At 38.8% G+C, this 55,956-nt stretch overlaps 4 protein-coding genes across 5 annotated transcripts; 1 reads left to right on the top strand and 3 right to left on the bottom strand.

Moving 5' to 3' along the window:
• Positions 1-16,091: 16,091 nt before the first annotated feature.
• Positions 16,092-20,355, bottom strand: LOC121787598 (cell division control protein 48 homolog E-like). The gene is made up of 9 exons (XM_042186373.1): positions 20,183-20,355; positions 19,883-20,045; positions 19,013-19,241; positions 17,950-18,716; positions 17,632-17,853; positions 17,460-17,531; positions 17,071-17,352; positions 16,629-16,988; positions 16,092-16,547 (listed from the first exon to the last, which is right to left on the bottom strand). The coding sequence occupies exons 1-9, from the start codon at positions 20,209-20,211 to the stop codon at positions 16,251-16,253; spliced, it is 2,421 nt and encodes an 806-aa protein (XP_042042307.1). The 5' UTR covers positions 20,212-20,355; the 3' UTR covers positions 16,092-16,250.
• Positions 20,356-27,581: 7,226 nt separating this feature from the next.
• On the top strand, positions 27,582-30,747 carry LOC121787293 (ribosome biogenesis regulatory protein homolog). Its single transcript, XM_042185976.1, has 8 exons — positions 27,582-27,818; positions 28,143-28,293; positions 29,076-29,127; positions 29,252-29,380; positions 29,700-29,817; positions 30,000-30,183; positions 30,275-30,388; positions 30,469-30,747. Exons 1-8 carry the CDS (start codon positions 27,733-27,735, stop codon positions 30,616-30,618), a joined length of 984 nt encoding a protein of 327 aa, XP_042041910.1. The 5' UTR covers positions 27,582-27,732; the 3' UTR covers positions 30,619-30,747.
• Positions 30,748-31,308: 561 nt separating this feature from the next.
• On the bottom strand, positions 31,309-33,226 carry LOC121787292 (UDP-glycosyltransferase 86A1-like). Its single transcript, XM_042185975.1, has 2 exons — positions 32,606-33,226; positions 31,309-32,412 (listed from the first exon to the last, which is right to left on the bottom strand). Exons 1-2 carry the CDS (start codon positions 33,126-33,128, stop codon positions 31,502-31,504), a joined length of 1,434 nt encoding a protein of 477 aa, XP_042041909.1. The 5' UTR covers positions 33,129-33,226; the 3' UTR covers positions 31,309-31,501.
• A 2,041-nt stretch (positions 33,227-35,267) lies between these two features.
• LOC121787751 (TSL-kinase interacting protein 1-like) lies at positions 35,268-40,816 on the bottom strand. 2 transcript variants are annotated; one of them, XM_042186590.1, is made up of 14 exons: positions 40,692-40,816; positions 39,789-40,013; positions 39,624-39,706; positions 39,482-39,529; positions 39,281-39,390; positions 38,343-38,427; positions 37,974-38,250; positions 37,601-37,732; positions 37,366-37,517; positions 37,000-37,238; positions 36,577-36,841; positions 36,092-36,478; positions 35,889-36,017; positions 35,268-35,702 (listed from the first exon to the last, which is right to left on the bottom strand). In XM_042186590.1, exons 2-14 carry the CDS (start codon positions 39,907-39,909, stop codon positions 35,460-35,462), a joined length of 2,271 nt encoding a protein of 756 aa, XP_042042524.1. In that variant the 5' UTR covers positions 39,910-40,013; positions 40,692-40,816; the 3' UTR covers positions 35,268-35,459. The 2 variants fall into 2 exon arrangements, with proteins under 2 accessions (XP_042042524.1, XP_042042525.1); XM_042186591.1 differs by lacking the exon at positions 40,692-40,816 and adding an exon at positions 40,589-40,691.
• Between the last annotated feature and the right edge of the window lie 15,140 nt (positions 40,817-55,956).

Genomic DNA, 55,956 nt, shown 5'->3' with positions numbered 1-55,956 from the left:
TTTTTAATTCAAATTCGTATCTGATAAGTTGAATGGTATACACGCGTAATAGTTTTTGTAGCTTCGATTATTTAATTATATGAACGTGATATGTCTTTACAACTTCGATAGTTTAATTATGTGAACATGATATGACTTTACTGAATACTGAATTTTAAAATCTACCTTTGCTATCTGTCTGATTATTGATTCATATTGATTATTACTGTCATGGAATTTCAAATATATCCTTGACTAATACTCCATCCGTCCCCAAAGAGTATGAACTTTGGGTTCGGCAAGAGTTTTAATAAATAAGGGAAAAAGTAAGAGAAAAAGGAAGAAAGGGTAGTGTGGAAATAATGTTAGTGGAGAGTGGGTCCACATTATTATAATGGTATAAGTGTTCATGGTAATGATATAAGTTGTAAATAAAAGGCAAAACGCATTCTTAGATCCTTATACTTTAATCAAAATGTTCATTGGGTCCTCGTACAATTTTTTCCTTTTAATAGGTCCTTATACCTTTCTCATAAATTTCATCACATCCTCGTACAATTTTTTCATTTTAATAGGTCCTTATACTTTGATTATAACTTTTATTAGGTCCTTATACAATTTTTTTTATTTTAAGATATTCGTTTAATTTTATCTTAGATAATTTTTTATATTCAATTAATTTAATGAACCTTTTAATTTTATTATTTAACTTATCTTGTGATTATAAATATTCAGGGAAATGTATCTTTCAATATAAATATAAATAATCAATTGAAAATTCGGATAGTTATTCTAAAAAAAACTTCTATTTTAATCTTCAATCATCAAGGTTAACCTTTTTATTATTCTCTACAACTTATTGAGATTACTGGATAACAAGATGATATTATCTTTATAGACTATGCTAAGTTAAATAATGGAATATGAAAAGTTTATTAAGTTTAATTAAATTTAGATTATTATCCAAGATAAATGTAAAAAAGTCCCTAAAATAAAAGATTGTACAAGGACCTAATAAAAGTTATGATAAAAGTATAAGGACCTACTAAAACGAAAAATTGTACGAGGACCTGATAAAAATATTGTGAAAAGTATAAGGATCTATTAAAACGAAAAAATTGTACAAGGACCTAATGAGCATTTTGACTAAAGTATAAGGACCTAAGAATGTATTTTGCCTAAATAAAATAATGTGTATGGGTAGTATGTTGTTTGACTTTTTTAAAAATTAGAAAGTTCATACTCTTTATGGACGGACGAAAAAGGAAATAGTTCATACTCTTTGGGGACGGAGGGAGTATATTTTTTCCCTAGTTTTAAAGGAATCGAAGAATAACTAATTGAAAAGAAAAATTGTATAATTTCTTGAAGGTTGTCTTATCTCTTATGTAAACGTTACTATATGCTAAGTAAAACAAAAAAACAACAATAGTAGTATAAAGTAGGGAGTATTATCTAACAACTAAAGTTGTACCAATGAAATTATACTAGTCGTATTCAATAATTGGTCACTTTTATTTAACTAAATATAAAAAGATAATGATTGCTTTATAACCTTCTGCGTGTTATTAAATCATTCGACAAGAATCTGCACATGGTTGGACTTTGATTAGGGTTCAGTTAATTAAATTGCATTCCTTTTTTCTATAATTAAAAAACGTGCATGTCTCTTGTGAATTTTGTCACAGTTAACTCCTACACCAAAGTTAAACCATATATTGAGGTTTAATTTTTTTAGGGCAGCCGCAACATGGCTCTTGCCTGTCACGGTCTCGTCCCGGAGGGATGAGCCAAGGGCGAGCCAGCACTGCAACTGGCCCGTCTCGATGGGTGGCTTATGGCGGAGAGAAGAGTGACGAGCCCATCAAATTTTGTCTTAGAAACTCCACTTGCCATTGCTTGACCCATATCATCCATTCTCGTTTATAGTTTCTTCTCAAGTCATATAGTTTGGTTCAAATCCTTATAACGCCATTTTAGCCTGAAAATTCCAAATAGACCACACGGCGAAACAAAACAAAGATATCCAAACCTTTATATTGACTCTACTAAAAGGAATGCTCAACCAGAATAAGAAGCATGCAATCGGCTCATTGGTTTAAGCATAAACTGTGGCGGATAGGGGGGGTAGGAGGGGGCGGTCGCCCCCTCCATGCGACTAATTTTCCCTTATCTCGGATGTATATTTTCCATATCTACCCCCTCCGTTGTCTCCGACATCGCCCCGTTGACCAAAAAAAACCATTATCTCCCAAGCTCAATTGAAATAAAATTTTAAAACTCAACTCAAGCCCAATTAAAAAAGAACTAAAAGCCCAATCGTATCTACCTTTTCAATAAAATTAAACTCTAATGAATAAACTTCAGCCCTAAAGAAATCCCCAAATTCCATACGCTCTGGCGGAGGGAGTGACGAGTTTGCTCCCATCGAAGCTCTGATTTCCTCCGTGTTGTCCACCCTCCGGACTCCACAACCACAACTCCACAAGTCCGCCCATGCTGGCTGCTGCCTCTTCAATTTCCATCTCTAGAAGAAGCCAAGCCATTCTCAAATTCCAGAAGCATAATTTCATAAATTTGAAGGTGTGTTGTGTTTATCGTCTGATTGAATTGATATTGATCTTACCTGTAGCGACTACATCTGTTGAAAGAGTATTTTCAGCAATGAAATTTGTCAAGACTGACTTGCGGAATAGGATGGGAGATGAGTGGTTGAATGACATTTTGGTAGTATACAATGAAAGATCCATCTTTGCTAGTGTTTCTAATGAAAGAATCTTGAAACGTTTTCAAGATATGGATACCCGTAGAAATCAGTTGTCTCGGTTAACAGATGCTAGAGCTACTTGAATTGTAATAGACTTTCATTTTGCTAAAAAAACATATTGAAGTATTATATTTAATATTTTATTATTTATTATTTTATTATTTTATTCCGCCCCCTTCATTTTTTAATCCTGGATCCGCCACTGAGCATAAAGATATATTCCAGTAGCAACAATATCACAAGCAACTTGATAACATGTACACATACACTTCTTAATTACATAATTAATAACTTAATTATCTGCACTAATCTCTTGGAAGATTCAAAACAACCTAAATTATTACAAATAAACTTAGGAAAATGACCAGATGACATCCATGTGCATGTAAAGACAACAAAATTATAACCCATGAGACTTAATCTCACATGATTTGCTTCATTAATTAGAGTCTAATGCATTTCTTTGCAGCTAAGCTAGACATAATCACATGCCACAAACCATAATTTCACAAAAATTTTTAGACATATTTCGGATTCTCTGAATTGTGTATTCAAGCAGAATCTTTGATTTCACACCTTGACTTTCAACTTAGAATTATTTTATTTCAAGTAACATTGTTAAATTTTAAGGTTTGAGATGAAATGGAAAATATACGAAGTAATAAAATACTATACTATATTATAATTACTATGTCATCCAGTACTTTGTTAATGTTCTAATTGTACATAGGCTAATTTAAATTTTCACATGAAAGTCATTGGAAAGACAATACTCCTACAAGTAGTTTTTAATATACGTACCCATATTTATTTGATGATTAAATTAATTATGGTAAATAGTTAATTAAAAAATTAAATAGAGGTATGTTAGTAAACTAGTAAAAAACTAACCAAATACAGTAATTAATTGGGCTACTGAATAAGCAAACTCGGCCCAAATTAAGTTTATTTTTCCGACAACTGTACTCGATTTTAAAAACTTTGAAACTTGGTGCATTAAATTAATTATTAAATAATTGATTAATTAGTGTTGTAACCAGCAAATTTAGTGCACCAAATGCAAAAGTGTCAAAGACTCAAAGTTAGTGGAGATACAATAAATGACTTTCTTTTATTTGAAGTTTTAATGCAAATACGACATTAGTGATATAAGGGAGCATTATCCAATCTTTGATGGATTTCTTCAAATATTTAGTTGAATTTAGGTTTCTATTTGCCCCAGTGTCCTCTTGATTATAGTAATTTATAGGAAAAACAAATACTGTATAAGTATTAATGATACTCTCCGTATATACTATTAATAGTCATCATCCTGAAATTTGGCCGAGTATATAACTATCAAGTAATATTGCTCTACCTATCTAATTCATTAAAGGTCAATTAAAATTTTATTAATAATTTATTAATTTATAATACTATTAATTTGTTAATTACAATTACCAATTAACAATTAAAACTTAATTGAAATTCTAATTAACCCATTATGGCCATAATAATATGCAAAAACCAGGATTAATATAATCAGTACTAGCTGTCTTGAAATCGTGAAGCAAATTTCGAATTGGATCCAGATATTGAGTTTTAGCCCAAAATAATTACACTCTGGCATAGCATAATAAGAACCCAGAATGGGACACAATCACCAGTCACATTTCATTATTTTCTAAATTTGTATTGATCCAAATTGGAATTGATTGCTCTATTTTTGAGATAGTTGTTGGTAATTGGACCCAAATACAAACCCTTAGGCCCAAATACAAATCCTTACGCTCCATTTGGTACGTAGAATTAGAGTTCTAGCCTTCATTTACAAATTTAATACTCCATCCGTTCCAACTAAGTTGAGTCATATTCCTTTTAGGGATTTTTTTTTAGGGATGTCCTTTTAGGGATGTCACAACTAAGTTTAGTCATTTCTTCTTTTGATAAAAAATAAAACATCCGATCACTCTACTTTATTTCATCACCTACTTTACTCTCTCTTTATATTTCCTACTTTATTTCTCTCTCCTATTTTTCAATACAATTTCTTAATCTCCATACCCAAAAGTTTTGACTCAAGTTAGTTGGGTCGAAGAGAGTATTTAGTATCACAAAAATATTTGAATATAGAATTGAATTACAATTTCAAAACTCTCAATTCCACAATTTGAATTTCATAGGAGATAATTTGAATCCAAAGAGTTACAAGTTAGATACATATATCCATAATACAAACTGCACACATATACACAAAAAAAGGGGCACACTACATGGATGTCAATGATGGTAGTCTACTTATCCTGCAATTGCATGCACAAACTATGGAAGATTTCCTTATCTCGCAATGGCATGTGCAAACTGTGGTTCCTAACTACGGAAGAGAAGCAATTGACGAAAAATGGCGGTGTGCCTATTATGATGAATATGAACGAGCCTAATTAAGGTTAGACTTGAGCGGCACATTACTCATATCACTTTTTTATTTTATCAAAATGATGGTTAAAGATAATACAAGGATAAAAATTTGAAATAGATGACGTCAGGTTCCACAACCTTTATTTTCCCCTCATTCATCAGTTTCTTGAATGGAGTACAATTTAATTTTGTTGACTCTTTCTATGGTTGCCATTTGTTTCTTGAATTTGCTAAATATTAATTAATTACATTAATATTACAAAAGAATTAAAGTATTTGGAGTGGAAAATGAATCACATCTCATTAGAGAGAAACTAATTAACAAAATTAGAAAGTTCATACTTTTCAAGGACGAACTAAAAAAATAGTTCATACTTTTCGGAGAGGGAAGATTATTATCTAATAAAATATCTATAACGGACTAAAAAGAAAATAGTTAAAGGGAAGATTATTATCTAATAAAATATCTATATTGTTATAGCGAAAAATATTGATATATAAAAAACATAAAAATTAGAGTAAAGAATTCAAAACTAAGTGAGGAATGCCTATAAAGTCCTCTTATTTATTAATTTATCCAAAATGAGGGAGATGAAGATAGTTGTTGACGCAACACCTACGATGAAATAGAGTGGATATAAATTTGGGATCCTCATGGTTTTGAGCGAAAGAAAACTTGGGATATTAATAACAATGTTGGAATAATAATATCTAGGTCGTTGATAAGGACTAGTTACCATTTGCAAAAAATAATTAGTCAATAAACAAGTTCATATAATGGGTCCTGTTAGATTGAGATTTTTGGACTTAATTGAAAATTAAGATGCATTTTTAGTCACGCATTCATAATTTTCGCGCGATGTCAACTACGGAGACATTATGTCAACTAGGGAGCATAATTGTCATTCTCGCGCGATGTCAACTACAAAGACATTATGTCAACTACGATGTCAACAACAAACGTTATTTATGTCAACTATTATGTCAACAACAACATTTAAAAAAACAATGTTTTACAAATAATTAATGTCAACAATAAATATTTTCATTTCAACGACCTATAATATTTATGTCAACACAACGTTTTACATATAATATATGTAGATATATGTAGTTGACATTATATGTATGTAGTTGACATATATAATATGTGTAATTGACATGGATTGTACACATAGTTGACATTATATGTGTATAGTTGACATGAATTTAATATGTAGTTGACATTATATGTGTGTAGTTGACATTAATTATATATGTAGTTGACATGGATTGTACACATAGTTGACTTTATATGTGTGTAGTTGACATGATATGTAGTTGACATAGATTATATATGTAGTTGACATTATATGTGCGTAGTTAACATTAAAAAGGGAGATAGCTAAATCTTGAATCTAACTCTTAGCAACTAATTCCCAACTGGAGAATATCACCAAACACCCAGAGTGCGTTATGATTAAGCTTGATTCCCCAATCCAGCTCACATCCAACACAATTGATAATCCAAACCCTAAAACTTCTAATTCCATAAACGAATCAATAATTAAGCTTGCAAAAAGTTCGAATCCTATAACAAATCCCCACCATCCCCGCCTTCCTGGAGCAATCCGACGTCTCCGCCTGCCCCCTCGACCTCCCCGACCAGCTCTTCCGCAACATCAATTCCTCCTCCGCCCAGCTCCACCGCACCCGCTGCTGCCCCGTCCTCGCCACCTGGCTGTACTCCACCTACCCCGCCACCGCATTGCGTCCCTCCGCCGCCACCAAATCCCCGCCCCAGACGTCGGCCGCCGCCGCCTATGAGATGCCCGTGCTCTCCGACGACTCCGAGACGTGCGTCGATTCGCTGGAGAAGGCCCTCGGCAGGAGGGGAATCGAGCTCCACCGCCCTAACGACACGTGCGACGACATTTACTGCTACTGCCCTAATTAAAACATGAAATTATCATTCTGCCATTTAATAATTAATTAATCTAAAAATATTTTCTGTATGGCAAATTCTGGACCACTCATTTAATAAAAATGAGTGGCTGATAATGCATCTCAATTCTCAATTAGGCTAAAAATGTCAATTGATCACAACCCTCCATATAAATTTGTTTTCATGCTATATAGCCTCATCCAAGAATTCTCATCTTCTTAGTTGTTCATCAACCAAATAACAAAGACTAATTAAATTGCAAAAATATAGCTTATCCTCCAAAACACATAGTCGATCACCATATTTGGCACCACCATAATTTGGAAGAGAAAAATCGGTAAATAACTCGGTGTCAAGGTCAAAGCAACAACACATAGATTCTTCTGGAAATCGGCTGTTTAGTTTTGCAAATATGTACCCATTATTTATTTATAAGGAAATTTGTAGGAAAACGTGTAAAATATGGGGGAGCTTTTCATTTTCCTAAGTTCTTTGGCCTTTCATCTTAAGGTAACCTCCAAATGCATTATGAGGTGCCTTAATGTCAAGACTCTTCATGTAGATACTCATATCCTATAAATAAGTGGAGTTTTGGGAGATGAGAACACACCAACAAATCTTTCTCTTATTCTCTTAAGCTCTCTACATCATAGTTCGCATATTAGGAGCATTGCATTACTCGGTTCTCGCCTTCAATTCAAGTTCGCCGGAGCCTAAGAGTTTGAGGTGCTTCAACTCGGTAGGAGGAACGTCGTTTCATCTTTGGGGACGTTACATCAATCCCTGAGCACTAGCCGGGGAGTATCTCGTCTTGTGGAGAGAGGAATACCTCGACTCGACTTGAAGAAGACTATAGTTTGCATCTTGTTTCTTTTATTGTATTTACTTTGTTATATTTACCTTTTAGTTTTTGGTTCTTTTATAATAGCAAGAGTTTACCCGTATAAATGCTAAATTATTTCCAACCAAATCTCTATGCGTGACATTTAAAAAACCCATTATTTGTTCATTTATAAGGAAATCTACATGTGTACGTGTGACATTGAAAAACGAAGCACCAATTGTTTTCTGAATTCTCAAACAGGAGAGTTATAAATTGGAAGTTCAAATTTTGGATTTTTATGTGAATGGAATATTAAATACTTAATAAGAATATAGGGAGTACTAAATAACTAAACAATGAAAATTCAAAATCACAGCCAATTAGTATTATTTGATGTATATATTATAAGCTAAAATGTATGGTCTACTAACTCTACTTCCAATCCATCATTGACACGAACATAAATACACTTCCGATTCATTGGCGGATCTAGGGGGGGCAGGAGGGGGCGGTCGCCCCCTCCGTGCGACTATTTTTCCCTTATCGGGATGTAAAATTACCATGTTCGCCCCCTCCATTGGCCTCCGGCGTCGCCCCGAACAACAAAAGAAATTGCCATGTCCGCACTAAATCAAGCTAATACTATATATTCCGCCCCCTCCGTTTCCGGATCCTGGATCCGCCACTGTTCCGATTCCATTATCCATCGTAGTCACCATGTATTAGTACGTGAATCATCAATTTATATTTCCAGCCATATACTAATAGTATGAAATTAATTAAACATACATATAAATCAGGTGTTGAAGATTTTGTCTTTCTTGCCAACTGCCAATAATAAAAACACTTCATGACTCACTGCTTTCAATTATTTTATTTTACCATAAGAAAAAAGTTACCAAGAAAACAAGAAAAAAAAACCTTTTCTCCAGTGCAATGCTCCACTCTCAATCATTCATCTCTACATTCACTAGATTTTCCCCATTTAAAAAGGAAACCATACACACATATGTTAATAATAATAATAATAATGGAGAGGGAATATTCGTCTGCGGCGAGCCAGAGCAGATCCTCGTTCGGAGAGAAATGCAGCGATTTGGCGAAGAAGCAGCGCGCCAAATTCTACATCCTTCGCCGATGCATTGCCATCCTCGTCTGCTGGCGCGAGAAAAACGACGCCAAAGACGAGGACTGATGCCTCGGCGGCGGACCCTCGGTAATTAAACCCTTCCAAAACGGGTAAGTGGAGGAGCTTCATTTTTTTACGCTAAGGAAAATTAATTGGAGGAGATTGTTTTTGTGGGGATTAGTGAATAATAAGTGGTGTATTACGTGTATTTGTTTCTCTACATTGGACTGATTTTTATATAGATCATATATATGATCATGTTTGGGTTATCGTAAATCCCTTTTTTCGTTCACGACTAATAATCATATTTTATCGGTTCTTCATCAGTTGAGTTTTATTCTGCACTAATAAAACTCTAATCAAATTTTCTTTTTTATCTTTTATATTTTATTAATTTTGCATTAAAATTTGTATTATCTACTATCAAAACCATCGATAATGGACCAAGATAGTACACCACATCTATTTGATAAATTATATGGTACTCCCTCTGTCCCATGTTACTTGTACTTTTGTTTTTCGGCTCGTCACAAACTCCTTACACTATTTATAGTTTAAGTTATAATTAATGCATTTAATTAATATGTTAGATTAAGTTAAGAGCTCATTTATTAAGTGATGTCTCATTACACTTAAAATTCTGATTTAATCATACTAAAAAATCAATCCCAAATTTACGGCCTAAAATGAAAAGTGCGAGTAACATGGGATAGAAGGAGTACTAGTAGGATGGTCAGAAATTTAACGTGAGTAAAACTATCGATATAATACGATGATTTATCTAATAATGAAATCATACATAGCTTAATAGATACTTGAATTTTAATTAATTACCGTCAGTAGTTATACTTCTTTCATTCACAACAAGCATATAGTTATTTCATAAAAATGAATTGACTTAGTAAAAAAAATTATGTAATAATATTATCCACTTTTTCAGAGATGCTCACATATGCAATGGGCATACATAAATACGTGGAAAATTTAGGACTTAATTAGCTAAATAATTAGTTTAGAAAACATGAATTATTTTTTCACATGAAAATTAACCATGTCTGAGTTATTGGACCAAAGGTCAAAGATATACTCGATCCATATGCTTTATAACCTCCATTATTATATCAAAATAACTATAATATACAGCTATTGCAATGCTGTTAGTTAAAAGAGATAAGATATATAGTCCATAAAATATTATCTCACCTTTTTAGTGCGTGTTTGAATTGTGATATTACCATTTTGTGTTGGTTTTGGAAGCTAATCATGTGACGTCCCTTTTATTAATTTGCAATTCCTCATTCTCAAATTAATCGATGCATTTATTTTCAGCACCTGATTTAAAAAATATATATTTTTTATTAATTACCCAGACTATTTATTGGTGGGTCCATTGACTATTCCCGCTCTTTGAAAAAATTATATAGTGAATACAGTTAGATAAATGAAAGAAAAATAAAGGAAGTAGAAAGATTAAAAAATTTAGTTTTGCCAAAAGAATAAATGACTTATACTATAGCGTATGGCATCTCGAAAAGAAATATAACCGATAAATTTTGGACGGAAAAAATAATTATATCAAATATACTCAAATTTACTAGATGATGCAAGCAACGCCTTCAAATTTGTTTTAATTATTCACTGACAATGAACTTATCGTGATTAGGATTATATAATTATATTATTGGAACTATTTATGTTTTTCTATTAAAAGATAGATACAAATGATTAACAATTCGTGGTAAAGAAACACTGTGTTGGTTCATGCAATTGATGTTCTATTCTCAGCTTCAGCACACGTGCGGGCCCATGGCCCGGTTAACTATAGGGCCCTCGCCCCCCACCACTCTGCACTTTTTTCTTTGACTTGACCCCTATTTTACTTTATACGATTAACATTAATAAATAAATTTAATGTAAAAAAATTGAATTATTGTCCTTTTTAATCAAAATTGTATTAATTTTTGTGAGACTAATTTCTAATAGACAAACTCGATATAAATATATCATGCTATATTCTCTTCCTCCCACAAGAATATGCACTATTTTCTTTTTAGTCCGTCTCACAAGAATATGCAATTTCTAATTTTAGAAAGTTTTTTCTCTCAAAGAAGGTGGGACCACTCTTCACTAAATAATTTAATTATTTTTCTCTTTACATCTCTCTTATTTTACTAATTTTATATTCAAACACGTGACGACCTCAAAGTGCATATTCTTTGGGGACGGAGAGAGTATTATTTAATTTACTTTCTTTTAATTATAGGGATATTGGCACCTAATATCATAAAATTTTCAAAAAGTTGGGTTTTTCCCATGAACTTTGAAATTGGCAAATAATATCACGAACTTTACCCCGAGTTTGTTATTTCCCACCAATGAAAAAATTTCAGAAAATAATACTTATGATATGAATTTTATTCGTAATTTTTCGACAACAACTTCGAGAGCTTCAAGTTTTTCAATCTTTAAGAATAGTTTTTCTTGAAGCACACCCTCCAAATTTGTTCTTCAATCCATTAATATAGTCATAATTTTTTCATTTGTGGGAAATAACAAACTCAGGGTAAAGTTCATGATATTATTTGTCAATTTTAAAATTGATGGGAAAAACTCAACGTTTTTAAAATTGTATGATATTAGGTGTCAATATCCCTTAATTATGCTAGCCCAGAAATGCACCCAGCCAAGTAGGCCCTGCATTCTGGTTAAGATGGGACGTGTAATGAAAATTTACATTCAATTATACAAATTTAGCATATAAATTAGATGCCATAAGAATATCTCCAAGGGGAGAAGGTATATAGAAATGTATATTATGTATTTACCTTCTTATAAAGTGAAATATACCATTCTAAAACGTAACACATTCCAAAGGAAAAATGTATATAAAAAGGTAAATTATTTTTTTAAAATAAAATAATAGTATAAAATGCATTAAAAAATATAAAGTGTAATACATTCTCAAATACCTTTCCCCTTGGAGAAGGTTTTTTCATGAAAAGAAGGCAAATATAGTAGTTATAAGACTTTACCTCTCCATTGATGGGGAGGTAAAGATACCTCTTCAAAATGGGAAAAGGTATAATACCTTCTCAAATACCTCTCTCATTGGAGAATGGTTTTTCATGAAAAAAAGGTAAATATGGTAGTTATATTAGTTTACCTCTACATTTACCTCTCCCCTTGGAGATGCTCTAATAATGGTATTGTGAATCTTAAGGATTCAAAACACATATGTTTGCTCCGGATGTGCTCTTGTAAATATTTCAACAACCCAACATACCCAACAAGAAATGAAACAATAAAAATGGTGAAAAAATGGAGAAGATGAAGGTGTTATGATTTAGATAGATGCGTGGGACCTATGGACCTTCTACAAAACAATGAAGACAACACAAGACAACTTTAACCATAGCAAGAATCTAATGGCTCCACAAAACTAGCAACACAAGAACTAGAATTACATACCTTAACATTCAATCTAAGCCCGACAATAGATTATAATGCAACCACAAGGGATTTTGATAAGTCTTCAAAGATGAAGAAGGATGCTCAATATTGAGACTTTGTTTGTTTACAAATGAGTTCAAAGCTTCCATGAAATAAACTCTAGCAAGAGTATGCATACTAGAGTGAAAAAGAAGTAAAATAAAATATTTTTTGGTCAAAAAGTCACATCCCGGACAAAACACCCGGCCGGGTGTTTTCCACGGCTCATTTCACCCGCCCGCGTGAAGTCTCTGGACAAAAACTGATTTCTCGGCAAAAACGCCCGACCGGGTGTTTTTGGGACCCGCCCGCGTGTTTCTTTCTGTATTACGCGACTTTCTTAAAATGATCATAACTTCCTCATCCAGGCTCCGATTGAGGCATGCAAGATACTCACGCGAAGCTTTTTCGACAATGAAGACAATGGTGGTATGAGGAGTGCATTTGGATTTTATATTCATAGTGAAATTCCAGTTTGAATCAGACCTCTGAATTCGGCTTGGCTCCTTGTCAAGTCTCCACTCTCTTCTCGGACCCCAATCAACCCATGACCCTCGACATCGTTGTATTCTATGATTGTGAATACCCGTATTCACATCAAATGGAATCCAGACTAATTTCACGTGATGTTTTTTTGTTCAAATTGATTCTCAACTTTTGGTAATCACAGTAAAAGAAAGAAGACTGTGACATAAGAGAGAAAAATAATTTAAATTCTTATGCGATTTCTCATGTACATATTTAAAAATGGCCAATCAATGTCCGATTCCGAATTGCAAATTGCAAATGTGTTTTGTCAAAGGTTTGTTATTATTTGTCAAACGATACCATTATTCCAACATTTACGCTTTTTGCACCAACAACCTTTCTAATTAGGCGTTGTCCATTTTTCACATTTCATTTCCATTCTCAAACACATTGTTTCGATGCTAGTACATTTTACGAATATATTCCAAATTAATCGATTCGTATTTATTTTCGAGATGTACACAAATTAATCCTTTATATATAAACCAAAATTATTCAAACCATAAAAGGGTGAATTGTACAAAAGAGAGGAACAAGCAGAACACCAAACAGTCACGAAAAACAACCAAAATAAATCAGGCCAAAGACAACTACCTACGAACCTATCACACTACAGAAGAAAAATGCAGACCAAAACTAAATCCTAGCCACACAAAAGGATCACAAAGAAGTCGAGAGTCACAAAATTTGTACAACTTCAAGATCTTCTTCCTCTGATCCAACCCGTTGCATTGACCGCTTTTCAGACTAATTCCTAGCTTCATGTAGTTTGTAGATAACATAATCAGGTGAGAAAGGAAATTCATGACACCGCCTTCTTGCCCAAGTGCCGAGGCGCCAAAATAATTTTCTTTTACTCTCTCCGCCCTATAAGAATATGCACTCTTTCGTTTTTAGTCCGTTCCACAAGAATATGCACTTTCTAATTTTAGAAAGTCTTTTCTCTCTAATAAGGTGAGACTCATTCTCTACTAACCATACTTTAATTACTTTTTTTCTCTACCTTTCTCTTAATTTACCAATTTTACAGTAAAACTCGTGTCAAATCCAAAATGCATATTCTTTGGGGACAGATGGAGTAATATTTTCATATTTTATTCCCTTATTTTATTTTGTATTAACTTATCATCCCTATTCACTTGTCACTTGACTTATTAAACTCCATATTCTTAAATTTTGTGTGAAAAAAACGTCTCCATTAACGTAAATGAGTAGTACTGTAGTAGTAAATATTTTTAAATGGCCTCATAGGCATCGAGACTTGAGTAATTTAAGGTGAAAATTAAAATATAATGAATCATAAAGATAATAGTAACACGTGCAATTCTGACAATAGTTGAAACAAATGTTTTGGTAGTCATAGATTTGTGTAGGTGGTGTCTAATCCATTTGAATTTTTGATGCTTTTCACACGTGTGGGGGCGCCACACCCATTCTCAAATCCCAATTAAATATTTTCTACAAGAAAATAGTTGGATCTTAGTTTCGAAACCATATACAAATAATTCGAAATGTGTTTCCACTCATTCATAATAATTGCACAAAAAAGTGTCGTGGGGCTCGATGATTTATTCAACTATGCTATGATTTTTCATTTTGAGTTTTTTTAGGATTGTGAAGATTAGATTTTTGGGTAGGATAATAGCTAGCTTAATTTAAATAATGCCACTTTTTAGTTATGTAAAATAATTTGAATTATTTCATATAACTACATATCCACATGAATATTTTTCTAAATCTAACAGTTAAAATAAGGAACGTTTTACATGTAGAAATAGTATGTGAACGAGCATCGATATAGTGACAAACAATGATAGTTTTCGTGAGAATTGAGAATGACAGATTATGAAATACGACTCTATAGGTATATTAAACTTCATACATAACAAATTTACGAAGATGGAGTAATAATTTAGGATAATTTTGGTTATATTTGATAATGTCATCTCATTTCATGTCAGTGGTGACAAACTCCAATTCTTCATCAAGACAAGCATGTGCTAAATGTTCAAAGCTTACCTAATTATGTATGAGTCATCTAAATAAAGTATTTCGCATCTTATTTGTGTCACAATTCATCATGATGCTTTATTCTAAAAATGGGGGCTCCAATCATATACTATAGATTACTCCAAAGTATTCACTATTTATACCTTTTTTAGAATGAAATTGAAAACTGCTTATGTGATGTAGTTCAAACGGTAAAATTCGAAGTAACAAAGAAGAACATTAGCATTGCTTGAAATTAAATGGGTAATCGTCACATAATTTTATTTTATTTGGTTCCAACTATAAATTTGACATGACATATTATATTTTTCAATTGTATGTCACGAAGCTATCTAACCAATTGACCAACCTTTATAAGACTCAATTTGATCTAGTAGTAGTATAATAAATCAAACATAACATAAATGTACAATAAATTGTCTAATGTCTGGTGATTTGATTTCAAGTGTTGCACTATTTGATTTAGATATTTGGTCACACCTAAATTAATATGGAGTATTTGACATAGGTTGGCTTAATTAAGGTGAAATGTTGTTTCCCATGTGTTAATTAAAATTTAATCTTTTCCCATGTGTTAATTAAAATTTAATCTAAATGGTAATGAATTGATCAAAATCACTTGGTTGTAGTCTAGTTAGATAAGTGTACACATTTTTGTGGTCGGTGTTGGTATTTGTTCGATCTTATGTGACAAATGTGATGTGTATAACATAGCCTAAACGTTAAGTAATCAAACAGAAATAGAGTGATAACATGCTTACTTAAAATTCAATCATACAGTTTAATTGACAGATTTCATGTTCGTTAATTAGTTATTCCCCAAGCTTCGCCCTTACAACCAAAAATTTAAAATTTAAAATTATACACTATGCATAATGTATAGAATCTAAAAATTGCAGAACAATCGTCTCCTCAAATATGATAAAGGGGCATGACTTATATCTTGACATGACATATGTCTTAAGTTGAGGAACAGATGCCTCATTTCACAACAGATAAAAGAGGGGCCATTATCAAATGTTGGAGCATCATCAAACACATCATGTCAAAGTAAAAATAATACTCCCTAGTATTCATTATTTACAGACGGTATAAAAAAGTACCCAAATTTAATTCATCAGAATTATCTTATGGTAAGAAATGGAGTAATAGTACAGCGATGAAAGATAGTAGTAGTATTATTCAAGTTTCAACATTAAAGCTTTTAACTGTAGAGATCATCATCATCAGCTGCACCAGAGCCTCCTGCAAAAGGGTCGGCTGCGGCCGCAGCGCTGCCCCCGGTCTGCTCTGCAAACCGGAATTCTGCGCCGAATCCCCTCGACTGTTGTAGGGTCTGTGCGAACGCCTGGTACTTGCGTATGTCGGCGTCACTCACGCTCCTCCGAGCAAACTTCATCGATTCCTCGAAGTGTGCGGGTTTGATCTCGGCATACTCGTCCTCGATGTCTTCCTCCATGGCCTCGGGGTTCTCGCTCCTTCGCTTCTCCCTCTCGATATCCTGAGAAAAACAGAAACAGCCGCGTTCGTAAAAACATACCCTATACTATTTTTATCTATCTAAGCGACTCGATCATTGTACCTTCTCGATGTTTTCCCGGATGGCATACTTGACCGCGCGTTGGCATATCTCGGTAATGTCGGCGCCGCTGAATCCTTGTGTGTACTTGGCGAGGGCTCTGAGGTCGACGTCTTTGGAGACGGGCGACTTTCTCAAGCACGACTTGAATATTTGATAGCGGGATTCCTCATCGGGAAGAGGGATGTAGATGAGTTGATCGAGACGGCCCGGGCGGAGGAGGGCGGGATCGATGATGTCAGGCCTGTTGGTGGCACCAATAATGAAGACAGTCTTTTTGGCGTTCATACCATCCATTTCTGTTAGGAGTTGATTCAACACACGATCGGCAGCGCCACCAGCATCTCCTACACTGCTTCCTCTCTGCAAAAGGCGAGCCGTGTGAGCCACTGGAATTACATAGTCTATTTCAAGTACGAATACAAAGAGTTGCATAAACACGAACCTGAGTAGCAATGGAGTCCAACTCATCGAAAAATAGGACGCAAGGAGCAGATTGGCGAGCCTTGTCGAAAATCTCTCTGACATTCGCTTCACTCTCTCCGAACCACATAGTGAGCAATTCAGGCCCCTTGACACTGATGAAGTTCGCCTGACACTCGTTCGCGATAGCCTTGGCCAGCAAAGTTTTTCCACATCCAGGAGGACCATAGAAAAGAACTCCCTTCGAGGGCGACATTCCAAATTTCTCAAACTTCTCGGGATGCTCAACCGGATATTGAACCGTCTAAATCATCAAGACCATATTAAAAGTTTAGTATGGACGACAACACTCACATTGGAGCATACATTTTGCACAATCAGAATTATTGATCGTTTATGAAAAAGACGCACCTCTTGGAGCTCGCGCTTGACATTTTCAAGGCCTCCGATGTCTTCCCAACTGACATTGGGCACTTCAACAACCTATAACATCCAATTCCGCAAATTAGTAGGAGATATGAATTAGATATTGGAATCAATACTTTTGAAAACGGTAACGAGAAGAACAACAAGGAAAACCTACCGTCTCACGTAGAGCAGAGGGGTTGCTCGTTCCAAGAGCAGTCTGGAAGTGCTCATTGCTGACAGCCATGGAGTTCAGTATCTCAGCATCAATGGAGTCGTCTTCCAAGTCTATCACATCCATTTTCTCCCTAATGCATTGAAGGGCAGCCTCAGTGCACAAAGCAGCTAAATCGGCACCAACATAGCCATGTGTATCCTTGGAAATTCTCTCCAAATCAACCTGCAATAGCAAACAGAAGTTACAGATTCATTCAAAGTCCATCAAATTAGTACATCGTATGAACTCCTATTAAAATCTAAAGTTGTCCGAGCTTACATCTTCAGCAAGTTTCATGTTCTTTGTGTGTATACGAAGCACCTCGAGGCGCCCTACTTCATCAGGAACGCCTATGTCTATTTCCCTATCAAACCTCCCAAACCTTCTAAGAGCAGGGTCAATGCTGTTGGGACGGTTTGTAGCACCCATCACAATAACGTGAGCACGAGCCTTGAGCCCATCCATCAATGTCAGGAGTTGGGATACGATTCTCCTTTCTACTTCTCCATGGGTTTTCTCTCTCTTGGGAGCTATGGAGTCGATTTCATCAATAAATATGATAGAAGGCGCGTTCTTCTCAGCTTCCTCAAAGGCCTTCCTGAGGTTACTTTCACTTTCTCCCGCCATTTTCGACATTATCTCTGGTCCATTAATACAGAAGAAGAAAGCACCAGTCTCGTTGGCCACAGCTCGGGCAATCAAGGTTTTCCCAGATCCAGGAGGACCATAAAGCAGAATTCCTTTTGGAGGCTTCACTCCGATTGACTTAAAAAGCTGTGGGTGCCTCAGCGGCAGCTCTACCAATTCACGAATCTGAGCCATCTGTTTACGAACACCACCCACATCATCGTAACCAACTTCATCCAACCTATCCTCATCCTCCCTTCTTACAGGGTCTCCTTCACAGAAGATCTCCGTATCAGGGGCAACAACACAGTATTCTGAAGGATCAGTTTCAACGACCTTGAACTCTACGCTTCTCATTCCTCCTCTCACAAGAAACAAATCACCCTTCCTCACAGGCCGGTATGACTCAAGGAAATATGCTGCAGACACAAAAAAAAGAAGTCAGGCCCAAGATTATACACATAATAAACATGCTTTAACTAACCAATATATTCCAAAAATAGGGTGCCCATTAAAACTAACTAGAATGAATCACTACCTTGATTGTGCTGTTCATTTTCCAATTCTATACAACAATTATAGATGTTCAGATTATAAGAGAATATTGTTTAAAACTCTTTGGATGGACTGACTACCCAATGCAGTAAAGCCAATAAAATCCCAATCATAAATAAACAACACACCACATGAAAATTCAAATCTTAATTAAACTCACGTTTCAGGTAAGCATCGAAAAGGTTTCCAGTAACCCCTTCAATGGTGTCATCCACAGGGAGAATATGGACTCGCTTCCCATACTTCACATCAGGACATAAGTGCACGGAAACGACATCTCCTAGTCTAACTCTGAGATTGTTCCGGACAACCTTATTCATCCGAATCTTTGGTTGCTCGCAGGAATCCTCAGCAAGAGCGATGCAGACAGTATCTTTTCTTTTCTTACCCTATAATCCAGGTTATAATAAGTAAAACAAGGATTAATGGCATTAACATTATAAGCTATCGAGCATCGATGATGAATCTAAGTAATTCCACAAGAAGCAAAATGGAAAACATTAATAAAAGAAAAAAACAAATCATGGCAATTAGCATCCGAATTCTCATACCATAGTATTACTAGTAAACACACATTATGCAACATCATATTGTAATTTGTAACAACATATCACATTAAATAAAGCTATCGAAATTTGCAAATTACTTTCTATTTCTCTTTTAATTATCGACACACAATTCAATTCTCACCATTCAATAAAAACAAAGCTAAACAAACTATTCAAAGTATCAATCTTCCACGAACAGAAACACACAAAATTCAAGCTTCAAAACTCAAATTTGGGTATAACTATATGTATCAGAGAGGTTGACAGTAAAACCCCAAATTAGATCTCAACATCCTCACCACATTCTTCCCCAAAACAAGAGCTGTACAATGCTAGCTCAGCTCAATACAGACAAACAGAAGAAACCAGCCAATTACTGCATCAATTAACATGAAGCATCCTCCCCCAAATCAATCACACAAAGCTACAACATCTCAATCATCAATATACACACACAAATACTACAAGAGACAAAAATAAACCTTGATCAAAATTGTGTCTCCGCGGAAAATCTGGAGTTTCTCCATAGTATCAGGGTGAAGAGAAACTACAGAATTGTCATCGTTGATGGCCTCATCCACCACCAACCGATTCGCCGCCTTTTTCCTCTCCAAAATCGCAGTGCTGAAGTCCTTCTTCGCGTTGCTACACATCATGAACCAATTGACAACAATAAGAGCGAGAATTCCACAAAATTAACCTAAAAACAGATGAAATTTCTCCATCGATGAAAGAACATCGAGCGAGAATTTCAAATTTCAATAATGCAAAGAAATACTCACGGATCGGATGGCCCTGGCTGATTGCTCATGGTTATAGAATTCTGGGGATTGCTGAAAAAGATGCAAATTTGCGAAAAGGGTTTGGAGTTTGTTGATGAATTGAAGCTGCTGTGAATAGTTGGGAAATGTATAGTGAAAATTGCGTCGTTTCTTGTTACCAAAGAAAGGAAAATCTACTCTGTTTTGGACTGCTGTTTACTAATTTGGGTAAAAATATATTAATATTTTTTGTTTAATTCTTTAATTTTTGTTAAATAAGTAAATATTTATAATGCTATTTTAAGAGGAAAAATAGCTTTTTTATTTTAGGTAGAATTTGATTTGGCAGTAATTTAAGTAATTAAATTATGGAGAAGTAAAATAGAACTATCTAGACTATTGTAGAAGTAATTGGATAATTTGTTCATACGAGTGTACGGACTTTTTGAATAATATAAATAAATCAATTAATCAATTTCCCACTTGAAATTTTATCCTACACGAATAAGTTAACAATCATAATTTCATATAGAGAAAAATATGTTCCATTGAAAAAATATGCTTTTATATAGTAAATCTTGGCTTGTTAGATAATGGAGTACATTACTAATATTTCAAGAATGGTATAATCAACTTAAATAATGATAAAATAAGATAGGTGCTAGAATTCGGTTGCTATACACTATAGTCGATAATCTTTGAGATGGATTCGAATAATTGATACAATATTTAACTAATTTTAAGTATATAACTAGAGAATAAATCTCAGCCACACATCTTAATACTTCAAATTAATCTTATGGCTTAGCTATTTTTACATGTTTTAAATAAAAAATAATTAACAAAAGCATTTTTGGAAACCATATTCAACTCCAACTCTCCTTCAAATTTCCAACTCCAATTTCAGAAAAAATGGGGCTTCTATTCACACTCTTTTTCCTCTCCCCTCTCTTCCTCCTCTCCCCAGCCTCCGCCGCCGAGCAACACCACCCCCCGGCGCCCTCGCCGGCGCCGCCAATTGCAACATTTTCCGCGGTAAATGGGTGTACGACGCCTCCTACCCGCTCTACGACTTCTCCTCCTGCCCCTTCATCGACGACCAGTTCAGTTGCCTCAAATACCGCCGTCCAGATCGGAATTACCTTAAGTACCGGTGGCAGCCTTTCTCGTGCAACCTAGCTAGGTAATCGATTGATTCAATTTCTTTTGATCATCGCTTCCGGCGAAGCAGCTGCAGGCGGACGGAGGTGGCAGAGGAAGCCATGGATGAACCACGGAAGCTTCCGCGGTCCCCCGCGATCGCCTCGTGAATCCAACGGCTGAGCATCCGCTTCCAGTTCCTAAATTGCCTATTTAGTTTCAAAATCTGGCGATTTTGCTCTGTTCTTGTAGGTGTGATCTTACTGCCAAGAGAAACTATCATTTGTATGGTGATATTGTTTCTTTTGATATAACATACTCAACAAATAGGTATGTGCACACTAACTACTATTTTTCACTTCAGTGAAGTATATTGTGCATTACAGTGATGTATATTTCTGTATGCTTATAGTGTATTGTTTTTCATTTTAGGGAAGTATATTGAGCAATTAGTGAACTACAATATGCTTACAGTGAAGTGTATTGAGCATGTCTTGACATTGAGTATATTGAGCATATAGTGATGTATATTGTGCATTACATTAATGTATATTTCTGCATGCTTATAGTGTATTATTTTTCATTTTAGGGAAGTATATTGAGCAATTAATGAACTACAATATGCTTATAGTGAAGTGCATTGAGCATGCCTTGACATGGAGTATATTGAGCATATAGTGATGTATATTGTGCATTACAGTGATGTATATTTCTGCATAGTTATAGTGTATTTTTTTTTATTGAACATTCAGTGAAGTATACTGAGTATGCTTTATAGTGTACTATTTTTATTCATTTAGTGAATAATATTTAGCATTTAGTGAACTTAGTATATGCTTATAGTGATGTATTTTGAGCATGCATTATAGTGTACTGTTTTTTCATTTCAGTGACGTATATTGTTCATATAGTGGAGTATATTCTGCATGCCTTATATTGATTTTAATATGTAGGTATTGTATGATATTGGTGATAAATTGCGAAACGTAGCAATCTGCTTCGGCTTCGGCTTCGGAAAAGGGCACGCCGGCGTCGCTGAAGTCGACGTAGAGGTTGGCGATGCTGCGGCCGACAAGGGGGTAGTATATGGAGAGGACCTCCGATAGGGATTTTTTCAACTGTTTTGATTTTAAGGAGTCGGAGAATTTTGGATTTGGTGTGTAAAAGAAGACGAAAGGAATGAATGTTGTAAATGCACGTTGATCAAGAAATGAGAGTTGGTATTTTTTATTATCTGTAAATTTTGTTATTGGTTTTTCGTTTTCTGTAAATCTTTTGGTTAGATTCATTGTAAGATAAAGAAGAATAGATGTATATTAATATGAGCACAATATGTATATGATGAAATGTCACAATGAGTTCATTATTTGTTGCTCAACATATTACTACTGCTATTTCTTAGTTTTTGCACAACTTATTACTTGTGTCATTTGTTGATTGTTGCTCAATTTATTACTACTATCATTTATTGATTGTTTCTCAACATATACAATAATTCGTTATATTAATGGAATGATGTGTCTGTGATATATGCGTATAGTGATTTATTTTCTTCATATCAGTGAAGTAAAAACATGCTTAGAGTGATGTGTTCCACGGTTAAGTGATGTTTCTGTGATATTTTCTTATAGTGATCTATTTTCTTCATATCAGTGAAGTAAAAACATGCTTAGAATGATGTGTTCCACGGTTAAGTGATGTTTCTGTGATATATGCGTATAGTGATCTATTTTGTTCACATCAGTGAAGTAAAAACATGCTTAGAGTGATGTTTTCCACGGTTAGAGTGATGTTTCTGTGATATTTTCTTATAGTGATCTATTTTGTTCACATCAGTGAAGTAAAAACATGCTTAGAGTGATGTGTTCCACGGTTAAGTGATGTTTCTGTGATATATGCGTATAGTGATCTATTTTCTTCATATCAGTGAAGTAAAAACATGTTTAGAGTGATGTGTTCCACAGTTAAGTGATGTTTCTGTGATATATGCGTATAGTGATCTATTTTCTTTATATCAGTGAAGTAAAAACATGCTTATAGTGATGTTTTCCATGGTTAGAGTGATGTTTCTGTGATATTTTCTTATAGTGATCTATTTTGTTCACATCAGTGAAGTAAAAACATGCTTAGAGTGATGTAAAAACATGCTAAGAGTGATGTATTCCATGGTTAGAGTGATGTGTCTGTAATATTTTCTTATAGTGATATGTTTTGTTCACATCAGTGAAGTAAAAACATGCTAAGAGTGATGTGTTCCATGGCTAGAGTGATGTTTCTATTATATTTTCTTATAGTGATCTGTTTTGTTCACATCGGTGAAGTAAAAATATGTTAAGAGTGATGTGTTCCACGGTTAGAGTGATGTGTGTGTGATATTTGGTTATAGTGATCTATTTTGTTCACATCGGTGAAGTAAAAGCATGCTTAGAGTGATGTGTTTCACGGTTAGAGTGATGTTTCTGTGATATTTTCTTATAGTGATCTATTGTGTTCACATCAATGAAGTAAAAACATGCTTAGAGTGATGTATTCTATGGTTAGAGTGATGTGTCTGTGATATTTTGTTATAGTGATCCATTTTGTTCACATCAGTGAAGTAAAAACATGCTAAGAGTGATGTATTCCATGGTTAGAGTGATGTTTCTGTTATATTTTCTTATAGTGATCTGATTTGTTCAAATCAGTAAAGTAAAAACATGCTAAGAGTGATGTGTTCAACGGTTAGAGTGATGTGTCTATGATATTTGGTTATAGTGATCTATTTTGTTCACATCAGTGAAGTAAAAACATGTTTAGAGTGATGTATTTACAAGAAACATTCTGAAAAAACGAAACATCATATTTACAAGAAATTCTATAGAACATGTGTACGCAACCAATCTCAAAACTCGAATAAGTAGAAGTTATGCACTCGGAGTTTGAGAAATTGAAATGCGGATCTGGTAGCTCGGAATCGCTTCAATCCGGTCTCGTGGCGCTTGCGCAGCTCTACAATTCATTCGAGGAATTCAGTCGAAATAAATCATCAGGAGTCGATGGTGTTGATCGGAAATCGATGGAGGAATCTCTGTCGCGATTGGTGGATCTGCTTGACGCGTGCGGCGGCGTCAGAGAGGTGCTTCAGTTGATGAGATAGAACGTCCGCGCGCTTCAATCGGTGATGTGGCGGAAGGGAACTGATTCCGATTCCGCGGTGCAAAACGACGACGGAGAGGTCGCTGGTTTCGAGGCGAAGGCGACGGCGACAAGAAGGTTGAATCGCGCGAATTTTGCAGAAGAGAGAAGAGAGAAGAGAGGTTGAATCGCGCGACGTAGTTTTCAAATGAGAGCATTTTACTTTCTACCCTAATTTTGTCTGTGAAGTGACCATTATACCCCCGCCTTGTTATAGTGAAGTAAATTTGTGATAAGAGTGAACTGATTCTCCTTTAAATTAAAAAATCACATGTATTAATACTAGCCCTTGATTTTCTTGATCTTGTGGCTGTGATTTGTTCTCTAGTTATGTACTTAATGGGCACTTGCCCTAAATCACTATATATATATATATATATATATATATATATATATATATATATATATATATATATATATATATATATATATATATTATAGAGGTGTGATCAAATACAAACCCTTATCTATAATACAAACTACAAACTTTAATCCTATACATTCCTTGTAATTAATCTACGGTTTGTTGGGGGTTGATTTTTCGATGTCAAGGGAGTGTACAAATTCTATCAACGGGGGTGTATATGGAAATTGTTTTTTCCATCAGTTACATACATCCCTCATTTCACTCCAATCTGCCATAATACTAACAAGAATTATCTGTAACAGTTTTTAGGCGTGAATAGTCAATGACGAGTCCCTAATTTATCTTCAATCTCCCAAGCTAACATTATTTTCATTTTTGGAAAGAGATTACATTCAACCACATTATCGTATTACTCATTCCATAATATATCATATTTCTTAATAAATCAACATTGCGATATCAACCTCATTATCCGGTTGAATTTGATCTTCTAAATCTTCTCCGGTGTGCTTCTTCGGTGTGTATTTTACCCGGCGTAAGATCAAGGTCCACATTTGTGTTGAAATGGAGATGGCTTACGAACCTCAAGGTATTTTTCATGCTAATTTGAATAATAGGTGTATCATAATATTGAAACCGATGACGATTATGGTGGATGTTTTTACGTTCGTTGATGAATGAGGTTGAGCGGTAGGTTGTATTTCGAAATGGTTGATGTCTCTGTGATGAATTAGTTATCGATTATTTTGGTGAAGGATTTGTTGAATATCTAGTGTAGAAGCTGTTATGCTAAAACTGATGCAGTATCTGAAACTAATGTAAGCATATGCCTACAAACTGATGTAGTATCGAATTTAGATTCTCGCATTCACTCTCATATCCTCAATCTGCCAGCTCTTTATTTATCTGTTAAATTTTGTTCTTTTCGGTGTCATTTTGTGATGATATTCTACGGTTACGATTCTTTGTGGTGTGTACAGCGGTAGTCATCCCAGATTGCAGACCCGAGCTGAAACCTTATGCGGGTCAGGTGTTTGAAACATTAGACTAAGGAACTTCCTTTTATGAAGCATATGCCAACGAATGCCGTTTTGATACTCAGAGATTTGGACACAAATTCTCAAATGGTGTCAAAACCTGGCAGACTGTTGTATGCAGCAGGCAAGGTGAAAAGTGGGATGTCGACGAAGAATGTAGTGCTACCAAATGTAGACGTCGTTCTAGCAGATGTCATTGCAATGCCAAACTTACGTTGAAGTATTCAACTGATTCCGACAGTCCTCGATATGTTGTCAGCAACTTTGTAGACCAACACAATCACGAGATGGTCGATAAAAAACATGTCCGATACATGAAATCCAACGGTAACCTTGGGGATATTCATTATAAATTCATGCAGGACTGCGCAAAGGCCAACATTGGACCTACAATGACTTTCAATTTGTTGAAGGAGTTCATGGGTGGCTACGATGTTGTGGGTTGCACCGTTACAGACATACAGAATAGCAATCGCGACATATTGCAAGAAATGAAAGGCGTTGATGTCCAAATGATTTTAAATCAAATAGAGGATAAGAAGAACACATGTGATGGTTTCCATTACAAATTCTAGCAAGGTAGTGATGGAAAGTTACTTAGTCTTTTTTGGTGTGACGTTGTGTCGCGAAAGAACTACAAGATGTTCGGTGACATTGTATCCTTTGATACTACGTACTCAACAAACAGGTAATCACACGTATGTCTTGTGTCTTACATTTTCTATGTTTTTATATTATGCTCACATTTCAGTTTATGTGTTGAATTATTGGTGACATTTTGTTCACGCTCGTTGCTTGTTATGCTCGTTGAATAAGTATTGCATGGTGTTTGGGCCATTCACTGAAAAAGACAATCACGGATGCCCTGTTATATTTGGTGTCGGATTCGTGTCAAATGAGGGTGTTGACTCATTCTCTTGGTTGCTTAGTGAGTTTGTCGAATGTATGGGTTTCGCGCCTAAGTTGATAATAACCGACCACGATTGGGGGATGAAGCTTCCTGACAAGGTTCCCAAAAAAATACTAGCCAGCGAAGAGTTGAAGAAGGATTTGGACTCTTCTATATGGTCTGAATTGTTGGAGCCAGGGGATTTTGAAGAAACTTGGCTGGCCATTCGTCACGACCACACCTCACTAGTGATAGCGAGTGTGGCTTTCAATGTGACTAAATAAAAGCGAAGATGGAAAGGAACAACATAGATAGTGAATCAAGTTCAAGCATAAGTTTCAAAGTACGAAAGTGGTATAAAAACCAATTTCAAAGTTGGTGGAAAAAATCGAAATTTGGAATGAGTTTATGATTTTTGGGGTAAAAATTCAAATAATAATAATAATAATAATAATAATAATAATAAGATATAATATTAACATAAAGTAAGATCCACGATTCAAAAATTACAATAAAATTTATTTAATAAGTTAGTAATTGAGAACATGATAATAGTAATTATTAATATACATAACTTTAATAAATACATTAAGATTTGATTAAATCAATGACATAATTAATATTATTATTATTGAAGTTTTGTATTTGAAGTGTGGGCCTTGAAAATTTAGCCCAGTTGATTTAACAAAATAGGCCTAATAGCGGATCCCACAATTATTGGGCCATTTAAACATTAATTAATTAGTTAATTAATTAATTTATGTACATATATAAAGCCATAAATTCAATTAGGTTTTCTTCCCAACTCGAAATTAGGGCTACCAGAGAAAGCCCGAATAGAGTTCTGCATAGGCCCGAGCCCGAAAGCGTTGATTCTTTCTGCAAATCTGTCGTTTTAGTGGTTTTTGCTGCTTAAACATCTCTCATACCTCTGCCCGCCTCCATCTCTCCCTCTCTCTCTGAAATGGAGGAAGCACAGTATGAAATCGATTTGGGCAACCTTATGGCCTTCAACCAGCACCATCAATTCGCGTCTCCCCCATCTTCCAGGTCTGTTTTTCTTCTCCTACTCATGTTTAATCTAGTTTAATTTTGTTTTTAATGGGTGTATGATTGGTTTTAGACGAGCTGGAAATTGCTCTTTAATTGCTAGTATTTACCTTGCTTAATTCATTTGGAATTTTATGTATTGTTCATGTGATAGAGAGGAGACTGTAAAGGAAACAATTGAACTTCTACTTATGTTGAATCTAGTTTAATTTTGTTTTCAATGGGTGCATGGTCGCTTTTGGAGGAGCTGGAATTTGCTCTTCATTTGCTAGTATTTTGCTTTGCTTAATTCATTTGGAATTTTGTGTATTGTTTATGTGATAGGGAGGAGATTGTGAAGGAAACAATTGAACAGGCTACGAAATTGGTTCAAGCAGTTGCAGATGCCCTTTTCAGTCTGCCTTCAACGGATGATCCCGACGGCCCGCTCGTCAAGTTGCCTGAACCTAGTACCAAATTGCCCCGAGAAAATCCTGTAAGCTATCTATTTGTTCGAGAATTTGAATGAACTAATGAATCTCAAAGAAGGGGAACATGGGGGGAATGATTTTTGCTTATTGAACTAGTTATATGTTGCCGTTTGCTAGATTAAGGGCAAGGTTAGCTGTAGCTACTTGCGTTTGTGTAGTGTTCTTATTATGCTCACACGGCTGTGAGCTCGGGTCCTAAAATGATCTAGTCCATTGAGTTGGCCATTGAAGCAATTAATTAAGTGCTTTTGAAGCTACGTCTTATACACGATTTTTTTGGGGTCATTATATAGAGGTATAATCTATTTTGATACTAGATGGTTTATAAATTGGTGATTTTGCTTTAATACTTAAATAATAGGATGCGGTAATGATAATATTGCTTACCGCACCATCTTACCCTTCTTTAGAAAATATAAGGATTTTGAGGCCCATGTGTGGCATACTTTAGTACAACCACTGGTCGGTGAGGTAGTGGACTGACTGGAAGTGTTGAACCTGTTGGATACTGAGGATGAAGAGAGATGGATATTTGTGGAAGGTGGAATTTTCTTCTGCTGCATCAAATTATGACAACCAATTGTCGGCTTTGGAGATCATAATGGAAAATTTTCAAAATTATTTTAGTTGTCTTAGGACCTTTAAAAGGAATTTGATAACTGGGAAAAGAATGAAACTTTCTTCATTTTCGTCATAGGAATTATTCTAAAGATAGTGCTCTTCATTTGCTGCACGGGCTTGATTTTGATGCTGCATATGTGACAATTATTGTTTATCTGTTTTTCAGCTTCCGAAGCCTAGACCTCCTACACAATGGGAAGTGTTTGCCAAACAGAAAGGTATATGTTTCAATTTCCATAACGAAATAGATACAGTATGCTTTATTTACTTTTGATTAATGTTACTGACCTTGACTAGGTTTCAAATATTGGGTTCTAAGCGTTCTTTTGAAATATGATTTAGGTATTCAAAAGCGGAAGAAGGAAAAAATGGGGTACGATGAGCAAACCGGTACTTGGAAGAGGCTCCATGGTTATGATCGTATTAATGATGACAATGATATACCAATCATTGAGGCCAAGGCTACTGATGGTAAAAATGTCAATACCCTTCTTATTTTATTTCTCCAACCTAAATGCTTTCATAATTACTACAGATATCCAAATTTTCTTTGCTATTTTGCTATTTCGTTCAGAGCAATGTATGTATAAACTTATCTCAATGGGCTTGAAAATCATGACAAAAACTTTTTTTGGCTAGATTGGGCTAGTGTTGATTTTTTTGTAAATTGTAATGATTTGTATCTGTATTTTTATCTTCTATACTGTCAGTATGATAAATTGATAATATTAGCATATCCTGAAGTACTACATCTTCTCATTCTTTAATAATCTGTCTTTCCTTTTTCCAGAGCCCGGAACAGATCCTTTTGCTGAGAGACGCAAGGAGAAGAAAAGCAGAGTTGACAAACAGGAGGGTAATCGATTAAAAAACCTGAAAAATGCACAGAAAGCAGGTGCCTTGCCAAGGTTAGCTTTTGACCTCCTTTAGATACTTGGAATTTTGATTTTGCATCTATTGGAAATAATTAGTACTATCACATGTGAATGTATAGTTTCACAGTGCTTTTTCTATGACAAAATTCAGTCAACTTTGCCAGATACTTCAGTTTTATAGCAATGCTTAATATGGGTGTCTTCATAATTTGCAGCCATATTCAACTTGCAGCGACTGCCTTACCTATAACAGGAACACAATCACAACCTAAGAGAGTTAGCAAAGATGTGCTACAAAATGTCGCTGGCATGGCAGCAACTGCAACAGCGAGTGGTGGGAAATTTGACAAGAAATTGCCAGGTGAAAAACCTCTGAAGCATGAAAAGAAGTATAGGAAGGTCTGTCTCATCACCCTTTCCTCGAGCTTAACTTCTTACCTGTTGACCGATTTCTGGCTCATTGCTTTTCCTATTATTATCTGTTGTGCAGTACCTACCGGCCGTGGAAGGATCAGGAATGGGAGCCATCGAGAAACAGCAGACTGAGAGTGTCTTGAACAGGTTGATGTCCAAGCACTCTCACCAGATACTCAATGTAGAAAAGGTGCGCTTCTTCTCTTGGTTCCGCTTCTGGTTTCCACACACCTACAAACTCCATTAACCATTCAATCTGTCGAAATGCAGGCTGTGAACATGCACAACATGAAGAAAGAGAAGAACCAAAGGAGGCAAGGTGGGCAATCATCGAACTCAGGCAAGTTTAAGGCGAACAAGAAATCTTTCAAGAAAACGTCGAAGAAAGGTCCCTCCTCAAGTAAAGGAAAATCAAAATGATGCTCTCATCTCTCTTGATTATCGTATGGGATCTTGAAATTTTTGTTAGGCAATTAGTTAAATTAAGCTGGACATGTCAGACAATTATCTAAAGAAATATATTTTGGAGAAATGTATTATCTTCGAATCTATTTTGCTGTCAGCATTTCCAATTTTATCTATCTAGTTCTGAGAGCTGGAACTGTTGGATTTTCCCAAAGTCTTTTGGAAGATTATAATATAGGAGTAAGTGATAGGTATAAAATTTCATAGGTTAGCCTAATATTTTTGGCCATTTTTAAATATTCCCGTGATAAACTATTAATGTTTTATACTCCCTCCATCGCACTTTTCAATTTGACAGTATAAATTTAAGCACAAGTAATTAGTATAATTAAATTAAAATTTTAAGTATAATAAAGAAACACTTAATAAAAGACTACTTAATTAACTTTAATACCTTAATTAAATATCATAGGAGTAATTAATATTTAAAATAGAAATAGTACAAATAGTTTAGAACGATCAGGATCTGAATGAGATGTGAAAGTAGCATAAGAGGGTGTCATTCAGTAAGCAAAATTCATTAATTTAAACAAATAAGAGATCAATACGTAACAAAGTTTTGATTTGACCCCATTACATAAATTAGCTTCAAACTCAATCAAGTTGATCGAATATTCTTGAATGAATAAAAAGTCTCCGTCAATATTAATTAAAAACAATATTCCCATTCACATCAATGTCTCCCCATAAAAAAACACTAAAATAAAATATCATGATACAATATTCAAGATTCCAACAATTTGACACAAGCATCCAAGAAATAATACTACAAAAAGGCAATAAAGATAGACATAAACTAAACATCTGGATTTGACCCCATAATTGTCATTACTCAAACTCAAACACTCTCTCTTGAAGCAATCTTGGCCGTTAGATCTTCCACAAATCGATTGAAATTTACCACTGAAGAACCACCACCACCTAATGCATCCTCTAATATTTTGCCAACGTCTTTGATTTTTTGCCTTATCTCTTGTGACTTCATCAAATAATTAACTCTCTCAGCAACACCTTTCCTCAACGGTGTTGATTTATTGTCACACAAATTAATTCCTATCTTCAAATCATCCACCACCAATTTCCTATTAGTAAACTGATCAGTCAACAAGGGATAACATATCAACGGGACACCGCACTTCATGCTCTCGAGAATCGAGTTCCATCCACAGTGCGTCAGAAATCCCCCGACGCTCGGGTGAGAGAGGACCTCGAGCTGATCGCACCACAGTACGATCAGCCCGCGGCCCTCGACCCGTCGCTCGAAACCGGCGGGCAGGACCTCGGGGTGCTCTGAACTGACTATGTCAGGTCGGAGCACCCATATGAAGTGGACCCCACTAATCAATAGGCCATTTGCCAACTCCTCAATCACGTGTTTGCTAGTGTGAGCGTAGCTCCCGAAGGAGATGTATAAAACTGAGCCACGTGGCTTGCTGTCGAGCCACGTGGTGCAGTCTGACTCGGCCCAGAGGCTTGTAGAGATCCGGTTCTTGGTGAACCCGGGTGTGAAAACCGGCCCGATCGCATGGAACGACTGGATTTGACGCAAGGCGGAGATTGTGTCTTGTTCGAGCTCTTCGACCGTGTTGCATAGCATGAAATCCGCCTTCTTCGCGTCTTTGAAGCATCGGTCGACGATCCGATGCACGGTCGTATTGATATCGTCTTCGGCTTGAAGATACGAAGGTAAATCCGCAGTCGCTAAGGATGTCACTCCCGGAATGTAGTCAATTTCGTCGGAGCGATTTCCTAAAACGTAGACATGTTTTTCACTCTCGTATTTTATTTCATATATAAGTTCGTTTAACATTCAAACTAACATTGTTAGTACATATAAGTTGTACTAGTCGCAGCTTACTTCGAAAGGTGTGCATTTTTAAAATCAATGAATATCGTTTTTATTAATTAGATCGATGCTACATCTGATGAAATAATTACTTACCAGCCAGTGAAGCGAAATGGCCATTCTCCTTGAGGAGATGGACATGGTAATAGGAGGTTAGGACAAGGGCCGGCTCGGTGAAGAAAGACACGTTGGCAAGATTATACTTTCGGGCAATCGAGGACGGCCACACGTAGAACGTGTCGACAATCAACGTGTTGATTGACGGGTCGTTCAGTACCATTCCACCAACTAGGTCATCCACGTGTGCTGGGAACACGTGCATGATCCCCTCAAAGAACTGGTCATGGTGGAGGGACCGATCGAACGCTAGTGGGAATCCATCCGTGACCGTGGCATAACGAACGTCGAGCCCCTTTTCACGGGATTCGAGGAAGATGTCTTGGTCGGGGAGGAGTCCGCGGGACCGGGAGATTTGGTGGTGGACGGAGTGGGTGTTGATGAAGGTGATTGTGAAGCCATTTGAGGCAAGCTTGATGGCTAGGTTTACAAATGGAATCACATGGCCTTGGAGAGGGTAGGGAAACATTAGTGCATGAGGCTTTTCTTTGATTTTCTTCATTTTTGTTCAATCACTAGTATAAATTTGAAACAAATGAAGTATGTGCTATATATAATAAGGTGGTGTTTAATCAAGATTTCTGGGTCAGATCAAACACATGGTGTCTAGTAATTTAACTCTAATTACATTATTACACATACATATACTTTTTTAATATATTAATATTTGTAGGATATACTTCCTCCATTCTTTTCAAAGTGAAGCATTTTTTTCGGGTACATAATTCAGTGTTGGTCTATTACAATCAGATCTATACTATCTTTGCAAACGAACTTCAGATCTTCTAAAAAAAATAAAACAAAATATAATCATTTCTCAAAATAAACATATCATGGGAAATTGGGAATATATGAGAAATTGGACGGTGTGGATTTGACAGAAGATCGAAAATTTGAAAGAAATATAAATACGTTTCAATTAAATGTGGTACGAGATAACATGCATCTTATATTCATGGGTTTATACATTTTAGCTGTGAAAATGTAATTTGGAGCTATGCGATACAATTATTGAAAGGAAGTTAAACCCAAAGTAGGCATCAAAATTATATTTAATAAAGCTTAGCAGAATACATTTTTCATGTATCCAGAAATATTAAGCTAAGATGAAAATGAATGATTGATCCACAACAAATAGTAAACGATCGCGACCTTCACACATAATTTCTTATGAATTATTTTTTATAATTTTGCTCTTGGACATGCATATATGTCGTTTTATAATAATTTGTGTGTGACAAAAAAAGTTAATGAAAATTTTCCACAAAATAGCCGCGACAGATCTAGGTGGGGTCGTGCGGGTCGATCGATCTCATCTCAATACAGAAGTACCGCTTAAAACTACAGAAATGTGCATTCAATCCTACTAGTAGTTCTATCCTTACCATAATCGTTCAACTTGTTATGTTCAATTTAATGATTCTAATAGTTACGGAAAGAGAGATTTTTTCCTCAGTCTAACCGATCATAGAAAACGAGTCATCAACAACCCTATTCCACCAACAATTTTGATCCTACGAATTCCATTTTCTATATTGATTAGTGTAATATAGTACTTCATCTGTCCATAAAAAATAGTCTCATTTGTGGATGACACTAATCTTAATAAAAAAATTGATAAAGTGGGATAAAGTAAGAGGAAAAAAAAGATAAAGCAAGGAAGTGAAGAAAAGAAAAGGTGGATAATGAGAAAGAGTGAGAAATATAATGAGTAAAGACTTTATTTGGAACTCCCAAAAATTTCAACAATGGTAGCGGCGGATAGACATAGATTTGTGGAAAATAAAGTGTTGATAGATGTGCCCATTTTATTTGATAAGTTAGAAGAGCATTATTTGTTCTGTTAGGCATTGAATCTTTATTTATAATTCACTTATCTCTAGTATACTAATATTATTTTCTCGAAATTTGCTGATTTAGGCCTAGATCTTTCACAAAAATTAATATTACCCCTTTTCATTCAAGAAAAGCAAGTAGTTAATGTAATTTGGTAGTATTAATGATGAATAAATTTTCCAAAAAATGAAATCACCTCTCATAGAATTCAAACTCTAGTGATGCTAATTTAAAAAATGCATCTATCTTAAATAATAGGTAAACGACAATAGGAGACAGCAAATCAACAATACGAAGTCTATATAACTTTCATGTGCCCCATATTTTATGTAGGATAACCTAACTTACAAAATATTATCAATCAAATGAAAGAGAAGTGTGTGGACAAATTAATATCCAATTCCTTAACTTTTTTTCAATTTGTCTGATTTTTCTTTCTTTTCCTCCTTTTCTCTTTCACCATATTAACTACTCCACTTCTTTATATATCAAGTTCCATTCCATTATTTATTACATCCAATCATATATTTTTTTAAAATAAACCAATAGAAAAATGAAATTAGTAGTATTTGAATAGTTAAAAGGACTTAACAGAAAAGAAATCAAAGGGGTTTCTATTTTACTACTAAATAAAAAATATAAGTATTTATCAATAGAATTATTTATAATATCATAAAATTCTACTACTATTGTTTTTTTGTTGATTCTGAAAATAAAGGATTTGGATTGAGAAATACTGAAATAGAAAAACAGAAACTACTAGCATAATAGGAGTTGAAATGGAAAGATAGAAGAAGGATAAAAGTTGACAACCCAACACAGCGTAATTCGTCGTTTTCCCTCCAATCAACAGGTTGAGAATTCGAGTCACCTCAACTACGATCATGTGGAGACGTAGGTGAGTTCCAATTTTGTACAACAAAGAACCACTGGGCAACATGCCACTTCTCTATACAGCAGCATACAGCCTAACAACATAAGCTTTATATTACAACTGTTATGATTTTCTGTCTCTAGCATCACTGCCCATTTTGATATCCGAGAAGGAAGCGTTTTGGTGAGTTTCTGCTTTCGGTGCAACTTCCTTCTTCTCTGAGCCAAAGAAAGAGCAGCTCTGGAACGCATCCAGGCTGTTAGCTATCAGGCGGTTCAAACCACCACGGCTATCACTAAGAATTAGGTCGTTGCATTCGTATCTACAGGAGGGTATGTCCAAGTCTAACTGCCCTAAAGAGTCCGGCTGTAACATGGAAAAATCTTGAATTAGATCATAAGCACTTCGACATCATAGTGAAATTAACTGAGACCCTATAAGCCTAGTTAGTGTTAGAAGATATGAGAGATTAAAACTTAAAAAAATGATGGATGCCATCGAGAATAAACTGAGAAATAACAAGGCAAAATATCGACTTGTGCAATGGCTTACCCAATATATATCTGTGAGCCCAGACAAATCCATAGCGGGGTTTTCTATAGGATTATCAGATTCAGATTCGTCCACGAGGTCTTCACAAATGCAGTTGTAATCAGTCAATTTCTCTCCTCCATGCAATTCCTGCAGGAAGGAAATCGTATTACCACGAACCCTTTTGAACAGTATAGGGGTATTATAGTGGTCCGTAATCAAACCTCAACTTTATGGTGAGATATTGAAGGGCTAGTTATAGTAGGTTGCTTATGGGCGTCTTTGGAACCATTGAGGTTTTCATCAAAGAAAGCGCTAGTTTTCTTGAAAGAAAAGGCATCGCATGTTTCTTCAGCATCAAAGATGGAAGGTGCATGAGATGCAAGGCTCTGCTGCTGCTGGACTTTGGTTTGGTGTTTAAAAATGTGTGCAGCAATCGCAGCATCAAAAGAGTCGCAGTTGAATGGAATCTGCTGACAGTTTGAACCTAGAGGCCCCGGAAAATCACTGCAGTTGGCATCTGTGTTTGGCGTTGTCTTGGATAGCAGCTGTCCCATACTTATGTTCGTAAGACTGTCGGCCCATTCCCCAGAAGACAAGGGCATATCCTTCTGCGAGGAAAATGGAGTCCAGAATCATGTAATTAAGCAGCATAGTAATTAGAAACATCCGATTCAAGAGCAAGAAAGTGTCAAAGGTGAAGACATACTGTGTTCTCGACTTGCCTAGTATGCGTCAAATCTTCACTTGCTTCTCTGGTTAATAATTCAATTGCAGTGCTATCAGAGTATCTTGAAGTATTGACATTGGACACAGGGGTATCACACGCAACTGTTATAGATGGAGTAGATGTGGAGGAGGGAGTCAAAATGATAACTGGTTCATCATTCTTCTTTCTTGTTTCATTGATATTAGTACGAGAAAGTGCTTGAGCAGTTGCAGATTCAATCTCTGCTTTCAAAAACCAGCCATATCTTAAAAAACAAACAAAATCTGTTAGACAATGCACATTCATTCGGCTAGTACAGTTCCTCGGGCAGAATGCTCAAATGAGAAATCAGTTAATTAGATCTTGTACAGTTTTTCTAAGACATAACACAACTCCTCAGACGGCAAAGGAGATCAAGAATACCTGAGGCGGAATACCGGGGGGCTTCCAACTCTGTAATGTACATCTGCTGCACACAGAGTAGAGTCCTTACTCCACTTCTGATACCCCACCAGGTTTTCTCTCTGTGCCCAGTAAGGAAAAAGTGTAAGCTCTTGATCTAACGGCATTGAGTTTCCCCATTTGCGATTGAGGTGTTCCAGCACAGATGATATTTTCTTCCGTGTACTCAAAGTAAGTTCCAGATAAGGGTTATGATGATTCTGCAAAATTAATGGAGTGTTGATTTTCGTAGTTACTCTAACTGCTAGGACAACTGCACTACCTCGAAACCTTGTTGACATACTAATAAAAATTTAACCCAGTACTAAAAACTCCTTTCAACTGTACCCTTTCCAAGTCTTTTTGAGTAAATTCGTCAATTGGAAACAACTGGAGTTTAAGCTTTGACAGGTTCTGATTGTTGTCTTCATTGAGCGTGCTTCGGGTAGATTTTTGTGGAGAGCGTGTCATATCAGCAACAAGTTGAGGACCATCATGTCCTGAATATACATAGATGCAACTTAAGTTAGGTAACTTCTTATGATTCACACCCTTATACTATTTCAGGGAAAATTTTTACAACCTGGTGTTTCCTGGTATTCAGCCTCTTTATCAGTGTCCACCCGTTCCAATTGTTCAGCAGCATCAGCCACCAATGAAACTCCAGCAATGGCAGCCTTCTCCCATCTTTCATATGCAGAAGCTGATGCAAGGCCTGCAAAACAGATTTTCCAATTAAATAAGTATACTCATAGTTTATAGAAGTGGAACAACTATGATAAAAACAAAAAAAAATGAGAGATCTGGCTTATGGACACTTCTGTTATGCAAATATAATGTGCGTGTGTGTATCTAAAAAGCCCAATTGACATACAAGTAACAGACACTCCAGATGCACAGATCACTGAAATTGATGAATAGTATCCTTGACGGAACTAATAAATTTATGAAGTTACCATTTTTCCGCCGATGTTTCACTGCCTTTACAGCAGCTTGGTCTACTTTGCAGTTGGCGCGGCTTATTCCCATATTGGCATGGCGCTTAAACAAAGATACCTTTCCAGTTCCAACTTTTTCGATGTTCTGGCTGTCAAGAAGAACCATTTTAACTGCACGGTTGTCATGCCCTGGTGCTCTGACCTGATTTGTGATGTTTCGTACACAAGTATTATTTTCTCCAGTAGACAGTCTCTTCTTAGTATTCTTTTTCCGATCCCTCAAAAGTTGGTTCTCCTACATGATAAAGTTTTATCATTCAAAATTCTTAGTACACCATATCCACAATTTATTTCATTAACAGAGAAGGATCACAGTCTTAAACTAACCAGAGTCTCCAAAAATATCTTAAATCTTCTAGGTTTTAAATGAAGCTTAGATGCTTTACAGCTATACTTTTCCAGCAATGACCACCTGCAACCAAATTGCAGCAGTTGAAGACTGACATTTAGAGTTATACTAATAGGGTCCCGGTAAACCCTGAAAGGACAATCAAGCTTTCCCAGCAGAACACCATAGAACACAATTTCAGGAAAGTGGGCAAAAATAATCTCACTTTCTATCCTCCCCTTTCCCAAATTCCTTCTCTTAGGTGGTGTTATGAAGAAGGCTCAAGTATTAATTGGTCAAAATACCAGATTGATACCAAGGGTGTGAGGACATTATCCTCACTTTCCATGAAAAATGATCAACCTTTCACATCCATATACCTACTAGAAACCAAGTTACTTTTACTAGGTGTGGGTATTATGTTGATTCATAAAGCACTACGGTGAGAATCTTTAACTACTATCATGTGAATTGTGAACTCTTTATATCCTATTATTCTGAAATCCTACCCAACTACATGCATCATCAACGTTTTGGGGCAATTTTGAGAAACCAAAAGGAAATAAATGTGTTATTTGATAGTTAATATCTCCAATCATCATCAGAAAGGGACACCAGGTGCATCTCTTCCAGCATTATAACATGAAGTTATGAGAAATACACTTCTTTCTCCCTTCTCTTCATAAAGTTTCACTAAACACAAAGAAACATCTGCAGTTTATTCATCCAGCAGATGTAAAGCACTTGCAATAAGCTTTGTTACATCTCTGGTCCAAACCACTCCCCACCAAAACAAATGACACATTTTTAAAAACCAGCAAATTAACTCAATGCCAAAGCAAATCAACACTTGACAGAATAAAGTACAGTGATCTCTGAAACTGTTTGTATTTGTATGCCAGTAATTTTGAAAGGAGCATAAACAATTCATATTTACCAGCGAAGCATCGCAGCATTGGTGTCTTTTGAGTTTTTGGCATCCAGGCAAAGTTCTGGGCACAGCAACTTGTTCATTCGCCTGACAAGTCGATAGTAATAATGCCTAACCTGAAGGCAGTGAACCAAAATGAGACGAAAAGCTAGCATATGTCGGGGAAAGCACTGAGTGACGAGTCGAGATGTATTTCTAAAAAAGCACCTGATCCTTGTTTTTGCTCTGGACACGTGATGTGATTTTCTCAAAATTCTGCGAGAAAAGGAATTCCACTGTCAGAATCCATTGGAGGAAAAAAACACATTCTTTCCAGATGAATTAGGTAAAACGCTAGCAGTTTATTTGCCTTGCCAACTTGTCGTAATGCGACAAAAAAGCTTTCTTCTTCTTGACGGGTCCAAGCAGCCCATTGTCTTGTCGGTTTTTTTCCTATAGCAATAAAAGACCGATTAGAATATGCATTTGCCCGTGATCGGGCATTTAATGAGCCGAACAAATGATCAAACAGTACCAGGCATCTGCAGAGCAGCTTGTTCCGGTGAAGATGTGAGCATGCTACCATTCCCATCTTTATTTCCAATATTATCCGGACATTGACAAAGTTCACAGTCCAATGAAACCTGTGTCACCATTTTAATATATTTCTCGTCACGCAAAAGTTAATCCTTCATGCATATTCCAATTGCCAGGTTTAGTACGATACTTCTAATAATGCGGATTGCAGAGCAGAAAGTGCCTGGTTGGAACAAGGAAAAGACAGTTAACAATGTTGAGAGTCCAGATAGGAAAAAACCATGTTCAATCTATACTCATATATACCATGTTGGAGGAATTCACATTATGTCTCACCCCAAAAATTCAATATTCTTTCAACACAAAGCAGAATTAACTACTCATACCTAGCTCACAAACATCCACCAACTCGAATTACAAAGATAATTGATCATCAAAATTGGAAACAAATAGCAGTAGAATCAAGTATGTTCATGATATACAAGGAGCACATAGGGTTTTCACATTACATCCAAACAATCAATCAAAATCAATTTTGATGAAGCAAAATTCAACTATAAAACATGTAAAAAACATAATTCGAACTTCATTTTAAGTCAGCTCGTAACTTCAAGCACACTCAATTCACCAATTCAAGTTTAAAAAACATTCCCGATAAAAAAAATTAGAATCAACGAAGAAACCCTAAGATCTATCACCCAAAATCACCAAAACCTCAGAAACGAAAATTCAAGCAGCTTCCAATGTGCATGGAACATGAAAATTGAAAAGCACAAGGAATCATGGGAGATTGTATACCAGAAACCGAAATCAAACTAGGCGAAATTGGATGGAAGGCAGATGCAAAAAAAGGGATAAAGAAAAATAAAAAATAAAAAGAATAAATCAAAGGAAGTCTTACTGAGATTGATAACTTCAACAGCAGTTAACGATTAAAATAATATAAGGGGCAATTGAAATTGGCAAGTAAAATATACTCCAAGAAATAAAAGAAATAAAAGATGGCCTATTTTCAATACAGAATAATATATTCTTTGTTAGATAATGAGGTCTTAACTTTTATCAATTAAATTTTTTATACAAAGAATATCTTTTGGTGCACAAACAATATTAGATCAGATAATATATATATATATATATTTTCTTTTCTTTTCATTACATTTTTTTTCTTATTTTAATAAAACATGTTATTTTGACTATCACCAAAATATGTCATTTTGATTTGGGGTTCACATAAATTCTAGGGCTAAAATCCATACACAAAAATATATCTTACTCCTTTTATTTCTAAAATAGGTCTAATATAGTTTTGATAGACAAATTAATATACATTAAATGTAATATGTTATGAGACAGTGACGATTAATGAAAATGACTAATTATTATTGTCGTAAATTTTTTTTAAAAAAATTGATAATTTGTTTTATGGTGGTTTGGAGCCCCTCCATCCTTGAATACGTTTAAAGTTGAACACGAATTTATCAACAAAAAATGGACTAATTTTAGCTTTTGGAGGAGGGCTGATTTGGGGCGGCAAGAATTTAGGGACACATGTTTATTGTTAATACCGGATATGTCCATTTTGACTGCATAGATTTGGTGTTCGTCACGTTTTGTACCGCTAGCGAAAATAGAGATGGAAGGTGATAGTTGATGGAGTACGTACTAAACAAGCCCAACAGCAGCAAAGCCCATCAGCCTAAAGCCCAAGAAAGAGTATCAGTTCGGTATGACTAAAGAGTTCAGTTCGGCACAACCAAAGAGTTCGGCCCCAGCCTACAGCTCGGTAAAAGCCAACCAATCAAACTCTGCTCTCAGGTCGGCATCAAGCTCTACTCTCAGATCGGCAAAAGCTGCTCGGCAATAATTCAGCAGTTCGGTCTCAGTATTCGACCGAACTAGGAGATAGTGGACTCATGCAGGATTTCCACCTCCACTACACCCACGATCTATTTAGTGGTGTCAAGCAGTCATTAACTCATGCAGGATAGTGGACCCATGCAAGATCGCCACGATCTCCACGACATCCACTATGATGAATCCGCGAATTTCTGATGTTGAAGAATGCAGGAAAAACGCAGATCACGACACAAAGAATTTACGTGGTTCGATTTACTGAAGTAAATCTACGTCCACGGGAAGAAAAGAGGGCAGAGTTGTATTGCTTGATCTGTTCTCTACAGCTTACAAATACAAACTTGCTATATGGTGTTTTATCTCTAGAGAGCTTAACCTTTTTCTATCTGATCTAAGTTCTATTTATACATTGAACTAAGATCGTGGCTTGCATCACCACTAATGATGGTTGTGGATGTCGTGGAGGTCATGGAGGTCCTGCATGTAGCGTAGGTCATGGCCTACGATCGTGGCCTGAGCTGACACCACGTGGTAGTGGGTGTGTTGGAAGTTGTGGAAATCCTGTATGGGTCCACTAACTCCTTGTTCGGTCGAATACTGAGACCGAACTGCTTTGGTTGCTGATCTGAGAGCTTGATGCCGACCTGAGAGCAGAGCTTGATTGGTTGGCTTTTACCGAGCTGTAGGCTGAGGCCGAACTCTTTGGTAATGCCGAACTCATACTCTTCCTTGGGCTTTGGGCTGATGGGCCGTCATTGCTGTTGGGCTTGTTTAGTACGCACCCCATCACTACCCCCCCTCGAAGGGCGAAGTGAATCACTTCGGCGAAGTGAGTCACTTCGGCATTCTGGATAAAGGCAAGGGGGAGGCTGATGTCAGGGGACGTGCCTTGCATGTGACTGCATTAAATGCGACAGTAAAATCCGGCCGTTGAATCCTGAAAAGGTGGGATTCGAAACGGTGCGACGATTTTGAAATCTTCGCCGAATCTGATAAATACCTCCTTTCTTCATCATTGAAGCACTTTTGCGACTGCTTCTTCTGCACTCTCTCTCCTTTGCGTAAAAATTTCCTTCCGCTTTCAAGAATCTCTTCAGATTTTGCAAAGAGTAAGAACCATGTCTTCTTCTTCTTCTTCCGAGTTAGGTAGCGGTAGGAAAGGGGGCAAGGGGTCTTCTAGCCGGAAAGAGTCCGGAGAGAAGACTGTAGAATACTTTCACAGCGTCTTGAGTAAGGACACCGTGATATCTCTACACGAAAAATATCTTCTTCCCGGGGGGAAGGCGGTGGTTCCCGACGATGTTCATAGGGCTAACGACCCGCCGGAGGGTTATGCCACCGTTTACGAAGCCTGCTTAGAATGCGGGCTTCGTTTCCCTCTTCCCCCACCTTTTGTAGAGCTTCTTGATTTTTTTCAACTCCCTTTAGGTCAGGTGACTCCGAATTCTTGGAGGCACTTGTCGGCTTTTGCTGCCGAACTCCGTAGGCTAGATAAGGATCTGTCTCTGCGGGCAATCCTTAATTTTTTCCAATTTAAAAGGAAGGGATCTTGGTTTTACTTGATCCCCTTACAGCCTTTTAGGGCATTCTGCAAAACCAAGTGGCCGAAATGGCAAAACCGCTTCTTTTTTTATAATAGGACAGCGGTTCCGGGCTTCCCCTGGAGAGGGCCGAAGTCCGTGATTCCTCATCCTCGGTTAGAACCGTTGGCCGAGCTCGAGGGCGAGCTCAATAAGATTCCTATGATTAGGAAACAATACTCGGAAACTGAGCTCGTCAAGGGCGACCTCGTGTTCAATATCTCGTCTTCGGACGAAGAAACTGAGGGTGAGGATTTCTTTTTTATGCTTTACTGCTTTAGCAGCGAAAACTAACCTTGTTTCCTTGCTTTTTGGCAGTGTACATGCTGAATAAGGCTAGCCGCAAATCTTCGGAGTCCAAGGAGCCGGAGAGGCCGAAAACCACCAGCTCGGCGTCTGATGCCGAGAGGACTCCGAAAAGGCAAAAAACCTCTTCGGATCCGAAGAAGCCGGAGTCGACTTCGGCAAAGGGGAAGGGGAAGGCCCAGAAGCCCCCGAGAGCGCCAGAGAAAGACGTGGTCTTGGCGCCTCCTTCGGAACATATCTGTGAGCCGTTTTTATGGCCCACGGACTTCGCCGAGGTGAATTCTCTTCTTGATTTTCTGGCCTTGCTTTTTTCCTGTATTTTTTGTGGCCCCTTTGTTGACTTTTTTCCTTATCCATTTTCAGAGGAACGATATGCTCTCCAAGCTCGTCGCCGTCGAACTCTCCAAAGCGTCCAACGACTATGCTGAGATGCAGAGGAAATTGGCGGCTGCTTGTCACCGGGCCGAGCAGGCTGAGGCAAACTTTGAGAAAGCCAGAGCTGCTAGGATTTCGGCCCAGGATGAAGCTCAGTTTGCCAAAAACCAGCTCGTCATCCAGCGAGAGCAGACGAAACGGAGGGATGCTGCCGCCGTGGTTGCCCAAGGAGAGGGTCTCCGTGCTTACACGGAGAAACTCTTTTTGAGCAGCCAGTTCTCGGCCTTTGTCGGTAGTCTGGTAAGGCTAATTACCGATAAGGGCGAGCAGGGGGCCGACGTCGTGCTGCCTCTGTACAGCCGAGAGATAGCAGCTCGGCTTCAGAATCTGCCGCTCCTTGAGGAGCTCGCTTCATCCTCGGTCCTGCTTTCTGCAGACCGAGTCCGGAGTTGTCGAGCTGATCGGGACGAGAACCTGGAGGCTATCTTTGCCTCCGTGGGACCCGTTTCACCCGCTTCGACTTACAACGGAGAGGGTGAGGCCGAGCCGCTGGAGCAGGAGGTCGGCGATAAGCAGGCCGATCAGGAGGCGCAGCAGATCGGCTATGGTGGCGCCGAGCAGGCTGGGGAGAGCAAGGAGGCAGAGGCTGAAGCTGAAGCAGATAAGGAGAAGGAAGCTGAACCTCACCGAGAAGGCGGAGACGAAGCTAGCGAAGTATGATTTCGTCTCCCTTCTCTTAGTTTAGTTTCTTCCTTTATGTAAAATGGCCTTGAAGCCCTCCTTGTATAGAAAAAATTTTTTCTTATGAATGAAAAAATTCTTCTTTCTGCTCTTGTGTCTTCGTATAGCCTTTCGTACTCTCTTACTCCTGTTGTGGTTTACTACCTGCTCGGTAAGCTGAAATGCCGAACTGACGTAGCTGCTTTGTATTCTTAACTCTCAAGGAGCTGGAGGTACTTCACTGGAAGCGGCTGTACTCTTCGGCTTTAGACGAAGCTGAGAAAAGAGCTATAGCTGACCAGATGAAGAATGACGAACTCTTGGCTCGTTCAATGAAGCTGGAGGCCGATAATAGGGACTTAGAGTCCGAAAAGAAGGATCTGGAGGCCGAGCTGAATACCGCCGTGGCTGAGAGGACTGCGTATGAGGATTTCATCTGCAGGCGCGGGGGAATGACCATCTCAGAAGTTCAGGAACGAGTTGACGAACTGTGGGAGGAATATCATGTACTCCGGAGGAACAATGCGCTGGAGAGCTCGGCTTGCCAACAAGTAGTGAAATCATTGCGGCGCTGGGCTTCTCGGTACGACATCGTTCTTTCCCGGCGTCCTCCAATCGAGAGATTCCTTAGGCATTTCCCGCCAACAGATGTTCATACTCCAGCTCAAACCCTTGATTCACTTGCTCAAAACCGTACTCCAAGTCAGCAAGGAACTCTGGAACAGCCGGAAACGTCAAGACGAGAACAGGCTGAAGTTCGTAGAGGAGCTGTGATTATGAGTGAGCAAGATCAACAAATGCTTCGTGAAGAGACTCTTCGCCGCCGAGGTGCTAGGGCTTCCCGGGCTCAGAGAAGAGGTGGCAGGTCGATTAGAGCATCTCGTCGACCTGCTTATTCTGCAGCTGCCTGGAACGCCCGAACTCAGCTTCACGAGGATTTTGTGAATAGATGGCTCAACTTTAGCAACCCTGGACAGTAGAATAGTCCTTTGTAATAGCGTAACGCCATCTTGTAGGGTAGCGGAATTGTGTGCCGAACAAGATTTGAAAATGAAATTTTGTTTTCGCTTCTAACACTGTGTATTTACAGCTTAGCGAAAAAATTTCATCGTACTTGTCCTCGGTCTTATGAAGTAAACTTCTTTGACCGGACTTGTCTTTGGTCTGATGAAATAAACATCTTTGACCGGACTCGTCTTTGGTCTGATGAAATAAACATCTTTGACCGGACTCGTCTTTGGTCTGATGAAATAAACATCTTTGACCGGACTCGTCTTTGGTCTTATGAAATAAACATCTTTGACCGGACTCGTCTTTGGTCTGATGAAATAAACATCTTTGACCGGACTCGTCTTTGGTCTGATGAAATAAACATCTTTGACCGGACTCGTCTTTGGTCTGATGAAATAAACATCTTTGACCGGACTCGTCTTTGGTCTGATGAAATAAACATCTTTGACCGGACTCGTCTTTGGTCTGATGAAATAAACATCTTTGACCGGACTCGTCTTTGGTCTGATGAAATAAACATCTTTGACCGGACTCGTCTTGTGTTCTAATTTGGCGATTTTTGTCGCCGGGATCGAACTTTCCCTTGTCCTAATTCGGCGAGTTTTATCGCGTGGATCGGACTTTCCCAGTTAACCGAAGTGGTCTTATGCAGTAAACCTCTTTGACTGGACATGGTCGTCCTCGGTCTTATGAGGTAAACTTCTTTGACCGAACTTGGTCGTCCTAATTCGGCGAGGTTTATCGCGTGGATCGGACTTTCCCTTATTGCAGTTCGTTTCAGACGAAGTGCTTATTAAGCTGAATTGTGGTCTTGTATCCTCCTTGGAAGCTTGGACTCACAGTCGTTGGCTTGTTGCAGTCCGTTTCAGACGGACTGCTTGTTAAGCTGAATTGTGGTCTTGTATCCTCCTTGGAAGCTTTGACTCACAATCGTTGGCTTGTTGCAGTTCGTTTCAGACGGACTGCTTGTTTAAGCTGAATTGTGGTCTTGTATCCTCTTTAGAAGCTTTGACTCACAATCGTGGGCTTATATATGTTCTAAGAAGGGGATCAGCCTTCGAAGAACAAGATACCTCAGTAACATTTGTAAGAGACGACACGCACAGAGACAGACAAAACACACAGACAAAACGCACAGAGACAAACAAAGACCAAGCAAACCAAAGAAAGCACATTGACCGAACAGGACTCAAGACTGACTGACCGGACTGTCTCTTACAAATGGAACTTTTTGAGGTTGGAAACGTACCATGTTCGGGGTACTTGTGCTCTTGACACGTGAGTCAATTTGTAAGACCCTTTGCCGAGGACTTCTGACACCCGATATGGACCTTCCCATGTGGGTTCGAGTTCGCCCAGCTTTTCTGCTCGGCTTACTTCGTTGTTTCTCAAGACGAGATCTCCCACTTGGAATTGCAGCTTTTTCACCCTTTGGTTATAATACCGGGCTACTTGCTCCTTGTACTTGGCTGCTTTTATGCAGGCCAATTCTCTTCTTTCTTCGGCCAGATGTAGTTCGGCTCTCAGTCCGTCATCATTCATTTCTGAGGAGAAATTTAGAGTTCGGGGACTGAGTATGCCGATCTCAACCGGAATCACGGCTTCAGTGCCGTACGACATCGAGTTCGGCTCCGGTGTGACTTCGGTCATTTCGCCTGCCTCTGACTCCGGCTGCTGTGATTGTTATGCTTGATGGTGCCGATCTTATTGCTCGGCACTTTTAAGCGCAATCTGTGAACAAACTTGCTCTTTTTCGATCACCTCGGATGACCGCTATCCCTCCTTTGGTGGGGAAGGTGTTCGGCGAGGAAGCCTCTGATCGCCATGATCGGGCTTCTTTTTGTCTTCTCTAGATGAGCTGTCTAAAGACCGTTTTCGACGGTCTGCCTCATCGGCACGAGAAAACTGGTCCGCAATGTCCCACATCTCTTGAGCTGTTTGCGGACTGCATTCCACGAGCTTTCTGTAGAGAGCTCCGGGCAGGATTCCATTTTGGAACGCCGAAATGACAAGTAGATCATTGAGATAATCTACTTGCAGGCATTCCTTGTGGAACCTCGTCATAAAGTCGCTGATCTTTTCGTCGCGACCTTGACGTATAGAAAGCAGCTGAGCCGAAGTGATTCGGGCTTCCGCTTTCTGAAAGAACCTCCTGTGGAAAGCATCCATTAGATCTCGGTAAGATCTAATGCTGCCTTGGGGGAGGCTATCGAACCACCTTCTTGCGTTCCCGATAAGCAGCTCGGGAAACAGCTTGCACATGTGGACCTCGTTGAGACCCTGGTTCGCCATGTTATATTGATAGCGTCCCAAGAAATCATGAGGATCCACGAGTCCGTCATAGGTTATCGACGGAGTTCGGTAGTTCTGTGGTAGGGGAGTTCGGGTAATATCGTCCGAGAACGGAGTCCTCAATGCTCCGTACATGGCGAACCCGACATTTCTTCGGTATGGAGGAGATGGAGTTCTCCTGTGATTCCGGTACCGAGGATTCTTTCTCCTGGAAGACATGACACTACTGCGGTAGTGACTGTCTCGTATGGAGGGAGAGGGAGAATCCGCCGTTTTCGCCTCCGGCTGCTTTTGGCTTTTTTGCAGGAAGGTTAAGAATTCCTCCTGCTTTTCAGCCAAAAACAGCTTGACAGCCTCGTTCAAATCGGGCTGCTGGGAAGACTCGGTGTGACGGCTTTTGGAGCGGCTAGTTCCTTCACCGTGAGAACAGGAGGTAGTCTCCCGAGGCTGTTTCCCAGAGCTGCGGGCTGGACTAGCTTCCTCCTGGTTATCGCGAACGGTGTTGCGGGTGTTACGTGATCTGGTACGCATTTTTGGGGTGGAAAAGGGTCAAAAATTCGCTTTATCACAAATTTTGTTCTCTGTTTCCCACAGACGGCGCCAGTGATGAATCCGCGAATTTCTGATGTTGAAGAATGCAGGAAAAACGCAGATCACGACACAAAGAATTTACGTGGTTCGATTTACTGAAGTAAATCTACGTCCACGGGAAGAAAAGAGGGCAGAGTTGTATTGCTTGATCTGTTCTCTACAGCTTACAAATACAAACTTGCTATATGGTGTTTTATCTCTAGAGAGCTTAACCTTTTTCTATCTGATCTAAGTTCTATTTATACATTGAACTAAGATCGTGGCTTGCATCACCACTAATGATGGTTGTGGATGTCGTGGAGGTCATGGAGGTCCTGCATGTAGCGTAGGTCATGGCCTACGATCGTGGCCTGAGCTGACACCACGTGGTAGTGGGTGTGTTGGAAGTTGTGGAAATCCTGTATGGGTCCACTAACTCCTTGTTCGGTCGAATACTGAGACCGAACTGCTTTGGTTGCTGATCTGAGAGCTTGATGCCGACCTGAGAGCAGAGCTTGATTGGTTGGCTCTTACCGAGCTGTAGGCTGAGGCCGAACTCTTACTAAGACCGAACTGCTTTGGTTGCCGATCTGAGAGCTTGATGCCGACCTGAGAGCAGAGCTTGATTGGTTGGCTTTTACCGAGCTGTAGGCTGAGGCCGAACTCTTTGGTAATGCCGAACTCATACTCTTCCTTGGGCTTTGGGCTGATGGGCCGTCATTGCTGTTGGGCTTGTTTAGTACGCACCCCATCACACTACCTAGTAAATGGCTGCATGCCACGATCTAGGTCAATGTATAAATAGAACCTAGATCAGATAGATAGGGTTACGTTCTAAGACTCTCTCGCTTTCTAGAGATCAAATACAAAATAGCAAGTCTGTATTGTAAGCTGTAAGAAAACAGATCAAGCAATACAACTCTGCCCTCATTTCTTCCCGTGGACGTAGATTTACCTCAGTAAATCGAACCACGTAAAATCTGTGTCGTGATCTGCATCTTCCTGCATTCATCACCATCAAAAATTCGCCGATTCATCACTGGCGCCTTCTGTGGGAAACAGAGAACCAAATTTGTGATAAAGCGAATTTTTGACCCTTTTTCCACCCAAAAAAAAAATGCATACCAGATCACATAACACCCATAATACCGTTCGTGATAACCGTGAGGAAGCTAGTCCAGCTCGCAGGTCTGAAAAACGGCCTCGGGAGACATCTACCTCCGGTTCTCACGAAGAAGGAACAAGCCACTCCAGGAGTCATCGCACCGAGTCTTCCCAGCAGCCCGATTTAAATGAAGCTGTCAAGCTGTTCTTGGCCGAGAAGCAGGAGGAGTTCTTAACCTTCCTGCAGAAGAGCCAACAGCCGGAGAAGACAACGACGGATTCTCCCTCCTCATCTAGGCATGAAAGTCACTACCGCAGTAGTGACGTGTCTTCCAGGAGAAAGAATCCTCAACCCCGACATGTTCCTGTTCTTCCTCGGTACCGGAACCACAGGAGAACTCCATCTCCTCCGTACCGAAGAGATGTCGGGTTCGCCATGTACGGAGCATTAAAGACTCCGTTCTCGGACGATATCACCCGAACTCCTTTGCCGCGGAACTACCGAACTCCGTCGATAACCTATGACGGACTCGTGGACCCTCACGATTTCTTGGGGCGCTATCAATATAACATGGCGAACCAGGGTCTCAACGAGGTCCACATGTGCAAGCTGTTTCCCGAGCTGCTCATCGGGAACGCGAGAAGGTGGTTCGATAGCCTCCCCCAGGGCAGCATCAGATCTTACCGAGATCTAATGGATGCCTTCCACAGGAGGTTCTTTCAGAAAGCGGAAGCCCGAATCACTTCGGCTCAGCTGCTTTCCATTCGTCAAGGTCGCGACGAAAAAATCAGCGACTTTATGACAAGATTCCACAAGGAATGCCTGCAAGTAGACAATCTCAATGATCTGCTTGTCATCTCGGCATTCCAAAATGGAATCCTGCCCGGAGCTCTCTACAGGAAGCTCGTTGAGTGCGGTCCGCAGACAGCTCAGGAAATGTGGGACATTGCGGACCAGTACTCCCGGGCCGATGAGGCAGACCGTCGCAAACGGTCGTTAGACAGCTCATCGTCCCGAGAAGACAGAAGGAAGCCCGATCATAGCGATCGGGGGCATCCTCGCCGGACTCCATTTGAAAGAATTCAAAGGGCTCCGGTGCAAGACAGATTGGGACCCCGTCTCAATCCCGAGAAGCCGCCCGCTCAGTTCGTACCGCTGAACAAGTCAAGAGCGGAAATTTTCGAACTACATTCCGATATGTTCGAAAGACCAAAGCGGATGACGAAATCAGCCGCGCGGCGACCTCAGGATCAATATTGCTCCTTCCATCAAACCCACGGTCACGATACCGAGGAGTGCCGAAATTTGGCTGCAGGTATTGATGTTCTTGTGAAAACAGGAACGTTAAAAAAATACCAAAGCAAGCAGCCGAAAAAGAATAAAAGGCAGAGAGGTGCGAACTGCAATCCTCAGGATCCGAAAAGGCATGAGGATCCCGAAGACGACGACGAGCCGCAATATGATGGAGTAATCCTGACTATTGATGCTCTCCCTGCCGGGAAGACTAAGTCGTCCCTAAAAGCAGAACGCAGAGGTTCCAATCAAGAGGAGCCAACACATAAAAGGCTGAAAAAAGACGAAGTGATTACATTTTCAGATGCCGATCCCGTCCCAGCCATCTCTCCTCACCAAGACGCTATTGTCATTCAAGCCGGAGTGGCAAACAAATTGATCCACAGAGTATTTGTGGATACAGGAGCGTCAGTCAGCATTCTTTTTAAAGAATGTTTCGATAAAATGGAAGTGGATCCAGCTCGGCTCAGTCCGGCTCCACTTCCTCTGAAAAGTTTCGCCCAGGAGGACACCCGCCCTGAAGGTATTATCAGCCTTCCGATCACGGTGGGAAAAGCGCCTACAAGCTCCAATACGATGATCGAGTTCTTTGTGGTGAAAGCTCGGTCCCCGTACAACATCATCCTGGGGAGAGACTGGCTCAACACAGTTCGGGCCGTTTGCTCTACTTATCACCTCACCATCAAGATCCCTACTAAAGGAGGGATAGCGGTCATCCGAGGTGACCAAAAGAGAGCAAAGGAATGTCTACAAATTGCGCTTAGAAGTGCCGAGCAGTCAGATCGGCACCACCAAGCATAGCAATCACAGCAGCCGGAGTCAGAGGCGATGACCGAAGTCATACCGGAGCCGAACTCGATGACAGTTCAGCTGTACGAAGACGATCCCTCCAGAACGGTTAAGATCGGCTTCGCGGGAACGCCCCTACTTCGGGAAAAAACCATCCAGCTCCTCAAGGAGTATAAAGACGTCTTTGCATGGTCTCCGTTGGACATGACCGGAGTGCCCCCCGAGGTAATCACTCATCGGTTAAATATTGATCCTTCGGTCCGGCCGATAAAACAGAAGCAAAGACTCTTTGCGGCAGAACGAAGTCAAGTCATCCATGACGAAGTCCGTCAATTATTGAAGGCGGATGTGTTATTCGAAGTGAAGTATCCTTCGTGGGTGGCCAATCCTGTCATGATCAAGAAAAAGGAAGGAGGATGGCGGATGTGCATAGATTTCACCGATCTAAACAAGCACTGTCCTAAAGATTGCTATCCCCTTCCGAATATAGATAAAAAAGTAGAAGCTTTGATCGGCTTCGAAATTTTCTGTTTTCTTGATTTATACAAAGGATATCACCAAGTATTGATGGATGAGAGTGACGCTCCGAAAACAGCTTTCATTACCGATTTCGGCATTTTCGCTTATAAAAAGATGCCATTCGGTTTAAAGAATGCCGGAGCAACTTATCAAAGGATGGTAGACAAGCTTTTTCGGCACCTAATCGGAAAGCAGGTTGAAGTGTATGTTGACGATATAGTCGTCAAAAGCAAAAGCACTTCGGAGTACGAGCTCAACCTCCAGTCCACTCTCAACGTGCTCAAGAAAGCCAACCTCAAACTTAATCCCCAAAAGTGTACCTTTTTGGTAGATTCGGGAAAGTTTCTGGGTTGTTGGGTTTCAAAGGACGGACTCAAGGCAAACCCCTCAAAAGTTCAAGTCGTTCAGAACATGGCAATGCCGAAGTCCATACATGACGTGCAAAGGCTAACCGGATGTCTAGCCGCACTGAATCGATTCCTTTCCCAAGCAGCCGAAAAGCAACTGCCGTTCTTCAAGGTGTTGAAAAAGGCACCAAAGTTCGAGTGGGGAGCCGAGCAGAAAAAGGCCTTTGACGAGCTCAAAAGTTATCTAGCCGAGCTTCCTATTCTCTCTGCTCCAACCGAAGCCGAAGTAATATTCTTATACTTAGCGGCATCAGATCAAACCATCAGCGCGGTGCTTGTACGAGAAGAAGGCCTAAAGCAGTTTCCCATCTACTTTACAAGCCGAGCATTAAGAGGTCCAGAAACAAGGTATCAACCTCTGGAAAAAATTGCTCTGGCATTAGTAAATGCAGCAAGGAGACTGCGGCCATACTTCTATGCTCACAAGGTATGCGTCTTAACCGATCTGCCTCTTCGGCAAGTTTTGACCAAGCCAGAAGCATCAGGCAGAATCGCCAAATGGGCCATAGAGCTGGGAGAACACTCAATCGAGTACCTACCTCGAAAAGCCATCAAGGGACAAGCCTTGGCAGATTTTCTTGCAGAGGCCAAGTTCGATCAAGCAATCCCTGTCATTGCCGAACAGAAAAATTCTGCCAATGCCGAACTAGCACAGCCCTTGGAATCCGAAGTAGAGCCGCCAGACTGCTGGAGCGGATTCGTAGATGGAGCTTCAAACAAGATGGGAAGTGGAGCTGGTATTATACTCATCGCTCCCGACGGACACGAGGTAACCTACTCACTTCGGTTCCTATTCCCCACTACTAATAATGAAGTCGAGTACGAAGCCCTCCTTGCCGGACTCCAGTTAGCGCAAAGTCTGCTCGTCAAATCTCTCAAAGTCCATTGTGATTCACAAGTCATAGTAAATCACATGTTGGGTACAAGTGAAGCTCGTGACGAGAGAATGAAGAAGTATTTGGACAAAGCGCAAAGCATCAGCCGAAGTTTCTCCTATTTTCGGATAATCCGCATTCCCAGAGCGGAAAATAGCCGAGCAGATACCTTAAGTAAGTTGGCCTCAGATCCGAGCTCAAAGGTGGAAGAATTAATGCATCGAAGCATTGATGAAGCCGAGGTACATTCAGTATCCAGCTCGCCGAACTGGATGACGCCGATCTTGCAGTATCTGGATCAAGGACAATTGCCCGAGGATAAGAGAGAAGCTCGGAAGATTACGTGCCGAGCACTTCGGTACGAACTTCATGAAGGAGTCCTCTTTAGAAAGTCTTACCTCCAGCCGTTATTGCGGTGCGTAGGACCAGAAGAGACGGACTACATCCTCAGAGAAGTTCATGAAGGATCGTGCGGCAGCCACATCGGAGCTAGAGCTTTAGCTAAAAAAGTTCTAAGATGGGGATATTATTGGCCAACCTTGGTACAAGAAGCAGTGCAGCTCGTCAAGACCTGCCCGAAGTGCCAAATCCATGCAAATATCCCAAGGATGCCGCAGACCGATCTATCCACTATGCAGAGCCCTTGGCCTTTCATGCAATGGGGCATAGACATAGTGGGACCACTTCCTCAAGCTCCTCGGCAAATGAAATTCCTAATCGTTGCCGTGGACTACTTTACGAAGTGGGTGGAAGCTGAACCATTAGCTACGATAACGAGCTCGAAGGCATTGGATTTCGTCTGGAAGAACATAGTGTGCCGATTTGGCATACCCCACATCCTCATCTCGGATAACGGGACTCAGTTCACCGACAAGACGTTCAAGAATTGGTGCCAAGAGCTGAATATTCAACAGCGGTTCACTTCGGTCTCTCATCCACAAGCAAACGGACAAACGGAGGTAACAAATCGTATCCTGGTGAAAGGGTTAAAAGCTCGGTTAGAACAAGCCAAAGGACAATGGGTAGAAAATCTCCCTCAAGTCCTATGGTCCTACCGAACTACACCCACAACCTCCAACGGTGAAACTCCGTACAGTCTGGTGTACGGCACTGAAGCCGTGATTCCGGTGGAGATCGGCGTACCCAGTCCCCGAACTCTAAATTTCTCCTCAGAAATGAATGACGACGGACTGAGAGCCGAGCTAGATCTTGCCGAAGAAAGAAGAGAATTGGCATGCATAAAAGCAGCCAAGTACAAGGAGCAAGTAGCCCGGTATTACAACCAAAGGGTGAAGAAGCTGCAATTTCAAGTGGGAGATCTCGTCTTGAGAAACAACGAAGTAAGCCGAGCAGAAAAGCTGGGCAAACTCGAACCCACATGGGAAGGTCCGTATCGGGTGTCAGAAGTCCTCGGCAAAGGGTCTTACAAATTGGCTCACATGTCAGGAGAACAGGTACCCCGAACATGGCACATTTCCAACCTCAAAAAGTTCCATTTGTAAGAGACAGTCCGGTCAGTCAGTCTTGAGTCCTGTTCAGTCAATGTGCTTTATTTGGTTTACTTGGTCTTTATTTGTCTCTATGTGCTTTTTATTTGTCTATATGTGTTTTGTCTGTCTCTGTGCGTGTCGTCTCTTACAAATGTTACTGAGGTATCTTGTTCTTCGAAGGCTGATCCCCTTCTAAGAACATATACAAGCCAACGATTGTGAGTCAAAGCTTCTACAGAAGATACAAGACCACAATTCAGCTTAAACAAGCAGTTCGTCTGAAACGAACTGCAATAAGCCAACGATTGTGATGTCCAAGCTTCTAAAGAGGATACAAGACCACAATTCTGCTTAAGAATCAAGCACTTCGTCTGAAACGAACTGCAACAAAAGTCCGATTCTCGCGATAAAACTTGCCTGAATTAGGACAAGGGAAAGTCCGATCCACGCGATAAAACTCGCCGAATTAGGACAAGGGAAAGTCCGATCCCCAAATTAGGACAACGGAAAGTCCGATCCGAGCGATAAAACTCGCCAAATTAGGACCAAAGACGAGTCCGGTCAAAGATGTTTATTTCATCAGCCCAAAGACGAGTCCGGTCAAAAATGTTTATTTCATCAGACCAAAGCCAAGTCCGGTCAAAGAAGAGTTCACTTCATCAGACCGAGGACAAACATCAACTTACCCCGTACCTTTATCCAGAATGCCGAAGTGATTCACTTCACTTTTCGGGGGGGGGGGGTAGTGATGGAGTACGTACTAAACAAGCCCAACAGCAGCAAAGCCCATCAGCCTAAAGCCCAAGAAAGAGTATCAGTTCGGCATGACTAAAGAGTTCAGTTCGGCACAACCAAAGAGTTCGGCCCCAGCCTACAGCTCGGTAAAAGCCAACCAATCAAACTCTGCTCTCAGGTCGGCATCAAGCTCTACTCTCAGATCGGCAAAAGCTGCTCGGCAATAATTCAGCAGTTCGGTC

Source organism: Salvia splendens, chromosome 22, assembly GCF_004379255.2.
Source record: "Salvia splendens isolate huo1 chromosome 22, SspV2, whole genome shotgun sequence".
In the NCBI taxonomy this organism is placed as follows: Eukaryota; Viridiplantae; Streptophyta; class Magnoliopsida; order Lamiales; family Lamiaceae; genus Salvia; species Salvia splendens.
This window is presented reverse-complemented; position numbering and strand designations above follow the sequence as displayed.

What these genes read in the sequence shown, in the direction of transcription:
- LOC121787292 (XM_042185975.1), bottom strand. Translation starts at nt 33,128, where the DNA reads ATGAAGAAAATCAAAGAAAAGCCTCATGCACTAATGTTTCCCTACCCT. An exon ending in CCATTTCGCTTCACTGGCTG is followed by an intron (nt 32,413 to 32,605) that starts GTAAGTAATTAT and finishes TCTACGTTTTAG; the next exon opens with GAAATCGCTCCGACGAAATT.
- LOC121787751 (XM_042186590.1), bottom strand. Translation starts at nt 39,909, where the DNA reads ATGGTGACACAGGTTTCATTGGACTGTGAACTTTGTCAATGTCCGGAT. An exon ending in AGAGCAAAAACAAGGATCAG is followed by an intron (nt 39,391 to 39,481) that starts GTGCTTTTTTAG and finishes CACTGCCTTCAG; the next exon opens with GTTAGGCATTATTACTATCG. An exon ending in AGATATTTTTGGAGACTCTG is followed by an intron (nt 38,251 to 38,342) that starts GTTAGTTTAAGA and finishes TTTATCATGTAG; the next exon opens with GAGAACCAACTTTTGAGGGA.
- LOC121787598 (XM_042186373.1), bottom strand. Translation starts at nt 20,211, where the DNA reads ATGAGCAATCAGCCAGGGCCATCCGATCC. An exon ending in CAGCCAGGGCCATCCGATCC is followed by an intron (nt 20,046 to 20,182) that starts GTGAGTATTTCT and finishes CATGATGTGTAG; the next exon opens with CAACGCGAAGAAGGACTTCA. An exon ending in TCAAGCGCGAGCTCCAAGAG is followed by an intron (nt 17,353 to 17,459) that starts GTGCGTCTTTTT and finishes TTGATGATTTAG; the next exon opens with ACGGTTCAATATCCGGTTGA.
- LOC121787293 (XM_042185976.1), top strand. Translation starts at nt 27,733, where the DNA reads ATGGAGGAAGCACAGTATGAAATCGATTTGGGCAACCTTATGGCCTTC. An exon ending in GCGTCTCCCCCATCTTCCAG is followed by an intron (nt 27,819 to 28,142) that starts GTCTGTTTTTCT and finishes TTTATGTGATAG; the next exon opens with GGAGGAGATTGTGAAGGAAA. An exon ending in TGAGGCCAAGGCTACTGATG is followed by an intron (nt 29,381 to 29,699) that starts GTAAAAATGTCA and finishes TCCTTTTTCCAG; the next exon opens with AGCCCGGAACAGATCCTTTT.